This window comes from Schistocerca serialis, chromosome 6 (genome assembly GCF_023864345.2).
Source record: "Schistocerca serialis cubense isolate TAMUIC-IGC-003099 chromosome 6, iqSchSeri2.2, whole genome shotgun sequence".
Classification (NCBI taxonomy): domain Eukaryota; kingdom Metazoa; phylum Arthropoda; class Insecta; order Orthoptera; family Acrididae; genus Schistocerca; species Schistocerca serialis.
Genome location: NC_064643.1, coordinates 173,117,247 through 173,189,007, shown reverse-complemented (window position 1 = coordinate 173,189,007; position 71,761 = coordinate 173,117,247). Strand labels below are relative to the sequence as shown.

General features: G+C 47.7%; 3 protein-coding genes across 3 annotated transcripts; 2 read left to right on the top strand and 1 right to left on the bottom strand.

Annotated features, from left to right (window-relative positions):
* The first annotated feature begins 38,041 nt into the window (after positions 1-38,041).
* Positions 38,042-41,432, top strand: LOC126484727 (polycystic kidney disease protein 1-like 3). The gene is made up of 5 exons (XM_050108322.1): positions 38,042-38,132; positions 38,244-38,738; positions 39,078-39,307; positions 39,399-40,023; positions 41,224-41,432. The coding sequence occupies exons 1-5, from the start codon at positions 38,042-38,044 to the stop codon at positions 41,430-41,432; spliced, it is 1,650 nt and encodes a 549-aa protein (XP_049964279.1).
* A 1,647-nt stretch (positions 41,433-43,079) lies between these two features.
* Positions 43,080-47,094, top strand: LOC126484726 (mucin-5AC-like). Its single transcript, XM_050108320.1, has 7 exons — positions 43,080-43,171; positions 43,929-44,170; positions 44,252-45,055; positions 45,194-45,569; positions 45,730-46,038; positions 46,172-46,753; positions 46,803-47,094. Exons 1-7 carry the CDS (start codon positions 43,080-43,082, stop codon positions 47,092-47,094), a joined length of 2,697 nt encoding a protein of 898 aa, XP_049964277.1.
* A 547-nt stretch (positions 47,095-47,641) lies between these two features.
* LOC126484725 (uncharacterized) lies at positions 47,642-48,334 on the bottom strand. Its single transcript, XM_050108319.1, has one exon. The coding sequence runs from the start codon at positions 48,332-48,334 to the stop codon at positions 47,642-47,644; it is 693 nt and encodes a 230-aa protein (XP_049964276.1).
* Between the last annotated feature and the right edge of the window lie 23,427 nt (positions 48,335-71,761).

The window sequence follows — 71,761 nt, the reverse complement described above, 5'->3', positions numbered from 1 at the left end:
CGAAGTTTGTCAGCTTCTTATTCTATGCCATTATCCGTTATTGTTTCTCACAAATATTTCAAGTTATTCACCCTTTCAATACATCCAATAACTGTGTGCAATTCTTTGATTTCCTTATATTTGTTAGACATGAATTTAGTTTTTTCTTGTGATATTTGTAAACCAAATTTAGCTGCATGCCTTGCTAAGATTTCTATTTGTTTAATTCCATCTGCTATATTTGTGGATAGGAGAGGAATATCATCTGCAAAAGCTAGTGCGTGTATCGTAGGCCTATAACTGATCCTCCGAAAGAAATTCCCTTTACTTTTTGTTGTGTGTATTCCTCGAATGTCTTCCTCATACTCGCATTCGGGAGGACGACGGTTCAATCCCGTCTCCAGCCATCCTGATTTAGGTTTTCCGTGATTTCCCTAAATCGTTTCAGGCAAATGCCGGGATGGTTCCTTTGAGAGGGCACGGCCGATTTCCTTCCCAATCCTTCCCTAACCCGAGCTTGCGCTCCGTCTCTAATGACCTCGTTGTCGACGGGACGTTAAACACTAACCACCACCACCTCTTCCTCATAATCTTTTCCAATGTGATGTTAAATAGCATTGGGGAGGGTCCATCTCCTTGTCTCAAACCGGTTTGGATTTTAAAAGGTTCAGAAATCTTGCCTCGAAATTTGACTTTGGACTTGGTATCTGTCAGTGTTTGCTTTACTATCTCTCTAGGTTTTCTGTCAGTTCCAAATTCCTCCATAGTTGTAATGAGGCTTTCTCTATCTATGAAGTCATACGCTTTTCTAAAATCAGTAAACGTCGTAACATGTGGTTGATCAGCACGTGTTCTAATTATGATTTTAAGGTTAATAATTAGCTTTGAACAGCTCCTTCCTTTTCTACATCCACCTTGGTATTCTCCTATCTGTGCATCGAGAACTGGTTCAATCGTATTTAGTAATATCTTGGAAAGGGCCTTGTTTGGAACGGATAGAAGGGAAATCCCCCTGTAATTGCTCACATCTGATCTGTCACCCTTTTTGTGAATGGATGTATAAGTGCCGTCCTCCAATCTTCTGGGATCTTCTCGATTCTCCAAATTTCCTTAATAATTGTACCAAGGTGTAGAGGTACTTTTTCCTCACCTAGTTTCAAAAGTTCAGCTGTGATTCCATCTTCACCAGAAGATTTGTTGTTCTTGAGGGATTTTATAGCTTGCCGGACTTCATTTAGAGTTAAATTTCAAGCTAAAATTTATGAAAGCTAAAATTTATGGAAAGGAATTACTTTATTTTCGATGATCAGTCGACAAGTACTAGCTCTGAACGTACAGTTAAAACTGTTTTTCTTAGAAACGTTTGAAATTATGAATTATTTGGCACACTTAAAATTTCTGTTACTAATTGTGCAATTTAGTACTGTTTACTATGTTTATTTCTGGATTCGTTGATGAAATAACTATCGAAACTAGTAGAAATTCATTTGTCATAAAAAACTGTTAACTCTTTGGAATAGGGTTATTACCGCAGAGTTAAGTAGTTGTAAGCATGCCTCTCATGTGATCGGACGTAGTTTTGTATTTCGGGCGAACAGTGTAATTTCGGCTTTATTTATGCGAAAATTCAAAAGACTGTATGATATACTAAAATGTGACAAAATATACTAACGTAAAAACAAAGACGGCAGGAGTGGCCGAGCGGTTCTGGGTGCTTCGATTTGGAACCGCGTGACCGCTACGGTCGCAGGTTCGAATCCTGCCTGGGGCATGGATGTGTGTGATGTCCTTAGGTTAGTTAGGTTTAAGTAATTCTAAGTTCTAGGGGACTGATGACCTCAGATGGTAAGTCCCAAAGTGCTCAGAGCCATTTGAACCATTTTTTGAAAAACAAAAATTCTGCACCAACAGTCTTCAAAATCATTTAGATCAATTCTACCGTGAGGACGCAAAAATGTGAAATTTCAGCGTCAAGAATCAGACCCCTAGACAAGAAGAACTGGAGCCAACTCTACAAGAAAATATAAGTAAACCACAAAGTTTATTGTATTCTTACTCCTCTCAAATCTTCAGACAAGACTTTGTTACTGTGGACAACAGCTGGAAATAGGAAGGAGGGGGGAGACTACACGTTAGAGACGCCATTTTGAAGGCTACATACAGTGCACCCACATAGCGGAATTTCGTGAAATTTTACGGGGTGAAATGGGAACGTTCCACGATATCCCACAACAAATTCCGCATTTTTCAACCGGAACTGGCCGAGAAAAAAATGAGCTGCATTAGTTATTGAAAGCTCCTCGTATAACGAACTTTGCATTATTTCAGAGTACGTTTGACGCTTCATAGCGGCACCCGTAGTGACTCAAAGTTTTTCGCAGCTCTTACGGTATGATTAATTTCGTGTGTCGTCTTATATCAGGCAGCGTTAATGTACGAAGCTTACCGAGGTGAGTGTAACCATCTGTTGCGGCAGTACAGCCACGACACACAAGCAGCAGCGACGTCACCGCAGAACGTCTAGTGTGCTCATTTCAGAATGCGGTCTTTTGTCGTTCGATGTTGGCGGCAGTGGAGTGGCGCACGCGGTACTGTTTCGCGACCCAGTTCCCGCAGTGTGGGCGTGTGGTGGGGGCGTGACTGCGGTCGCGGCCGGCACTGGCCAGGGCAACAACACAGACGGGGTGGCGTGGCACTCCCAATCACACCGCACGCTCCTCTCCTGCTGTACATAACTGTCCACTGTGCACTGTCTGCTGCTGGAAACGCCTGCTGCTGGTGGTCTCCTGTAAATTCACTGCTGCCCTGGGTGCCTATTCTGTATCTTTCCGCCACTGTGCCGATCGTTTCGGTACTCAAGACCACCTAACGGTCTAGTACTCGAATTAGGGCCCCTGCATTATTCAGTATGCATTTCGGTAGCGATACCGTTCGGATCTAGGGAACCGAAGCGCTGTTGTCGGTCTGCGTCGCGCAGGCCAATCAAAAGCAACCGGCCGCAGATCCGCGCATGCGCACTGCAGCGCGCACAGCGCCACGAACACAAAGCGGCTAGCAGAAGACACAGGCGCGCTATTCTTCCAAGTACCGAAAATTACGTTTACGTTGCCATAACGCATGACGCCGCATTCCATTGAGCTGACTCGCCCGCCTTCATCGCTCTTGCCTCCTCTTTAACAGTATCAGGCGCAGTATATCCATCTCCATGATTCTCAGCTGAAATTCACAGCAATTTTTACAAATTCCCTGACCGCATGTTTCCATGCATGCATAATAACGTTGGCGTATTCGACAGTATTCTACAGATTGCCGTAAATGCCGCATTATGTCATCTTATTCTCATTCACACTGACATCGTGTATTGGATTTTACGTTTCAGAAAATGAGTTAGCAATAGTGTGTAGTACCACATTGTACTAATACATCTATAAAAACACCAGAAAAATTGATTCCGAGAGCTTCAAAGAGTAAAAATATAAACAGAATGTGATTATAACTCGCTCCTAGAGATCCAAATGATTAAGTAGCCCACTTTCCAATATGATATATCAACGATCTGGGTCTTAAAAACAACATTGAAAAAACGCATTTTCGAGAGCTCCTGCAGTTCGTCGAAGTTTATAACATGCATCTCATGAATGAAAATGTTTCGTATATGGTGCTACAGTCTAAAAATATTACGGCAGAGATCTTTAATCTCTGTCTACTGTTGTTGAGGATTCGATCGCACATAAACAGTTTTGATGAGCAAGATTATGAGGATGACCGCTGCTAGTTACATTCCCAGTAATTTAAGTTGTGCTCTTAGATTCCTGTCTAACCGCAACTCGGAAATCGCTACATATTCGGGAAAAATGGTGTATTATTTCTGACAAGAAAAAACATAAAGGTCACTGTCGGTTGTTTCATGCACAGCAATTTCATATTTCGTTTTTTAAACACACAGAAATCACGAAATAATTACTGAGGAAGTGCGCTCTTACATGTAAGTAATAACGAATATTGCAGAAAAATGTTAACTTACATGACTAACAATGTCTCAGAACGTTTTGCATATACGAAGAGGAAAAAAAAATTTTTTCACCCATCCGTGCGCGAACCCATGTCTAATATGGCGCGCTAACCAATACGCCATCCCAGACAGCAGTCAGTTTGTGCTCAATTCTCGTACTATTGTGCTGAGGAACCTAGGTTGACTTCATTGCCAAACGGTTCTGCGTAGGTCATAAATGCGTGATAGTTTCGAAGGTTTCCAATATCAGGCTTCACATAATTGATTGAAAGTTGTAAACACGTTATGATAATTACTAACCAAACCATTTGTGGTAAAAAGTACACAAAGTAATATATATAAGCAGAGTCGATGTTTTGATATTTGATGATCTTTAAACTCTTATTTGCATAAAAATAGCACGTATTTTGAGAAAATATTGACTGAAAACGTTTTTTTATGTAATTATACACAGTAACAACCTAACCTAACCATATTTCTAATAAAGGAAATTAGTCTATTATGAACTCACTTTCCAACCAGATGTGTCCTTAGGTGATTCTTTAGTAAGACAATCACTAAATCCAAAGCTAAAGCCGCTAAATATGTTTAAAATAACAAATTATAGGTGTAAATAAACCACATCTCACCGTTCGATAGGGCCACACCGAAATCCAAACTTCTTGGTACAATTGTCGTAAAATCAGTCGGAGGACCGTTCGGTAACAGGTCTCAGAAGCTTACTGAATAGGACATTTCGATAAAGAACCGAAAATGACGTCATCACCGAGACAAAACTACTACATCGATCGGTGTACAGAATAGGGCCCCTGGACGGCTTCCGCCGCGGTTTAATAAGCGCCCTCCGCCACAACGCGCAGGAAGCGGAGGATTCCGCTACTTAGAAAGTCAGCTGTCAGCATACGAAAAGGGCAAAAATTGGTTGGGGGAGGGGGCGACTGCAGTCAATACCCTATTATTTTGATTTAACTGATTTTACGAAGTATGTGATGTTTCTTGATACTCCAATAAGTTCGAGGAGAAACGTTACTGGCAGGGCAACAGGGATGCTGAGAAATTTGTTTGCATACATTCATCTCCCAGTACCTACTGCAACCTACATCCTTCTGAATCTACTTAATGTATTCATCTCTTGGTCACCCTCTACGATATTTACCCTCCAAAGTGCCCTCCAGTACTAAATTGGTGATCCCTTGATGCCTCAGAACATGTCCTACCAACCGGTCCCTTCTTCTTGTCAAGTTGTGCCACAAACTCCTCTTCTCCTCAATTATATTCAATACCTCCTCATTAGTTAAGTGGTCTACCCATCTAATCTTCAGAATTCTTTTGTAACACAACATTTCGAAAGCTTCTATTCTATTCTTGTCTAAAATATTTATCGTCCACGTTTCACTTCCATACATGGCTATATTCCGTACAAATACTTTCAGAAATGACTTGCTGACACTTAGATCTATAATCGATGTTAACAAATTTCTTTTCTTCAGAAATGATTTCCTTGCCATTGCCAGTCTACATTTTATATCCTCTCTATTTCGACCATCATCAGTTATTTTGTTCACCAAGTAGGAAAACTCTTTTACTACTTTTAGTGTCTCATTTCCTAATCTAATTCCCTCAGCATCACCTGATTTAATTCGACTACATTCCATTATCCTCGTTTTGCTTTTGTTGATGTTTATCTTATATCCTCCTTTCAAGAAACTGTCCATTCCGTTCAACTGCTCTTCCAGGTCCTTTGCTGTTTCTGACAGAATTACAATGTCATCAGCAAACCTCAAAGTTTTTATTTCTTCTGGGTGGTTTTTAATTCGTACTCCGAATTTTTCTTCTGTTTCCTTTACTGCTTGCTCAATATACAGTCATAAACAGCATACTTGTAGACGTATACCAGGATAAATGAGTGCGAGAAGGCAGTACAAATACATTTCCTTAGCGAAATCCAAATTATACTGCAAGATAATGATGATTTTGCACGTAATGTGATAATACGATGTTAACTATGCAGTTACTAAACGTTTGCTCTCACTTTTTCGTAGAATTGGTGCATTCTGTAAAAGTAAATCTCAGGTAATCTGATAATAAATGTGTAATATAGTGCATTGCCCCTTAGGGTAAGGTTCGAGTCCTGTTTTAATCCGATAGGAAGTTTCGCATCAGCGCACACGCCGCTCTGCGCTTCAGAGTAAAGATTGACTCTGGAGATATATAAGCTTGTTTCTTGTACCAGAAAAGCTCTGCATGTAGGTAACACAGTAAAAGATCTCCATGAACGCTATAGTGAGCACATCAAGTTCTATAACATTTCTATTGTTCAGCATTAAGAGTGTCCTTATTCTCCTCTTTCTCACTCCCTTCCGCCCCTCCCTCGGTTGCATGACATAAAACTTGATCTCTACTACAAATTAGAATAATGGACGTGAGTTACGTAGTACATGAAAACACTTTGCTAAATGATCGGAAGTTATGCAAATGGCTTCAAAAATTTGATCGCAGTCGAATGCTTGTTCCACGAATAAAATAAAAATGTTTTAATAAATGTGACATGATTTAAAATAGTGCAATGCAGTACACATAACATACACGCGCGCAGTTGAAGACATTGAAGCATGGAGACATGGAAAAGTTTTCATATTTGTGTATGCTGTGGCGTCATCTTTGGTCCTTCTGTCATGTATTTCAGGCAATATTTTTCTGAAAAATTCCATCTTAATTAGTTTAGCTACATTTGTGAGTAATATAGACATATCCAAACGAGATAAGTAGTGACTAATGACAAACTGGGTTACTGGGGCTACAGACCCAATCAAAGTTAAAATATTAAGTGAATCAATATTACATAAGACATACTATCAAATAGTACATATTTGACTTGTTTTGTGTGGAAACGTTGATTTAACATACTTCTACTCGTATGTATCTACAGTTCTGGTTTGTGATTACACAGATTTCATCTTTACACTCAGGTAGAGTGGCATGTTTAGGTAGTCCTACGCAAAACACAAATAATTCAGTTACATACAATGTAATTTTTCCCTTTCCTAATGGAATGCGTTACCAATAGTTCATGAATAATACAGTAGATTACAACTTCACACATCTTGTGTGGTCTTCAGTGTTAAAATGGAATAATAGTGTTTTAACTGAGGCTCCACTGTATGGACAACCAGATTGAGTATAGAAAAAATGAGCATCAACTTTGCAGTAGTTCATGAATAATACAGCGGATTACAACTTCACACATCTTGTGTTGTCTTCAGTGTTAAAATGGAATAATAATGTTTTAACTGAGGTTCCACTATATGAACAACCAGATTGAGTATAGAAAAAATGAGCATCAACTTTGCAGTGAAACTCTTCATAATATTGATATCTCAAGGTGATGACAGCATAGGTCACAGTCATACTTACAATTAACAATAAGTTCAGATATCATTTCAATCCTCTAATTCCTGATAGAACGTTACATGATAAACTGAATTGCTGTATTGCTCAACAAGTGTGTATTGTGCATCAAATTGTACATGTATTACTGTGCATAATAACTGACGAGGTCCCTATATTTATTGCATAAACACATGTGAATAATCATCAGTCATTGAATAGTTGAGGTAATATGTATGTATATTAAGTACATACAATACCTAGTAGCAAGAGTACAGATCATATAATAAATAGATAGTTTCGAATAGATCGCCGGACACTCAGCAGAATGTCTCACCAAACCAAACCATTGCCCAAAAGTATTCAGAAAATTAGCTCAATTCATTTCCTGTCTTCAGAGCAAGCACAACAAAGCTTATTATGTAAATTATGGCATAAATCACTGAGTTAATTATTCATATATGTTAGTTTCCTTATGTACGTTCAACTTGAACTCGGAAAAGAATAATGAAAACAAGTAAGTACATGTATATTTCTTCTACAACTTTATTAATCTCGTAGCGTAAATACTTCATCAAACTCGAAAGGTTTGAAAGATGGCAGTGCCTTCCGGGCTGACCAGTGTCAGGCACCTCCCCTTTCGTTTTGTTTTGGTGATTATCACACCATTTCATTCTCCTTTGGTGTATCGAAATTGTTCCTGAGTGATATTAATCTGATGGACTATTAGGGTTACCGTAAACCACTGATTGATCTCACAGTACTTGCATGACTAGAGTAGCGGTAGTAGAATTAAACTCAGCTATAGACACAGAATTTTGGACGCTGGGGGTGACCATTGCATTAGTGGCAGCTATAAAACTTCCTCCGAGCAGCAAACCAGTATGCGGATTCCTTTGGAGTTACCGAATCGGGCCGTGGGCCTGGCAGGGCAGTGATTTATGGGCTGCCATTCTGCGACCAAGCAAAAGACTGGGAACGCTATGGCTGAATGGGAAATGACACTTGTTTAGAAACTGGCGGCACCGGGCACCCTCGAGCCGGCCTAACTGCTTTATTAGTGAGTAGAGTCTCGTCTCCTTATTCCACGTGCGGGTCCAGGCAAAGCGGCGTCGGGCTGGGGCCCGGATAATCCGTTTATTACAAGAACAGCGCACCTTGGGACGACGAATGTCTCCGGATGCCGCGTTTCTTAGATGCCGCCGCGCCCCGCCGAAATGACGCCCACTAAATCGGAGCTTGTTTCACTAGGAAGCTTCCCTCATCTTGTGAAATGCGCCGGGGATTTTTGGGTGCAGGACCTCCAGGCATTGTGTGCTGTAGTTTCGGAGAACAGTATGTGTACTGCACTGCAGTGATTGTTTGAGGAAAATCGGGTCTCCTTGAAAGAAAACATGGTTGGCATAGTAACCACTGCTGCGCCATAAAATGCTTATTCGAGAACATCGAAGGGGGGGGGGGGCTGTTTTTCGGAATTTTTTTTTTTAGAAAAAGTGAGATGCGAGAACTTGCTTTTTGACCATGGCAGAGTACAGTCGCGAGAGCTCTTCCGTTTACACGGAGAGAGCAGTTAGTTATAAAGACGTCCGGACACTCTGGCGAAACTTTATATTTTCGCGAACGTGGGACAATCACCGGCGTACGTGGGGTAATCTCCCGCAGTACGACGCTTCAGCAGTGCCCGGATGCAGACGACAGCGTCTCATCTTTCACCGGCTATATCGGTAACGTTGCGCAGCTTCGACAAAGCCAGATATCTATCAATCGTTTTCACGACCATCTTTTTTCTATAGCGGCCTTGTACTCGCAGTAGTCACTCCCAGTGTCCACTGCACCGTTAATTGTATCTTGACGCGAGAGACCAGTCAGTTGAACGATACAGTAGCGTGTGCCTGCCTAGACCGGCATCCTTCCACTCACAGTGGCCAGTCCCATCTACACGTAAATTCCAGTTAGGTTCCCCAAGTCTACTGCCAACCAACCTGAGTTCTTGTTAATGAACCTGACACAGTTGAAGTTTCTGTCTATATGTTCGTTCTCCCTTGACCTTGATATTAGTAAATAAATCTCTTTGTGATACCGTAGGCCCTTGTTATTAAGTTTTCAACGACACCCATTCTCATTCCCTACTATGTCATTTATTTTGTTGTGGGTTTGAAGTAATATAATTAATTTTATGTCTAGTTACCCAACTCAGGGGTGATCCACACAGGGGCTACTGTTTAATGTCAGATTTCATTTCGCTACTGATTAATGCGGAACCTCTTGTGCATGATGGTTACGACTTTTTAGTCGTCTAGCAGATGGAGAACTGCCGCCACTATAGGCTTGGTCTTACACAGCAAGTTTCCAACACAATCCCCGGTTAATCCTTCGGTACACATATATTTTCCTGCTGGTAGGAGGAGTATAACAGTAAAGTAATTTGTTGCATAAAAGTGCACCTCAACATGACACTTATTCACCACATACAATCTTAGAAATAAACTTCATACGCAGCACAAATGTCAAATCAACCGATGCAAAAATTCTCCAAGTCGAAATAAACAAATTATCAAATCATTCCAGTGTACATGGATATAATTGTAGATACATGGTTAAGTAGTAGGTGTGTATCTGAGGATGTGTGTGTGGATGTGACATTTATAAAGTGTAACTGAGAAATAAATGTCACATCGCTTGGCCCTGCATAAGCCACACACATAATAAACCAAGAGTGTGTATTCCTCGAAGGGATAAATTTCAATTTATCAAACACATTACTGATGGTATGTTTTCATTTGTATAATATTCCTGAGTCCAGATAGTTTCTAGACTTAGGATAAATAAGACTGTAAGTATTAGGATGTGGAACTTCTAAAACTTGAAATTGCCCAATATAAATCTCAAGAAAAATTTAATCTCTATTTACAGCTTTAGATTTCTCATAACTTTTTGTCAGTACCAAATCTCCTACACTAAACTGCGTAACTTTCAAGTTTCTATCATGTCTCTCCTCTATCATCTACACACAGCTCTGTACAAACAGGGTAACTGATCAGTTTTCTAATTAAATTAGTAGGTTTCTTGCCAATGTGTACCTCATAGGGTGAAAATCCAGTTGTAGATTGCTGTAAACTGTTCAAAATACCTTCTAACTGACTGATGCAAGGATACCAATTAGTCTGATCTTTGCTACAATATGTCCTGTATAAGCATCTAGTTTCCTTTATATATCTCTCTGGTGGATGGGATGAAGGTGAATAAACAGAAATAATTATGTGCTTTATATTCCTGTGTGTACCAAAATCTTTCCAATCATTTGATGTGAACTGGCTTCTGTCATGTGACAAGATAGCTTTGCTGTACCTACCTTTTGAAAGAAATCTGAAGTAATATTACAAATGATCGTGTAACAGTTTGCCTTTTCCAAAAGATAAAGTTTAATGAATTTCGAAAATTAATCTACTGTTACAGACAAATAAGTATAAGTATGTAAACAAAGTGCCTTGATTGCTTGTGTTTTGACACACTTCCCATAAAAATACATAAAGCATAGAATAATCTGAGTTCTTTTTTTAATTTTGGCTTTGAAAATTCTGCAATGGGCAAAAGCTTATCATTACCAGGCAGAATCCCATCCTCATTTAATTATGTGAGCAAAAAAATTCAGTTGTTTCACAGCAAATTTTAATTTGTCTGGCTTCAAATTCATACCCCCTTCTCTAAATTTCGTTCCAACTTCTCTCAATGTTTCTAAATGTTCTTCCCATGTGTTACTGGTTATTAGAATATCATCCGATTTTGGCAGTACCTCAGTCTGCAGGACATAGTCGAAATCTCTTATAAACTCAGCAACAGAATCATTAAGGCCAAAAGGTACAACAAACTTCTGAAATGACTGATCATTATAAAGAAACGCACAATATTTTCTATATGCAGGCTCAAGTGAAATCTAATGAAACCCTGAAGTCAGCTCTAAAATGCTAAAAATTTTGGCACTATCAAATTTGTTCAACAACCCTTCCAAGTTTTCTGGATGATTTAAAAATTCATGTAAGTACGTGCTGCTCTTCTTTGAATTTTCCCGATGTACTCCGTTAATCCTATCTGGTTAGGATCACAGACTGCACACCAGTACTCTAGTACACATTGTGGGCAGTCTCTTTAATACGAGGGTCACTCCAAAAGAAATGCACACTATTTTTGTAAAAATACAGTTTTCATTCTGCATGTGTGAAAGTTTTACAGTGTGTAGATACATCCTTCCTGCTTGCTTTCAAACTTAGTTCAACCTGTTCCCGTGAGTGGCACCGTCACAGCATGTCTTCAAGATGGCTGCTACACTTGACGTTCGTCAGAAGCAACGTGCTGTCATAGAATTCCTGTGCTGTGAAAACGAGACAGTGGGAAACATCCACAAGAGGTTGAAAAAGGTGTACGGAGATGCTACTGTCGATCGCAGTGCAGTTAGTCGGTGGGCAAGCGGGTTACGTGATGAAAGCGGGCACGGCTATATTGAGGATTGTCCATTGTCCTCGCAGCGGCAGGCCTCGTACTGCACACTCTCCTGACAATGTGCAGAGAGTTAACGAATTGGTGACTGCTGACACACGCATCACAGCCAACGAATTGTCCCGCTACGTTGGGATAGGGGAAGGAAGTGTTTGCAGAATACTGAAAGTGTCGGCGTTAAAAAAGGTTTGTGCCAGGTGGGTTCCCAATATGTTGACAGTGGCTCACAAAGAAACAAGAAAAACGGTATGCAGCGAACTTTTGGAACAGTACGAGCAGGTGATGAAACATGGCCCTATCATTTTTCACCAGAGACGAAGAGGCAATCAATGGAGTGGCATCATGCAAATTTACCCAAGATAATAAATTCAAAGCCACACCTTATGCTGGAAAAGTTATGGCTACGGTGTTTTTCGATTCCGAAGCACTCTTGCTTGTGGACATCATGCCAAGTGGAACCACGATAAATTATGATGCATATGTGACGACACTGAAGAAAATTCAAGCTCGACTGGGTCGTGTTCGACCACATCGGCAAAAGCAGGTTGTTTTGCTGTTTCACGACAATGCACGGCCACATGTCAGTCAAAAAACCATGGAAGCGATCACAAAGCTCGGATGGACAACACTGAAACACTCGCCTTACAGTCCTGACCTGGCTCCATGTGATTATCATCTCTTTCGGAAACAATGTTTGAGACTCCCTTGTGCATGCTGCCAAACAGTGGCTCCAAGAGGTTGTTCCAGAATTTTACTGTGCGGGTATACAGGCGCTGGTTCCAAGATGGGGTAAGGCAGTTGAGAGGGATGGAAATTATGTGGAGAAATGAAAATATTGTTCCTAAAGGATGTATCTACACACTGTAAAACTTTCAAACATGTAGAATAAAAGATGGATTAAAAAAATACTGTGCATTTCTTTTGGAGTGACACTCGTAGATCTGTTGCATTTTGTAAGTGTTCTACCAATAAATCGCAGTCTTTGGCCCGCCATCCCCACATCATCTTCTATGTGTTCCTCCAATTTCAGTTGTTCGTAATTGTAATTCGTAAGTATTTAGTTGAATTTACGGCCTTTAGATTTGATTGATTTATCGCATAACCGAGGCTGAACTGATTCCTTTTAGTACTCATGTGGATGGCCTCACACTTTTCATTATTTAGGGTCAATTGCCAATTTTCACGCCATAGAGATATCTTTTCTAAATCGTTTTGCAATTAGTTTGGATCTTCTGATGACTTTACTAGTCGATAAACGGCAGTGTCATCTACAAATAATATAAGATTGTTGCTCGAATGGTCTGCTAAATCGTTTATATAGATAAGGAAAAACAGAAGGCCTATAACACTATCTTGGAAAACGCCAGAAATCAATTCTATTTTTCTCGATGACTTTCCGTTATTTACTATGAGCTGTGACCTCTTACAGGAAACCACGAATCCAGTCGCATAACTGAGATGATATTCCGTAAGCACTCAATTTGACTATAAGCCGCTTGTGAGATACAGTGTCAAAAACCTTCTGGAAATCTACAATAATGGAATGAGTTTGAAATCCCTTGTCGATAGCAACTAGCTCTTTGCGTGAGTAAAGAGCTAGTTGTGATTCACGAGAACGATGTTTTATAAATCCTTGTTGGCTGTGTGTCGGTAGATCGTTCTCTTCGAGTTAATTGATAATGGTCGAAAACAATATATGTTCAAAAATCCTGCTGCACATCGACGTTAATAATATGGGCCTGTAATTTAGTGGATTACTCCTATTGCCCTTCTTGAATATTCGTATGACATGCGCAACTTTTAAATCTTTCGGTACATATCTTTCGTCGAGCGAGCGGTTGTATATGGGGCTATTGCATCAGAATACTGTGAAATGAACCTAATTGGTATAGACCGTGGACAGAAAGATTTGCTTCTCGATAGTTCGCCAACCCGAGGTTGTGTTCGTACTGTTATGGTCACGTTGTCGACACGACGTTAAATTCTTATCTTCTTTCTTTTTTTAATTAAAAAAGACGTGAATTTCTCTGCACAAATTGCCTACAAGGGAAAACCACAAGACAATTCCAAGGTTAACACCAGTCTACATCTGATCAGATGACTGAAAAATAACGACGTGTTTAAACTAACTTTTTATCTTATTTGAAAACTGCTCTTAGTTTTTTAACGAATAGTTTTTCTCACGATGGAATAAACTTTATTCCATTTGTAGTTACAGGAATTTTATTAGCAGGATAGGTACTGAAAAAGTACTTTTTTGTGAGTGGGATAGCTGTACGATGCGAAAGCTTATTGGAGTGTAAGGGTTTGGCAAATCGGAGACATTTTGCGCGTCTGACATTCATTTTGCATGAACCGCTTCTAGACAACAAAATAAGAAAAAAAGGAATATAATTTCCATTAATACATATTGGACTGATGAAGCAGTTTTTAAAGTCTTCTTCCACAAGACAGATCCTGCTTTAAATATCTTTCTACGAAATTTCCGTTCATCAGTCAAGAAAAAGGGAAAGCAAGAATTTTTACTATCATACAAAATCCGAAACTCATCAAAGATCAATAAATGTTAGAGAAAAATATGTATTGATGACCGACAGGTCTGTTACTGAAACGCTTCTAGGGAATAAAGGACATCGCCGGCCGCTGGTGACCGAGCGGTTCTGGCGCTACAGTCTGGAACCGCGCGACCGCTACGGTCGCAGGTTCGAATCCTGCCTCGGGCATGGATGTGTGTGTTGTCCTTAGGTTAGTTAGGTTTAAGTAGTTCTAAGTTCTAAGGGACTTATGACTTCAGCAGTTGAGTCCCATAGTGCTCAGAGCCATTTGAACCAATAAAGGACATCCAAGTTGCAAGAACACTGCTGAAACCATGTCGGAAAATTTCAGTAAGTTGGGCCATAACACAACTGTAAAAGTCTACTTCGTACACTCACATATTGACTACTCGTATTTCCCTGCTGCTGTAGGACGTTTTAGTGAAGAACAAGGAGACCACTTTGAAAAGGACGTTATGGAGATGGAGAGCAGGTAGCAGGGAAGATGGAATGAAAGGATAACGGCCGATTACTGTTCGGTTTGAAAAGGGACAGTAAGTATAGACATTGTCCGATGAAACAAAAAAAACAGGTGCATTTTATTAAATGCCTACAAAAATGAAAGGTTAGCTGTAAAAATACAAACTTTGCTTGAAATTGTATTTTAATATATGTGCTTGCGTTATTTACTTTTTTTTAAATATGAGATCTTAATTTGTGAAAAATGTTGGTGTGATAGGAAAAAATAAACTAATTTTCACGATCAGCCACAGGCTCGTTCTATCCCACCTACTTCCGGGAAATCATCTGACAAGAATTTAAAAATTCAGGGTTGTGAAATTTATCAGAGAACATACGTGTTAAACGGTATATACGTTGTAAATAACGTAATCAAGATACAGCATGACCTGATTCTGTAAAACGTATTCGGTACACCAAGGGAAAATCTGCGCTTTAGGCGTCGGCACCGCACAGATGTGGTGCATTCACGCTCCTGCAAGCACTGCGAAGCAAATCTGTCGATGCAGCTCATCGTGAGAGGGTTAACGCAGCAGACCACATGCGACCTGTGGTTGCAGGGCTTTCTGTGCGTTCCTAGAAACAGGGTTGCCGCGTTACGTAGAATCATCTGCGGGGAGCTTAGTTCTCTCTCAGGTACAGATATTCACTCGCGCGGAACCGCTCCCGGAGCCGGCGTTCTCCCCTGGAACTCCCGCTGTGTTGTTGAGTGACACAAGTAACGTCAAAAGGGGACGGCGCTATTTGGAGCAGCTTTCGTCACGAACACCTGCCAGCGAGGTGGGCGGTCTGTAACTGCGTTCCGAGGGCTCTGGCGAACAGGAGCGGGCTCTGTGGATGGTCTCGTCCTACACTCTGGCTAAGCTGCAGGGCACACTCCACACTTCTCTCCTGCAACGATGGCAGAGAACAGGTTAACTAGGAACTAGAGCTTCCTGGGAGATTTCGAGCACCAAATATTAGATTTCTTTTCGAAACTGATTGTTCTCAGTCTCCACACTTACAAAGAAGGTGACTCACACTCTCACTTACCTCTTCCCTTCTGAGATTTAAAAAATTTTCAGGACATTTTTCTTTTCAGATATTGCAGCAAACCAACAAACAAACTTAATACGAACGCAAATGAAACACACTGACGGAAAAAAGTGGCAGCACCAAGAAGGAGTTGTCCGACACAAACGAAAATTGGCAGGCATGTTTGTACATCTGTAAGATGATGTCTGTTAAAATTTCGCGCCAGTCAAGTAACAAAGGCGCTAGTAGCGACCTATAACGATGCAAACCAGGTTTGTAGTAGTAGTAGTAGTAGTAGCAGCTTTATTCATCCGTAGATCTCTTTTTACATGGATATAGGACATGTCAAAGTATTTACAAGTTTAGATCAATTTAAAATATGACAATTTGTATACACACATATTTACAGACTTCTAGTTAGAGACATTCATTATATTTGCTCCTGGTGTGCAATACTTTTTTACAAATAACATATTAAATGATGTAATACCACACTGTTCACTCATATCTCACTATCAGTCACTGCACACACTATACACACATTGTTTCACAACACTTCTCTCACTAAAGACACAAACTTTCACATACTGGTGATCTCTGGTCCATTTTCTGTACCACAACTTTCCATTTGCTATCCTGAAAAACTGAGTCAGCATCCCTGTATAAAGAGTGAGATGTTGAGCTGAGAACGAGGAAGAGGTGTTACTACTGTGCAATTCATAGCTTGGGGGTAAGTTTTTACTGAAAGGAAAAAACAAGGAAGAAACATAGTGTAAAGGTGTTACAAGAAATGTTGGAAGTTTTATCATCATTATTATTATTTATTTGTATAACAAACTTTTTTACCGAACTCCTACTCTGTTTTATCTAAGTAATTCTTCAGTGTATAAAATGTATTGCATAACAGGTACTTTTAGCCGCCTTTTTAAATAAGTGTATTATTGCAATTTATTTTATCTCTTTTGGTAATTTATTGTGCAGTTTTATTCCTTGGTAGAAAATGCTATTTTGAGTTTTATGTTTATTTTATCTTGGTAAATGTAAGTTGAATCTATCTCTTGTTGCATGGTCAGTGTATTATTGCAATTTCTTTTATTTCTTTTGGTAATTTACTGTACAGCTTTATTCCTTGGTAGAAAATGCTATTTTGACTTTTATGTTTATTTTTTCTTGGTAAATATAAGTTGAGTCTATGTCTTGTTGCATGGTCATGGACAGAGCTGTTTGTGCAGTAATTACAAATGTTATTTTTGATGTGTACTACTGACTGGTAAATGTATTCACATGGAGCAGTTAAAATTCCCAGTATTTTGAACAGATCTTTACAATGAGCTCGACTAGTATTTTTGGTTATTATTCTTATGGCTCTTTTCCGGAGTTTGAAAATTGTGTTCATATTTTGTGCATTTGTTCCCCAAAAAAGAATGCCATAGCTAAGAATTGAATGTACATATGAATAATATGTAACTGAAAGACACTGCATGTTACACACTGATGATAGGATTCTAAGGGCAAAGCATACTGATGACATTCTGTTTGCAAGTACCATTGTGTGTTCACACCGCTTAGGCTGAGAATCAGTATTCATTCCTAGAAATTTTGCATTTGTTACACAGTCTGTAGAGGTACCATCTACATTTAATTTAGCATTGCCATTTTTCCTCTTCAAACTGAAATTCATGACATTACCTTTCTTTATATTCAATGTCACTTTATTGCTTATTGACCAATCATAAACTTCCTTGAGAGTTTCATTTGCTTTCTCTGCAAGGAGTTCTCTTGTTTTCTTACTGACTATAATATTGCTGTCATCAACGAAGAGAATTTTTTCACCATGATTTGCTTTAAATACACTCTGTAACGGGCATGTGCGAGAGTTACCTAGGAGATTGGACTTGGTAGGTTGATATTATCAACAATGCGTTTAAGAAACAAAGACGTCATAATCAACACCTCACTGGGTTTCAATGAGGTCGTGTAACAGGGCTGCGCCAAGCTAGATGTTCCTTCTGCGATACGGCAGAAAGACTTAATAATAATAATAATAATAATAATAATAATAGCTTTATTCAACATCGAATGGTACACTGCACATGTACAAAAAAACGGTAATGATTAAAGTGATTTGTACAATACGCAAGACACATTCTTCTGAATACGCCATTACAACAAAATTGCAATAAGATGTTTAGTGATTTCTATTCACATAATTTCACAAAGCATTTGTTGTTCTTCATATAAGTATGGTACTCTTCTAATGTGTGGAAAGGGTGTTTTACTAAAAATTTCTTAAGCTGATGTTTCAGTTTAATTGTAGAAAGAGCCATGACTGCACTAGGCAGTGCATTAGCTAATTTTACACCTGTGTACTGAGGCCCCTTTTCGTAAAGTGTTGTTCTGTGGCTGCCAATGTAAAATCTTCCTTTATTTCTAGTATTGTACTGGTGGAAATCTGAATAAGTGTTTGGTTGCAGTCTTTTCACAAGCAATATAGCTTTTAGAATGTATGTGTTTTTGGAAACAAGTTGCGACCAGATTCCCAATAATTTGCTCCACAGATTATTCTCAGACCCCTTTTTTGGAGAATGGGTAGCTTATCTAGATTAGCTTTGGTTGTTGCCCCCCAAATTTCAATACTGTAGTTCAAGTGAGAGGAGAAAAGAGCATCGTATGCAGTCTTTAGGACTACAGTGTCTTTGCAGAACTTGCTAATAGTACTGATTGCAAATATATACCGAGGGAGGAGACCATCGTACTCAGCCTGGTGCCTCTGGCAAGTAGTACTGCACCTTCAGCCGCAATTTGGGCGTCAGTTCGGACCACAGTGACGCATCGAGCTGTTACAAATCGGTTACTTCAAAGACACTCCGAGCCACACGCCTTGTAGCTTGCATTCCATTGAACGCAAACCACCGCCATTTGAGACTTCAGCGGTGTCAAGCGAGAACTCATTGGAGGGCGGGGTGGATGACTGTTGCATTTCCCGATGATAGCTGGTTCTGATTCGTTGATAGTGGAGGCCGTTTGTTGATTAGGGGGAGGCCAGTTGAAGGCCTGCAACCGATATGTCTGGCTGCTAGACACACTAGATCGATACCTAGAGTTGTGGTCTGGGGTGCGGTTACTCATATGACAGAAGAAGCATTCTCGTAGTTTTTCCACTCACCCTGACTGCAAATTTGTACCTCAGCCTGGTGATTCGACCTGTTGTGCTGCCATTCATGAACAGATACCAGGTGGTATTTTCAACACCGTAACGCGCATCCACATACTGCTGTTCTAAGCCCACCATGCTCTACAGTGTAGACATGTTGCCTTGGCCACCTCGATCACCAGATATGTCTCCAATTGAACACACATGGGATATCATAGGACGACAAATCCAGTGTCGTCCATAACCAGCATTAACCATCCCTGCATTGACGGACTAATTGGAACAGGCATGGAATTCCATCCTACAAACTAATATCCGGTAACAATACAACACAATGCATGAACTTTTTGCATTATGTATGTAATTTGAAACATTCTATTACATGCAATAATAACCATAGGGAAGTATGTGACTCTTCAAGCTTTCCCAGCTGATGTACTGGATTTTCAACCATCTGCAAAACTGAGAAACGTGTTGGGTTCAGTTAAGGATGACCTTGGACTGAGGAAATGTGGTGTGTACATGCTTACTTGTCAGTGTGGGGCAGCGTGTATAGGCCAGACATGTCGCACAGTACAAGAACGCGGAAAAATACGCCTATTTTATAGTGAAAAAATAACTGTAGTTCACATGTGTGGACAGATGGAACAAAGAGGTTAAAAATTTTTAAAACGTGATTTTTGTTATATGTGCAGTTCGTAATAATACTTACTAAATACTTTACCACTTGAACCCAATAAAAAAAAGAAACACATAAGACCTAATCTACATCTATATCTACATGACTACTCTGCAATTCACATTTAAGTGCTTGGCAGAGGGTTCATCGAACCACAATCTCTCTATCATTCCACTCCCAAACAGCGCGCGGGAAAAACGAACACCTAAACCTTTTTGTTCGAGCTCTGATTTCTCCTATTTTATTTTGATGATCATTCCTACCTATGTAGGTTGGGCTCAACAAAATATTTTCGCATTCGGAAGAGAAAGTTGGTGACTGAAATTTCGTAAATAGATGTCGCCGCGACGAAAAACGTCTTTGCTTTAATGACTTCCATCCCAACTCGCGTATCATATCTGCCACACTCTCTCCCCTATTACGTGATAATACAAAACGAGCTGCCCTTTTTTGCACCCTTTCGATGTCCTCCGTCAATCCCGCCTGGTAAGGATCCCACACCGCGCAGCAATATTCTAACAGAGGGCGAACGAGTGTAGTGTAAGCTGTCTCTTTAGTGTCCTGCCAATGAAACGCAACCTTTGGCTCGCCTTCCCCACAATATTATCTGTGTGGTCTTTCCAACTGAAGTTGTTCGTAATTTTAACACCCAGGTATTTAGTTGAATTGACAGCCTTGAGAATTGTACTATTCATCGAGTAATCGAATTCCAACGGATTTCTTTTGGAACTTATGTGGATCACCTCACACTTTTCGTTATTTAGCGTCAACTGCCACCTGCCACACCATACAGCAATCTTTTCTAAATAGCTTTGCAACTGATACTGGTCTTCGGATGACCTTACTAGACGGTAAATTAGAGCATCATCTGCGAACAACCTAAGACGCTTCCCTGGGGAACACCTGATATCACTTCTGTTTTACTCGATGATTTGCCGTCTATTACTACGAACTGCGACCTTCCTGACTGGAAATCACGAATCCAGTCGCACAACTGAGACGATACCCCATAGGCCCGCAGCTTGATTAGAAGTCGCTCAAAAACTTTTCGGAAATCCAGAAATACGGAATCAACCTGAGATCCTCTGTCGACAGCGGCCATTACTTCGTGCGAATAAAGAGCTAGCTGCGTTGCACAAGAACGATGTTTTCTGAAACCATGCTGATTACGTATCAATAGATCGTTCCCTTCGAGGTGATTCATAATGTTTGAATACAGTATATGCTCCAAAACCCTACTGCAAACCGACGTCAGTGATATAGGTCCGTAGTTCGATGGATTACTCCTACTACCCTTCTTAAACACTGGTGCGACCTGCGCAATTTTCCAATCTGTAGGTACAGATCTATCGGTGAGCGAGCGGTTGTATATGATTGCTAAGTAGGGAGCTATTGTATCAGCGTAATCTGAAAGGAACCTAATCGGTATACAATCTGGACCTGAAGACTTGCCCGTATCAAGCGATTTGAGTTGCTTCGCAACCCCTAAGGTATCTACTTCTAAGAAACTCATGCTAGCAGCTGTTCGTGTTTCAAATTCTGGAATACTCCATTTGTCTTCCCTGGTGAAGGAATTTCGGAAAACTGCGTTCAATAACTCCGCTTTAGCGGCACAGTCGTCGGTAACAGTACCATCGGCACTGCTCAGCGAAGGTATTGACTGCGTCTTGCCACTTGTGTACCTTACATACGACCAGAATTTCTTCGGATTTTCTACCAAGTTTCGAGACAATGTTTCGTTGTGGAACCTATTAAAGGCATCTCGCATTGAAGTAGCATTGAGGTAGCATTGGAATTACAAGGAAATACTGTTTTTTTTTTCTTTCAAATATCACTAAATGACAAATGGTCTGAATGCAGCTTAACTGTAATCAATCAACTATCGAAAAGAATTCAGTGCACTGCTATTCTACTTTTTAAGCACCATGCTACCATGTTACGCTTTTCGCAACTTGGGTACGGTGGCAGAAACGTAAATGCTACAGCATAAAATGAGGTTTATTCAGCTGCCCTGATAACAAACCAAGATTAATGGCAACTGGCTTAAACGAAGTTTTAGCTCCCACATTCTTTTTCGGTAATTTTTATTCCCGTTCCCCGCTTCAAAATATGAGATTCATGTTTTCTACACAATTACACAATACACTGGTGCATTTACGATATTTTATACCTTTCTAAATTTGTAAATAATCTCATCACATTTTTGTATGTTTCTGCGTGATAATGTTGTTCTACGAGAATTAGTTACCCTGCAAATTCCACTTTAAAATCATCTACATTCAAAATAGAATATGTACCTGTGAAAAATGTAATCTCGTTTTCTTTTATTTGTATCATTCTTAACAAATGTCCCTTGCATATGATTATGTTCGAAATTTAATGTATGTGATGTCTAAGAAAACTTCATTGCTCACCTAACAAAGATTTATTTTTACATTCCATAGTCATAATTCGCTTCTTCATAAATAACTTATCTTGTTGTAAAAGCTAAATATAAAGAAACCTTGAGATGTGGTTTTTTTGAAAATTGTTGAATTTATGTTCTTGAATATATAAACATCTTTCGTTCCTGTACTATTTGAGAAGTTTGCAGCCATAAAAAATATAACACGCTTTAAATTTGTCAGCACTAAATAGTGGAAATTGTACTATTTTTCAGTTTGACTCACAGAAGCTTGTGGAAGTAACACTGTTTTATACTATATACCTTGAGATTTGCACTTCAGACGCTTCTTGCGAGCTTTCAGTGTGTGTTGGCCACATAGGCTGTGTTTTGTTACTATATGAAATTGTGCATGTATTTTATTTTATTTTGTGCTAAAACTGTTTGTTTTGCTATTGTATCAACGCTGCTTGCTAACAATCTTGTGGTAAGAGGAATTCAAAATAAAAGATGTACGAATTAAACATTAACATTGTGCTTCACTCTTACTCTACTAAAAAACCCGGATATGCGTACTGTAATTAAGATTTTTATCTGACGCTCACAGCTAGTCGCTGATGCCACAAACAAGAAAAATAACTCGTATAACTCCTTCTCTTGGAACATTAAAACACACATCGCAAAAATAATTATGTTCACTATGAAAGCATGAATCAAATATTGGTAGCATATACAAGGGTAATTTTTATCCTAGAATCTACCACATTGTCCAAGGCGAGGTATTCAGTATAAAAGCGCCAAATAACGGTTAGAACATGATTCGAACAGCATCTCTTAAAGTTGCCAGATAATGATGACAAAAATAATTCGGACAACGGCTCTTACCTTCGAACAATATGTGAAGGGCTCAGACGCACACTGTCCTTTTAAGCCGCCTTCACACGCGACGAGGCCGCAAACGTTAATCCCGACGCAGAAGGGATCCCTGACGTCACGAGAGTCAGACGGCGCCGTCGCCGTGTGGACGAGCTGGCTAACATGATTTTGCGATCTCAGCGCTCTCCAGTGGCGGTTGACGGCGTTTATTTGGTTCGCACATCACACAGTTTCGTTACGAAAATGGTTCCCTGTAAAACAGTTGCATTAACTCTACTAGCGATTGTCAAAGTAGGGGGCAGAAGATCACAAAGAAGATTCTGGACTCATCGATGGTTTGAACAGTGATTTGCTGGTATGTATACTAGAAGAAATTGTTCGTTAACTCAACTGAGTTTTCATCCCTTTTTCCGTGCAGTGTTTAATGTCAGTTTGCTCATGTATAATATCCATATTCTGGTTCAAATGGCTCTGAGCACTATGGGACTTAACATCTGAGGTCATCAGTCCCCTAGAACCTAGAACTACTTAAACCTAACTAATCTAAGGACATCACACACATCCATGGCCGAGGCAGGATTCGAACCTGCGACTGTAGCAGAAGCGCGGTATCTTGGGTGCACAACCTACGACCAAGCTAATTTGTTTGACTGATGGGACTGCTAAGTGCTATACCACCTACTGCACTCCCCTGACTTAAGTCCTCGTAAGTTCAAGTCGATTTCTAAACTGAAGGAAACACTTAACGGCATTTCCTTCAGAGCTTCTACAAATTCGTCGCGCAATTGACCGCGCCGCTCGAACTGTCAACACAACTGGCACTGCTAGGAGTATCCTACGGCTTCCACATCGCTTGCAACGGGTTATACAAAACGCTGGTGACTACTTCGAAGGTCAGTAAAACTTTGAAACACGTATCTATAATGTAAGAGTTTTAAATAAATAGTTGCCACTAATAAAGTGCCAACGTGTGTGTGTGTGTGTGTGTGTGTGTGTGTGTGTGTGTGTGTGTGTGTATTTTGCAGAAAGATTCATAATCTTTTAGAAAACAAAAGGTGAAAAAAAAGTTGGAGGGATGAACGCTAACTTGCTTCCTTCCTCTTAACAACTTGAGAGCTCACAACGTTGCGCTATAGCCTTCACATAGGAATCGGTCCTCCTTATGTAAGGTGTTTGGAAATTCCCATTACAAAATTCTAGAACTTTCAGAGGAAAGTTGTAACCGAATTCGCCGATTCCACGTGTGGCTGATTCGCCGTTGTATTTCAAATGTCAGAATTGCGTGTAATGGAATCGCTTGAAAGTTACATAGCAGGGACAGGAATGTTTTTTAACTACGAACGAGACAATATTTAACTGGATGACTCGCTAAAGTAACAATGTACATAATAATTTATGCACCGTTCTGCAGCGTTGGCCGCGCTACACAAAGTGAATCCGTTTAGCGGTCGGATTAACGGCTCCCCGCGCATGTACCGCTACCTGCCGGGATTGCCTTGCAAAAAAGAACCTTCGCCTCTCCCGCACTGACTACGTGTTGCTCCTCAGAAAAATCCAGCTTTTAGTTCGCCCAGGAGAGCATTTTCATTAAAACTGCACAACATTACACTGTTATAAGCAACACTGAAAACAATGTCTAACAAATTTTGATATGTGTTTCCTAACAGAATACTATGCTACTGGCTAGTACAATTACTACACCAAGAAGAAATCTACACTTCTGGAAATGGAAAAAAGAACACATTGACACCGGTGTGTCAGACCCACCATACTTGCTCCGGACACTGCGAGATGGCTGTACAAGCAATGATCACACGCACGGCACAGCGGACACACCAGGAACCGCGGTGTTGGCCGTCGAATGGCGCTAGCTGCGCAGCATTTGTGCACCGCCGCCGTCAGTGTCAGCCAGTTTGCCGTGGCATACGGAGCTCCATCGCAGTCTTTAACACTGGTAGCATGCCGTGACAGCGTGGACGTGAACCGTATGTGCAGTTGACGGACTTTGAGCGAGGGCGTATAGTGGGCACGCGGGAGGCCGGGTGGACGTACCGCCGAATTGCTCAACACGTGGGGCGTGAGGTCTCCACAGTACATCGATGTTGTCGCCAGTGGTCGGCGGAAGGTGCACGTGCCCGTCGACCTGGGACCGGACCGCAGCGACGCACGGATGTACGCCAAGACCGTAGGATCCTACGCAGTGCCGTAGGGGACCGCACCGCCACTTCCCAGCAAATTAGGGACACTGTTGCTCCTGGGGTATCGGCGAGGACCATTCGCAACCGTCTCCATGAAGCTGGGCTACGGTCCCGCACACCGTTAGGCCGTCTTCCGCTCACACCCCAACATCGTGCAGCCCGCCTCCAGTGGTGTCGCGACAGGCGTGAATGGAGGGACGAATGGAGACGTGTCGTCTTCAGCGATGAGAGTCGCTTCTGCCTTGGTGCCAATGATGGTCGTATGCGTGTTTGGCGCCGTGCAGGTGAGCGCCACAATCAGGACTGCATAGCGTTCGTGCTGGACGTGCAGACCGCGTGAGACGACGCTTCATCCAGTCCCAAACATGCTCAATGGGGGACAGATCCGGAGATCTTGCTGGCCAGGGTAGTTGACTTACACCTTCTAGAGCACGTTGGGTGGCACGGGATACATGCGGACGTGCATTGTCCTGTTGGAACAGCAAGTTCCCTTGCCGGTCTAGGAATGGTAGAACGATGGGTTCGATGACGGTTTGGATGTACCGTGCACTATTCAGTGTCCCCTCGACGATCACCAGTGGTGTACGGCCAGTGTAGGAGATCGCTCCCCACACCATGATGCCGGGTGTTGGCCCTGTGTGCCTCGGTCGTATGCAGTCCTGATTGTGGCGCTCACCTGCACGGCGCCAAACACGCATACGACCATCATTGGCACCAAGGCAGAAGCGACTCTCATCGCTGAAGACGACACGTCTCCATTCGTCCCTCCATTCACGCCTGTCGCGACACCACTGGAGGCGGGCTGCACGATGGTGGGGCGTGAGCGGAAGACGGCCTAACGGTGTGCGGGACCGTAGCCCAGCTTCATGGAGGCGGTTGCGAATGGTCCTCGCCGATACCGCAGGAGCAACAGTGTCCCTAATTTGCTGGGAAGTGGCGGTGCGGTCCCCTACGGCACTGCGTAGGATCCTACGGTCTTGGCGTGCATCCGTGCGTCGCTGCGGTCCGGTCCCAGGTCGACGGGCACGTGCACCTTCCGCCGACCACTGGCGACAACATCGATGTACTGTGGAGACCTCACGCCCCACGTGTTGAGCAATTCGGCGGTACGTCCACCCGGCCTCCCGCATGCCCACTATACGCCCTCGCTCAAAGTCCGTCAACTGCACATACGGTTCACGTCCACGTTGTCGCGGCATGCTACCAGTGTTAAAGACTGCGATGGAGCTCCGTATGCCACGGCAAACTGGCTGACACTGACGGCGGCGGTGCACAAATGCTGCGCAGCTAGCGCCATTCGACGGCCAACACCGCGGTTCCTGGTGTGTCCGCTGTGCCGTGCTTGTGATCATTGCTTGTACAGCCCTCTCGCAGTGTCCGGAGCAAGTATGGTGGGTCTGACACACCGGTGTCAATGTGTTCTTTTTTCCATTTCCAGGAGTGTATATAAAACAAAGTCCGGTTTGTTACAACACTTATAACTCGAGATCTGCTGGACCAATTTTCATGGTTTTTGATTTGTTGGATTTGTCTCCGCCCCGAATGTCAGAATACATCTTAAAAATAATGAAAAATTGACGAATAAAAATTTTCATGGTTTTTGATTTGTTGGATGTGTCTCCGCCCCGAATAGCAGAATACATCTTAAAAATAATGAAAAATTGACGAATACTTGAAAAATGCGTTATTTTCCCTAAAAGTTCTTTAGTTTCGGAGCTGTCAAATTTTTTTGTCAAAATCTGTAAGTAATGATTGACATTTATGCATGCGTTCATAAACTATTTAAAATGGATGAATAAACTATTATGTGTATTTTTTTTAAAAAAGATTGAAAAATATTACGCGTGCGTTCAGAAATGTGTAATGAATACTTAATCATTTCAATAAATGCTCATTTGTTTATTACATGTCAAACATTTGTTGTCCAATCCTGTCAAATACTGTAACAACTATTTATGTGTGCGTTCAGAAATTTATTTTGTGTAAAATGTCTCGAAAGTTCAGGTAGGTACTGTTATATTTGTTTGTTTTAGACATTAATTTGTGTAAATTATTTATTAAATTAAGTAAAGATTTATTCTACAGGTTAACAAAAGTGTAAATGACTTTTAATAGGTTGTCTATGATTTTTCTTGACAAGCTATTGTCTATGTCTCGATTGTTTTATGTGGTTTTGTGCGAGTGCATACTATTAATAAAAATGCCGAGTCCTAGAAGATCTAATCTTTCCCAGCGGAGCCGTAATGCAGTTAGGCAACGGAATATCGCGAGTCAATTATCTGACGAAGAACGAGAAATTGCCCGAGAAGAGCGCCGCGTTACGATGGAGCAAAGAAGGGCCTTAATTCGTGCTTCTCAAACACAAGAGCAAAGAGAGGCAGCCCGGGAACGGCTAGATTAGAAACGAGAAATCGTCGAGCTTATCGTACAGATGAACAGAGGAATAATCTTCGAAGTGCAAGAAGAAATGGTTCAAGTATTGATTTGAATCGAGCAGCGTTTCGATATGATTGCACCATCGACTACAGCTTGCATCGTTTAGTTTGCATTGGTCCAATGGACGTTGTTTGCCAGCATTGTGGCGCATTGAAGTTTGTTGGTGAAACGCCTGGTTTGTGCTGCCTTAGTGGTAAAGTGACATTGGCATTAGTGGTCCCGCCACCAGAGCCATTGCGTTCCCTGCTTTATGGCGAAACACTAGAACCACGACATTTTCTAGCGAACACTCAAAAATACAATGTCTGTTTCCAAATGACTTCATTTGGGGCGGAAATTATCGAAGAACACGGATATAATCCGACATTTACGGTAATTTACGTTAAAAACTTTATTTTCTATTATTGTAAAAAAAATTTGGAATGTAGTTTGTTAGATTTCTGTATTTGTCTCTAAAATAAAAATGGTATGTTATTATTTGAAAAAAAAGTGTTTGTAAATCTAACTATAACTATGGCTTTGAATTTACAAATTCAAGGCCAGATTTGCCATCGCATTGGATCATTGCAACCTATTGAAGGTGCACAGCACAAATTCTTGCAAATATACTTCATGGGCAATATGGAAGAACAACTTGACCGGCGTCAAGAGATCAACACAGCTACGAAAAGAGCAATTCTCCAAGATTTGCAGCAAATGCTTCATGAACATCATGCATTGGTCAGGCTGTTCAAGACTGCTTTAGAGCGCATGCCAAGTGATGACTATAAAGTTGTAATCAGAGCAGATAAAAGACCAGCTGGAACACATGAACGCACATTTAATGCTCCAACAATCGATGAAGTGGCAATCCTGATTGTTGGTGAAAACTTGGAAACACGTGATATTGTGCTTACACGACGCAATACTGGGCAACTACAAAGAATATATGAAACACACCGTTCATATGACGCGTTACAATACCCGCTGATGTTTTGGCAAGGAGACGATGGATATCACTTTAATATCAAAATGATTAATCCATTGAATGGTAAGATCAATATCATTGTTTTCATTTTAACTTGATATACATTTTATTCTGTTTGCTTTTGGTACACAAAAAAAGTTGTCACTCCTAATTTAGTAGAGAGTAGCTGTAAGAGTCGTTAACCTATTAGGGGTTCTAAAATACAATTTTTACTGTATTTGTTTCAGGTGAGGAAACTACCAAGAAGGTTAGTTCGATGAATTATTACGCATATCGTTTGATGATTCGTGAAAATCCTGACAATTATTTGTTGCGATTTCGTCGACTGCTTCAACAATACTGCGTTGACATGTACGTTAAAATCGAAACGGAGCGCCTGACTTTCATCCGGTTGAATCAAGCTAAATTGCGTTCGGATGAGTATATTCATTTACGCGATGCAATAAGCACAGAAGGAGATTCAGAAAATGTTGGTCGATTGACTATTTTACCAGCGACATACACAGGTAGCCCGCGTCATATGCATGAATATGCGCAAGACGCAATGACATATGTTCGTCATTATGGTCGGCCAGATCTATTCACTACATTTACATGTAATCCGAAATGGATGGAAATTATTCAATTGCTGCTTCCCGGACAAACATCAAGTGATCGACACGACATCACCGCACGGGTTTTCAAGCAAAAAATTCGGTCACTAATAAATTACATTGTTAAGCAACACGTCTTTGGGATTACTCGATGCTGGATGTATTCAGTCGAATGGCAAAAACGAGGCCTACCGCATGCTCACATTCTAATTTGGTTAGTAGACAGAATTCGGCCAGATCAAATACAGTAGATGACATCATATGTGCGGAGATTCCTGCTCCTGAAACCGATCCAGACCTACATGACGTTGTAATCACGAATATGATTCATGGACCATGTGGCACTATCAACCGCCAAACGGTATCCGCGAAAATTCACGGCAGAGACCATTACAGGCAACGATGGTTATCCATTGTATCGGCGTCGATCGCCCGATGATAATGGTAGAACTATCACAACTAAAGTGAAAGGAAACGATTTCATAGTTGACAACAGCTGGATTGTTCCATATTCGCCACTTCTTTCCAAAACATTCAAGGCACATTGTAATGTTGAGTATTGCAATTCGGTCAAATCTATTAAATACATTTGCAAATATGTCACGAAAGGGAGCGACATGGCGGTTTTTGGTATCCAAACATCCAATATCATCGATGAAATCACGCGCTATCAAGTTGGTAGATATGTGAACTGCAATGAAGCAATTTGGCGTATGTTCTCATTCCCTATTCACGAACGTTATCCCACTGTTGTACATTTGGGGGTGCATCTAGAGAACAGTCAGAGAGTATATTTCACAGCGTCGAATGCTGCTCAACGTGCCGAAACACCTCCAGCGACAACACTGACCAGTTTCTTTGCGATCCGTTCGCACGAACGTTGCTTTACTCGGAAATGCCACGTTATTACACTTGGAACGCTACATCGAAGAAATTTCAACGTCGGAAGCAAGGCGATGCAGTTCCTGGTCATCCAGATATGCGTTCTGCTGATGCTCATGGTCGCATTTACACAGTTCATCCGAAGAATGATGAATGTTTCTATTTGCGGTTGTTGCTGGTACATGTTCGAGGGCCAACATCATTTGAATCACTACGAACTGTTAATGGTATAGTGTGCCCCACATTTCGTGCAGCATGTCACGAGCTGAATTTGCTTGAAAACGATACTCATTGGGACACGACAATCGCTGAAGCAATTATTTCTGCATCTCCAAGTCAAATACGCACATTATTTGCTATCATCATTTCGACATGCTTCCCATCGAACCCACGTGACCTGTGGAACAAATACGAAGATAACATGTCAGAAGACATTTTATATCGAATTCGTGTCAGCTCAAGAAATCCCGATCTTGAGGCGAATGAGGAGATGCATAACCAGGCTTTGCTCTTGATCGAAGATATGTGTTACCTCATGTGCGGCAGTTTGTTAGTTAGGTTAGGAATGCCAGCGCCAGATCGCGGAATGAATGACGCATTTAATAGAGAATTGGAACGTGAACGTGAATATGATCCACATGAACTAATCCAATTAGTTCAAACGAATGTACCACTGTTGAATCCTAAGCAGAAGGAAGTCTATGATACACTGATTAATGCAATTGATGATGGAAATGGTGGCTTATTTTTTTTGGATGCCCCCGGTGGAACTGGGAAGACATTCCTCATGTCATTGATTTTGGCCACTGTACGTGCGAGATCCGAAATTGCGGTAGCAATTGCTTCTTCTGGAATAGCGGCCACATTGTTAGACGGATGCCGTACGGCTCACTCAGCGTTAAAATTGCCATTAAACCTTCAAATTACTGAACAACCGACATGTAACATTTCGAAACACTCCGCAATGGCCAAAGTTTTAGTAGCATCAAAAATCATCATATGGGACGAATGCACAATGGCGCACAAACGCGCATTGGAAGCACTAGACCGAACATTAAAAGATCTGCGCAATGACTCGAGATGTTTTGGTGGTTCAATGATTTTATTATCTGGCGATTTCCGACAAACACTACCAGTAATTCCAAGACCTACTGCTGCCGACGAAATAAACGCTTGCCTCAAAGCATCAAATCTGTGGCGATATGTAAACAAACTTCAACTGTCTGTAAATATGAGAATTGCATTGTTGAACGATCTATCTGCTGATGATTTCCCGAAGCAATTGCTGACTATCGGTAATGGCCGTGTTCCTGTTGACGAATCGAGCGGTTTGATTTCATTTCCTCCAAATTTTTGCAATTTCGTCTCATCAAAAGACGAGCTTATCAACAAAGTATTTCCGGATATCACTGCTAACCACAAAAATACTAAATGGTTAAGTGAGCGAGCAATTTTGGCGGCTAAAAATAAAGATGTAGATGACCTCAATTTTATAATTCAAAATCAAATCGTAGGTACTCTGTATTCATTCAAATCTATCGACTTTGTAACAAACGAAGAAGAAGCCACTAATTATCCAACTGAATTTTTGAACTCCTTGGATGTGCCTGGTTTACCACCGCACAATTTACAACTGAAGGTTGGCTCGGTAGTCATCATGCTTAGAAATTTAAACCAACCAAAACTGTGCAATGGAACGCGTTTGGTGATAAGAAAACTGATGAGCAATGTGGTTCACGCGTCGATACTTAAAGGAAAATTTAAAGATGAGGAAGTTCTTATTCCAAGGATTCCGATGATCCCAACAGATATGCCCTTTGAGTTTAAACAAATTCAATTCCCGATTCGTCTTGCCTTCGCCATGACGATCAACAAATCACAGGGCCAATCCTTGACTATTTGTGGCCTCAATCTAGAAAATGCGTGTTTTTCTCATGGTCAATTGTACGTGGCATGCTCACGTGTCGGCAAACCATCGGCATTATTTGTTCTTGCGCCTGACCAAAAAGCAAAGAATGTCGTTTACCACAAGGTGCTTGAATGAAAATCCGATTAATGAATTAATCAGAGTGTATCCCAACCTGCACAACATAGTTTTCAATGATTTTTTTCTGACATGTGTTTGAAATACTTAATTATTATTATTTTTTAAATTTTTATTCTCATTCTGTATGTATTCATCATCATTCATCAAAATAAAATACTTTTATATTTCTATCTATATTAATATTATTTTGTATCATTGCATTACGTTCATCAAAGCCTAAATTAGTTCAGCTAAAAGGTAACACGACGTTCATTGACTGTTAGGCGGTACGAAGTTCGCCGGGTCAGCTAGTGCAGATGATAAACGGGTATTCATTGGACAAATATATTATACTAGAACTGACATGTCATTACATTTTCACGCAATTTGGGTGCATAGATCCTGAGAAATCACTACCCAGAATAACCACCTCTGGCCGTAATAACGGCCTTGATACGTCTGCGCATTGAGTCAAACAGAGCTTGGATGGCTTGTACAGGTACAGCTGCCCATGCAGCTTCAACACGATACCACAGCTCATCAAGAGTAGTGACTGGCGTATCGTGACGAGCCAGTTGCTCGGCCACCATTGACCAGACGTTTTCAATTGGTGAGAGATCTGGAGAATGTGCTGTCCAGGGCAGCAGTCGAACATTTTCTGTATCCTGAAAGGCCCGTACAAGACCTGCAACATGCGGTCGTGCATTATCCTGCTGAAATCTAGGGTTTCGCAGGGATCGAAAGGGTAGAGCCACAGGTCGTAACAAATCTGAAATGTAACGTCCACTTCAAAGTGCCGTCAATGTAATGAAGAGGTGACCGAGACGTGTAACCAATGGCACCCCATACCATCACGCTGGGTGATATGCCAGCATGGCGATGACGAATACATGCTTCCAATGTGCGTTCACCGCGAGATCACCAAACACGGATGCGACCATCATGATGCTGTAATCAGAACCTGGATGCATCCGAAAAAATGACGTTTTGCCATTTGTGCACCCAGGTTCGTCGTTGAGTACACCATCGCAGGCGCAAGGGTAACCGCGTCGAGGGTAATCACATCCATGGTCTCCGAGCTGATAGTCCATGCTGCTGCAAACGTAATCGAACTGTTCGTGCAGACGGTTGTTCGCTTGTAAACGTCCCCATCTGTTGACTCAGGGATCGAGACGTGGGTGCACGCTCCGTTACAGCCATGCGGATAATATGCCTGTCATCTCGACTGCTGGTGATACGAGGCCGTTGGGATCCAGCTCGGCGTTCCGTAGTACTCTCCTGAAATCACCGATTCCATATTCTGCTACAGTCATTGGATCTCGACCAACGCGAGCAGCAATGTTGCGATACGATAAACCGCAATCGCGATAGGTTACAATCCGACCGGAAACGTGATGGTACATATATCTCCTCCTTACACGAGAGATCACAACAACGTTTCACCAGGCAACGCCGGTCAACTGCTGTTTGTGTATGAGAAATCGGTTGGAAACTTTCCTCATGTCAGCACGTTGTAGGTGTCGCCACCGGCGCCCACCTTGTGTGAATGCTCTAAAAATCTAATCATTTGTATATCACAGCATCTTCTTCCTGTCGGTTAAATTTCGCTTCTGTAGCACATCATCTTCGTGGTGTAGCAATTTTAATGGCCAGTAGCGTATTATTATCAGCTTACCTATTAACGTTTCAAACTTCTTTCCAAAGCGAGGTGTGGATAATGGCATTCGATTTTCAGGACTGGTACGCCACACAACTTATTACGCACTGAACATGTTATATGGCCTACCTGGATTTCGTTTTATCTGTAGCAAACAGCTTGCAACTATGTAGCCTCACCTTATGACAGATCCACTGGACGTCTACAACGTCCACAAAGATTTTTTTTGGTCGCCAGCTCTGAAGGGGCAAGTTCAATACTTTATTTCAGTTTATCTTTAAAATGCCAGAAGTAAATTTACTTTAACGACTTTCGTGGCAACAAATTTACTCGAAAACAAGATGGAAGCAGACTGAGATATTCTTACATGGCTTAATGGCAGCCATCTTTACGTTGAGTAATTATGTAAAGTTAATTGTCTGATAAAGCAAATTTAAAGGTAAGAAATCTCATTAAATAGTACTTTACAATGACATATCAAAGCGGTCACACTTCTTGTCCCTTGTTTTTGAAAATAAACCATTATTATTGGAAGTTACTTTTGTATGACACTGCAAGAGTGTCATAACACCAATCACTACGACCCTTGACCGTGCAGAGTGCCATAAAATTTACATTTAACAAACTGACAGGTAACTGTGGATCGGTATAACTTTTACACAAAGATTCTAACAAATACTCTTAACAAAACTATATTAGAACTTCGGTAAACCATGGAGTTGACTGTAACATTCTGATGCACTGCTACAGACTGTTAATACGAAAATGCCTTGCCTGGTTCCCTGTAGTCGTATCGTTGAAGTTCGTGCTTGTTGTAGGAACGTTTGGATAGGCTCTTCACGTATCCAGAGATGGAATTAATTAATAACTACCAGCCACTTGCGGTTTGTGATATCAACTTTCTTTATCATCGGATCTATACACCACCACATAAAACCAGTCAGATGTTTTTGCTTTCCCACACGAAATAAACTGGACACTACTTCAGGAACTATAAACCACTGCCACATCAAATATTAAGCCCTCTCACTCAGAATCGTTATTGCTTAAGGATCACATCGCCAGACATAGCACACCACCATACATACACCATGAAGACTCGACTGCAACTCCTCGGTTTTCGATTCTTTGCCACCTTGCGGTGCTCGCCCCAAGGTCATCCTTAAGATTGGCGGTCGAAAACCCACAGTGGATTCCCTACCTTTATTATTTCGTTTGAACTGAATTACATGTTCTATTACATTTAGAATGTTACAGTCAGTGCACTTATAACTTACATTAATCTCTATAGTTTCTTTTTCGTAAAATAATTAATTTTTCACAAAATACTCCCTCCTTCCAACGAACATTTATCACTGACATTACAATTGTGCTATTGACATATTTGAAAAATTTGTAAAAATCTGCCAACTGGTTGCATACATTCTCTATTTACCTCGACCAGGTAAGGTAATTACCTGAACTGAATATGCCAGATAAAATATCTTATCTAATAAAAGTTTACATTAATGTAGACAAGTGTAAAAGAAATAGTACTTACATGAAGAACATATCGTCAAAGATATACAGTGATTTAAGAGCTGAGTTGCTCAAGTCATGCATTAAAATATAAGACATAATGTTCTTCAAAAAGTCAAACATTAAAACATAAGTAACGCCGGAGTGGTGTGATGATACCAACTGTCTGGCAACTAGTCACGCTGCCAAGTAAACATAATGTAGGGCGCGCCACAAGCCGGCCACAAGTAATGTGAGCAACACACTTTTGTCTATAACACATTTTCTGAAGTAAATTATACGTATAGCCAATATAACTTTCAACTAAATAAATTTTACAAATTATTGAGTAACATTTATAAAAGAGCTTTAAACGGGATAAAATAGTACAACGTTCGCTATGTTTTACGTAGCACAGGTAGAACCAAAGTTAAATACGACTGGAATTACATACGTAAACATCTCCAGCGGTAATTCTTTAGAATACCGCCCTTAGATTGTGCCATTCCGGCTCTAATCGAAGCGATAGGTTTTTGCAGGTGCCAGCCAGCCAGCCAGCCACCCTTCAGCGGTCCAGCAAGCACCCAGCAACCAACAGCAGTCCTGCCTAGCAGCCAGTAGCGGTCCCAGCCAGCAGCCGGCAGCGGTCCCAGCCTAGCAGCCACCAGTGCTCCCAGCCAGCAGCAGTCCCAGCCAGCAGTGGTCCCAGCCAGCAGCAGTCCCAGCCTAGAAGCCACCAGCACCCCCAGCCAGCAGCCGTCCCAGTCAACAGCGGTCCCAGCCAGCAGCAAGCAGCAGTCCCAGCCTAGCAGCCACCAGTGCTCCCAGCCAGCAGCAGTCCCAGCCAGCAGTGGTCCCAGCCAGCAGCAGTCCCAGCCTAGCAGCCACCAGCACCCCCAGCCAGCAGCGGTCCCAGCCAGCAGCGGTACCAGCCAGCAGCAAGCAGCAGTCCCAGCCTAGCAGCCACCAGTGCTCCCAGCCAGCAGCGGTCCCAGCCAGCAGCGGTCCCAGCCAGCAGCGGTCCCAGCCAGCAGCCAGCAGCGGTCCCAGCCTAGCAGCCAACAGCGCTCCCAGCCAGCAGCGGTCCCAGCCAGCAGCGGTCCCACCCAGCAGCCAGCAGCGGTCCCAATCCTAGCAGCCAGCAGCGCTCCCAGCCAGCAGCAGTCCCAGCCAGCAGCGGTCCCAGCCAGCAGCAGTCCCAGCCAGCAGCCAGCAACGGTCCCAGCCTAGCACCCAACAGCGCTCCCAGCCAGCAGCGGTCCCAGCTAGCTGCGGTCCCAGCCAGCAGCCAGCAGCGGTCCCAGCCTAGCAGCCAACAGTGCTCCCACCCAGCAGCGGTCCCAGCCAGCAGCGGTCCCAGCCAGCAGCGGACCTAGACAGAGGCGGTCCCAGCCAGCAGCCAACAGCGATCCCTGCCTAGCAGCCAACAGCACTCCCAGCCAGCAGTGGTCCCAGCCAGCAGCGGTGCCAGCCAGCAGCGGTCCCAGCCAGCAGCCAGCAGCGGTCCCAGCCTAGCAGCCAACAGCGCTCCCAGCCAGCAGCGGTCCCAGCCAGCAGCCAGCAGCGGTCCCAGCCTAGCAGCCAACAGCGCTCCCAGCCAGCAGCGGTCCCAGCCAGCAGCGGTCCCAGCCAGCAGCCAGCAGCGGTCCCAGCCTAGCAGCCAACAGCGCTACCAGCCAGCAGCGGTCCCAGCCAGCAGCAGTCCCAGCCAGCAGTGGTCCCAGCCAGCTGCCAGCAACGGTCCCAGCCTAGTAGAAACAGCGCTCCCAGCCAGCAGCGGTCCCAGCCAGTAGCGGTCCCAGCCAGCAGCCAGCAGCGGTCCCAGCATAGCAGCCACCAGCGCTCACAGCCAGCAGCGGTCCCAGCCAGCAGCGGTCCCAGCCAGCAGCCAGCAGCGGTCCCAGCCTAGCAGCCACCAGCGCTCCCAGCCAGCAGCGGTCCCAGCCAGCAACGGTCCCAGCCAGCAGCCAGCAGCCAGCAGCCAGCAGCCAGTGGCGGTCCTAGACAAAGGCGGTCCCGGCCAGCAGCCAGCAGCGGTCCCAGCCTAGCAGCCAACAGTGCTAACAGCCAGCAGCGGTCCCAGCCAGCAGCGGTCCCAGCCAGCAGCCAGCAGCGGTCCCAGGCTAGCAGCCAGCAGCGCTCCCAGCCAGCAGCGATCCCAGCCAGCAGCGGTCCCAGCCAGCAGCGGTCCATGCCAGCTGCCAGCAGCGATCCCAGCCTAGCAGCCACCAGCGCTCGCAGCCAGCAGCATTCCCAGCCAGCAGCAGTCCCAGGCAGAAGCGGTCCCAGCAAACAACCAGCAATGGTCCAGCCTAGCAACCAACAGCGTCCCAGCCAGTAGCGGTCCAAGCCAGCAGCCAGCAGCCAGCAGCCAGTGGCGGTCCTAGACAAAGGGGGTCCCGGCCAGCAGCCAGCAGCGGTCCCAGCCTAGCAGCCAACAGTGCTCCCAGCCAGCAGCGGTCCCAGCCAGCAGCGGTCCCAGCCAGCAGCCGACAATGGTCCCAGCCTAGCAGCCAACAGCGGTCCCACCCAGCAGCGGTTCGAACCAGCAACCAGAAGCAGCAACAGCCTAGCAGCCATCACCGCTCCCAACCAGCAACGGTCCTAGCCAGCAGCCAGCAGGGGTCCTAGCCGAGCTGCCAACAGCGCTCCCAGCCAACAGCGGTCCCAGAAAGCAGCGGTCCCTATCAGAAGCGGTCACAGCCAGCAGCGGTCCCAGCCAGCAGCCAGCAGCGGTCACAACCTAGCAGCCACATGCGCTCCCAGCCAGCAGCGGTCCCAGCCAGTAGCCAGCAGCGGTCCCAGCCAGTAGCCAGCAGCCAGCAGTGGTGCAGCCTAGCTGCCAGTAGCTGTCCCAGCCAGCAGCCAGCAGCAGTCCCAGCGTAGCAGCCAACAGCACTCCCAGCCAGCAGCGGTCCCTGCCAGCAACGGTCCCAGCCAGGTGCGGTCCCAGCAGGCAGCCAGCAGTGGTCGAGCCTGGCAGCCAGCAGCTCACAGGACAGCAGCGGTCCCAGCCAGCAGCCATCAGTGGTCCCAGCAAAGCAGCCAACAGTGCTCCCAGCCAGCAGCGGTCCCAGCCAGTACCCAGCAGCGGTCCCAGCCAGCATCCAGCAGCAGTCCAGCCTAGCAGCCAGCAGCGTCCCAGCCAGCAGCGGTTCCAGCCAGCAGCGGTCCCAGCCTAGCAGCCAACAGCGGTCCCAGCAGCAGCAGTCCCAGCCAGCAGCAGTCACAGACAGCAGCGGTCCCAGCCAGGAGCCAGCAGTGGTCCAGCCTAGCAGCCAGCAGCGTCCCAGCCAGCAGCGGTCGCAGGCAGCAGCGGTCCCAGACAGCAGCCAGCAGCAGTCCAGCCTAGCAGCTAGCAGCGTCCCAGCCAGCAGTGGTCCCAGCCAGCAGCGGTCCCAGCCTAGCAGCCAACAGCACTCCCAGCCAGCAGCGGCCCCAGCCTGCAGCGGTCCCAGACAGATGCCAGCAGCGGTCCCAGCCTAGCAGCCAGCAGCGCTCCCAGCAAGCAGCGGTCCCAGCCAGCTGCGGTCCCAGCCAGCAGCCAGCACCGGTCCCAGCCTAGCAGCCAACAGTGCTCCCAGCCAGCAGCGGTCCCAGCCAGCAGCGGTCCCAGCCAGCAGCGGACCTAGACAGAGGCGGTCCCAGCCAGCAGCCAACAGCGATCCCTGCCTAGCAGCCAACAGCACTCCCAGCCAGCAGTGATCCCAGCCAGCAGCGGTGCCAGCCAGCAGCGGTCCCAGCCAGCAGCCAGCAGCGGTCCCAGCCTAGCAGCCAACAGCGCTCCCAGCCAGCAGCGGTCCCAGCCAGCAGCGGTCCCAGCCAGCAGCCAGCAGTGGTCCCAGCGTAGCAGCCAACAGCGCTACCAGCCAACAGCGGTCCCAGCCAGCAGCAGTCCCAGCCAGCAGTGGTCCCAGCCAGCTGCCAGCAACGGTCCCAGCCAACAGCGCTCCCAGCCAGCAGCGGTCCCAGCCAGCAGCCGTCCAAGCCAGCAGCGGTCCCAGCCAGCAGCCAGCAGCGGTCCCAGCCTAGCAGCTAACAGCGCTCCCAGCCAGCAGCGGTCAAAGCCAGCAGCGGTCCCAGCCAGCAGCCAGCAGCGGTCCCAGCATAGCAGCCACCAGCGCTCACAGCCAGCAGCGGTCACAGCCAGCAGTGGTCCCAGCCAGCAGCCAGCAGCGGTCCTAGCCTAGCAGCCACCAGCGCTCCCAGCCAGCAGCGGTCCCAGCCACCAACGGTGCCAGCCAGCAGCCAGCAGCCAGCAGCCAGTGGCGGACCTAGACAAAGGCGGTCCCGGCCAGCAGCCAGCAGCGGTCCCAGCCTAGCAGCCAACAGTGCTCCCAGCCAGCAGCGGTCCCAGCCAGCAGCGGTCCCAGCCAGCAGCCGGCAATGGTCCCAGCCTAGCAGCCAACAGCGGTCCCACCCAGCAGCGGTCCGAACCAGCAACCAGCAGCAGCAACAGCCTAGCAGCCATCACCGCTCCCAACCAGCAACGGTCCTAGCAAGCAGCCAGCAGGGGTCCCGGCCGAGCTGCCAACAGCGCTCCCAGCCAACAGCGGTCCCAGAAAGCAGCGGTCCCTATCAGAAGCGGTCACAGCCAGCAGCGGTCCCAGCCAGCAGCCAGCAGCGGTCACAACCTAGCAGCCACATGCGCTCCCAGCCAGCAGCGGTCCCAGCCAGTAGCCAGCAGCGGTCCCAGCCAATAGCCAGCAGCCAGCAGTGGTGCAGCCTAGCTGCCAGTAGCTGTCCCAGCCAGCAGCCAGCAGCAGTCCCAGCCTAGCAGCCAACAGCACTCCCAGCCAGCAGCGGTCCCTGCCAGCAACGGTCCCAGCCAGGTGCGGTCCCAGCAGGCAGCCAGCAGTGGTCGAGCCTGGCAGCCAGCAGCTCACAGGACAGCAGCAGTCCCAGCCAGCAGCCATCAGTGGTCCCAGCATAGCAGCCAAAAGCACTCCCAGCCAGCAGCAGTCCCAGCCAGTAACAAGCAGCGGTCCCAGCCAGTAGCCAGCAGCAAGCAGCGGTCCAGCCTACCTGTCAGTAGTGGTCCCAGCCAGCAGCCAGCAGCAGTCCCATCCTAGCAACCAGCAGCGGTCACAGCCAGCAGCGGTCCCAGCCGGCAGCCAGCAGTGGTCCCAGTGTAGCAGCCAACAGCGCTCCCAGTCAGCAGCGATCCCATCCAGTAGCCAGCAGCGGTCCCTGACAGCAGCCAACAACGCTCCCAGCCAGCAGCAGTCCCAGCCAGCAGCGGTCCCAGACAGCAGCCAGCAGTGGTCCAGCCTAGCAGGCAGCAGCGTCCCACACAGCAGTGGACCCAGCCAAGTAGCCAGCAGCAGTCCCAGCCTAGCAGCCAACAGCGGTCCCAGCCAGCAGCAGTCCCAGCCAGCAGCAGTCCCAGACAGCAGCGTTCCCAGCTAGCAGGCAGCAGCAGTCCAGCCTAGCAGCCAGCACCGTCCCACCCAGCAGTGGACCCAGCCAAGTAGCCAGCAGCAGTCCCAGCCTAGCAGCCAACAGCGGTCCCAGCCAGCAGCAGCCCCAGCCAGCAGCAGTCCCAGACAGCAGCGTTCCCAGCTAGCAGGCAGCCGCAGTCCAGCCTAGCAGCCAGCAGCGTCCCAACCAGCAGCGGTCCCAGCCAGCAGCCAGCAGCAGTCCCATCCTAGCAACCAGCAGCGGTCACAGCCAGCAGCGGTCCCAGCCGGCAGCCAGCAGTGGTCCCAGCGTAGCAGCCAACAGCGCTCCCAGTCAGCAGCGATCCCATCCAGTAGCCAGCAGCGGTCCCTGACAGCAGCCAACAACGCTCCCAGCCATCAGCAGTCCCAGCCAGCAGCGGTCCCAGACAGCAGCCAGCAGTGGTCCAGCCTAGCAGGCAGCAGCGTCCCACACAGCAGTGGACCCAGCCAAATAGCCAGCAGCAGTCCCAGCCTAGCAGCCAACAGCGGTCCCAGCCAGCAGCAGTCCCAGCCAGCAGCAGTCCCAGACAGCAGCGTTCCCAGCTAGCAGGCAGCAGCAGTCCAGCCTAGCAGCCAGCAGCGTCCCACCCAGCAGTGGACCCAGCCAAGTAGCCAGCAGCAGTCCCAGCCTAGCAGCCAACAGCGGTCCCAGCCAGCAGCAGTCCCAGCCAGCAGCAGTCCCAGACAGCAGCGTTCCCAGCTAGCAGGCAGCCGCAGTCCAGCCTAGCAGCCAGCAGCGTCCCAACCAGCAGCGGTCCCAGCCAGCAGCCAGCAGCCAGCGGCGGCCCTAGACAGAGGCGGTCCAAGCCAGGAGCCAGCAGCGGTCCCAGCCTAGCAGCCAACAGTACTTCCAGCCAGCAGCGGTCCCAGCCAGCAGCGGTCCCAGCCAGCAGCCAGCAGCGGTTCCAGGTTAGCAGCCACCAGCGCTCCCAGCCAGCAGCGGTCCCAGCCAGCAGCGGTCCCAACCAGCAGCCAGCAGTGGTCCCAGCCTAGCACCCAACAGCGGTCCCAGCCAGCAGCGGTCCGAGCCAGCAACCAGCGGCAGTAACAGCCTAGCAGCTATCAGCGCTCCCGGCCAGCAATGATCCTAGCCAGCAACCGGCAGCAGTCCCAGCCGAGCTGCCAACAGCGCTCCCAGCCAGCAGCAGTCCCAGCCAGCAGCAGTCCAGCCTAGCAGCCAGCAGCATCCCAGCCAGCAGCGGTTCCAGCCAGCAGCCAGCAGCGGTCCCAGCCTAGCAGCCAACAGCGCTTCCAGCCAGCAGCGGTCCCAGCCAGCAGCGGTCCAAAGCAGCAGCCAGCAGCGGTCCAGCCTAGCAGGCAGCAGTGTCCCACCCAGCAGTGGTCCCAGCCAAATAGCCAGCAGCGGTCCCAGCCTAGAAGCCAACAGCGGTCCCAGCAGCAGCAGTCCCAGCCAGCAGCAGTCACAGACAGCAGCGGTCCCAGCCAGCAGCCAGCAGTGGTCCAGCCTAGCAGCCAGCAGCGTCCCAGGTAGCAGCGGTCCCAGCCAGCAGTGGTCCCAGGCAGCAGCCAGCAGTGGTCCAGCCTAGCAGCCAGCAGCGTCCCAGGTAGCAGCGGTCCCAGCCAGCAGTGGTCCCAGACAGCAGCCAGCAGCAGTCCAGCCTAGCAGCCAACAGCGCTCCCAGCCAGCAGCGGTCCCAGCCAGCAGGGGTCCCAGCCAGCAGCCAGCAGTGGTCCAGCCTAGCAGCCAGCAGCGTCCCAGGTAGCAGAGGTCCCAGCCAGCAGCGGTCCCAGACAGCAGCCATCAGTGGTCCAGCCCAGCAGGCAACAGCGCTCCCAGCCAGCAGCGGTCCCAGCCTGCAGCGGTCCCAGACAGATGCCAGCAGCGGTCACAGCCTAGCAGCCAAGAGCTCTCCCGGCCAGCAGCAGTCCCAGCCAGTAGCAAGCAGAGGTCCCAGCCAGTAGCCAGCAGCCAGCAGCGGTCCAGCCTACCTCTCAGTAGCGGTCCCAGCCAGCAGCCAGCATCAGTCCCATCCTAGCAGCCAGCAGCGGTCCCAGCCAGCAGCGGTCCCAGCCTAGCAGCCAACAGCGGTCCCAGCAGCAGCAGTCCCAGCCAGCAGCAGTCACAGACAGCAGCGGTCCTAGCCTGCAGCCAGCAGCAGTCCAGCCTAGCAGCCAGCAGCGGCCCAGCCAGCTGCGGTTCCAGCCAGCAGCCAGCAGCGGTCCCAGCCTAGCAGCCAACAGCGCTCCCAGCCAGCAGCAGTCCCAGCCAGCAGCGGTCGCAGCCAGCAGCCAGCAGCGGTCCAGCCTAGCAACCAGCAGCATCCCAGCCAGCAACGGTGCCAGCCAGCAGCAAGCAGCCAGCAGCCAGCAGCCAATGGCGGTCCTAGACAATGGCGGTCAAGGCCAGCAGCCAGCAGCGGTCCCAGCCTAGCAGCCAACAGTGCTTCCAGCCAGCAGCGGTCCCAGCCAGCAGCGGTCCCAGGTAGCAGCCAGCATCGGTCCCAGGCTAGCAGCCACCAGCGCTCCCAGCCAGCAGTGGTCCCAGCCAGCAGCGGTCCCAACCAGCAGCCAGAAGTGGTCCCAGCCTAGCACCCAACAGCGCTCCCAGCCAGCAACGGTCCCAGCCAGCAGCTGTCCATGCCAGCTGAAAGCAGCGGTCCCAGCATAGCAGCCACCAGCGCTCGCAGCCAGCAGCATTCGCAGCCAGCAGCAGTCCCAGCCAGCAGCGGTCCCAGCAGACAGCCAGCAGTGGTCCAGCCTAGCAACCAGCAGCATCCCAGCCAGTAGCGGTCCAAGCCAGCAGCTACCAGCCAGCAGCCAGTGGCGGTACTAAACAAAGGCGGTCCCGGCCAGCAGCCAGCAGCGGTCCCAGCCTAGCAGCCAACAGTGCTCCCAGCCAGCAGCGGTCCCAGCCAGCAACGGTCCCAGCCAGCAGCTGGCAATGGTCCCATCCTAGCAGCCATCAGCGGTCCCAGCAATCAGCGGTCTGAGCCAGCAACCAGCAGCAGTAACAGCCTAGCAGCCATCAGCGCTCCCAGCCAGCAGCAGTCCTAGCCAGCTGCCAGCAGCGGTCCCAGCCGAGCTGCCATCAGCGCTCCCAGCCAGCAGCGGTCCCAGCCAGCAGCGTTCCTAGCCAGTTGCGGTCCCAGCCAGCAGCCACCAGTGGACCCAGCCTAGCAGCCAGCAGCGCTCCCATCCAGCAGTGGTGCCAGCCAGTAGCCAGCAGCGGTCCCAGCCAGCAGCCAGCAGTCGTGCAGCCTAGCTGCCAGTAGCTGTCCCAGCCAGCAGCCAGCAGCAGTCCAGCCTAGCAGCCAGCAGCGTTCCAGCCAGCAGCGGTTCCAGCCAGCAGCCAGCAGCGGTCCCAGCCTAGCAGCCAACAGCGGTCCCAGCAGCAGCAGTCCCAGCCAGCAGCAGTCACAGACAGCAGCGGTCCTAGCCAGCAGCCAGCAGTGGTCCAGCCTAGCAGCCAGCAGCGTCCCAGGTAGCAGCGGTCCCAGCCAGCAGTGGTCCCAGACAGCAGCCAGCAGTAGTCCAGCCTAGCAGCCAGCAGCGTCCCAGCCAGCAGCGGTACCAGCCAGCAACCAGCAGCGGTCCCAGCCTACCAGCCAACAGCGCTCCCAGCCAGCAGCGGTCCAAGCCAGCAGTGGTCCCAGACTGCAGCCTTCAGCGGTCCAGCCCAGCAGACAGCAGCGTTCCACCCAGCATTGGTCCCAGCCAAGTAGCCAGCAGCGGTCCCAGCCTAGCAGCCAACTTCAATCCCAGCCAGCAGCAGTCCCAGCCAGCAGCAGTCACAGACAGCAGCGGTCCCCGCCAGCAGCCAGCAGTGGTCCAGCCGAGCAGCCAGCAGCGTCCCAGGTAGCAGAGGTCCCAGCCAGCAGCGGTCCCAGACAGCAACCAGCAGCAGTCCAGCCTAGCAGCCAGCAACGTCCCAGCCAGCAGCGGTCCCAGCCAGCAACCAGCAGCGGTCCAAGCCTAGCAGCCAACAGCGCTCCCAGCCAGCAGCGGTCACAGCCAGCAGCGGTCCCAGACAGCAGCCATCAGCGGTCCAGCCCAGCAGGCAGCAGTGTTCCACCCAGCATTGGTCCCAGCCAAGTAGCCAGCAGCGGTCCCAGCCTAGCAGCCAACTGCGATCACAGCCAGCAGCAGTCCCAGCCAGCAGCAGTCCCAGACAGCAGCGGTTCCAGCCTAGCAGCCAACAGCGCTCCCAGCCAGCAGCGGTCCCAGCCTGCAGCGGTCCCAAACAGATGCCAGCAGCGGTCCCAGCCTAGCAGCCAAGAGCACTCCCAGCCAGCAGCAGTCCCAGCCAGTAGCAAGCAGCGGTCCCAGCCAGTAGCCAGCAGCCAGCAGCGGTCCAGCCTACCTCTCAGTAGCGGTCCCTGTCAGCAGCCAGTAGCAGTCCCATCCTAGCAGCTAGCTGTGGTCCCAGGCAGCAGCAGTCCCAGCCAGCAGCCAGCAGTGGTCCCAGTGTAGCAGCCAGCAGCGTCCCAGCCAGCAACGGTTCCAGCCAGCAGCCAGCAGTTGTCCCAGACTAGCAGCCAACAGTGCACTCAGCCAGGAGCGGTCCCAGCCAGCAGCGGTCCCAGCCAGCAGCGGTCCCAGCCAGCAGCGGTCCCAGCCAGCAGCGGTCCCAGCCTAGCAGCCAAGAGCACTCCCAGCCAGCAGCAGTCCCAGCCAATAGCCAGCAGCGGTCCCAGCCAGCAACCAGCATCCAGCAGCGGTCCAGCCGAGCAGCCAGCACAGTCCCAGCCAGCAGTGGTCCCAGTCAGCAACCAGCAGCCAGCGGCAGTCCCAGCCAGGGGCGGACCCAGCCAGCAGCCAGCAGCAGTCCCAGCCAGCAGCGGTCCCAGCAAACAGCCAGCAGTGATCCAGCCTAGCAACCAGTAGCGAACCATCAACAGCAGTCCCAGCCAGCAACCAGCAGCGGTCCCAGCCTAGGAGCCAATAGTGCTCCCAGCCAGCAGCAGTCCCTTCCAGTAGCGGTCCCAGCCAGCAGCCGGCAGTGGTCCCAGCCTAACAGCCAACAGCGGTCCCGGCCAGCAGCGGTCCAAGCCAGCAACCTGCAGCTGTCCCAGCCCAGCAGCCAACCTCGCTCCCAGCCAGCAGCGGTCCAAGCCAGCAGCGGTCCCTGCCTAGCAGCCAACAGCACTCCCAGCCAGCAGCGGTCGCAGCCAGCAGCGGTTCCAGCCAGCAGCGGTCCAGCCAGCAGCCAGTAGCGGTCCCAGCCAGCAGCGGTCCCAGCCAGCAGCCGGCAGCAGCCCAGCCTAGCAACCAGCAACGTCCCAACCAGCAGCGGTCCCAGCCAGCAGCCAGCAGCCAGAGGCCAGCAGCCAGCGGAGGCCCTAGACAGAGGTGGTCCCAGCCAGCAGCGGTCCCAGCCTAGCACCCAACAGTGCTTCCAGCCAGCAGCGGTCCCAGCCAGCAGCGGTCCCAGCCAGCAGCCAGCAGCGGTCCCAGCCTAGCAGCCACAAGCGCTCCCAGCCAGCAGCGGTCCCAGCCAGCAGCGGTCCCAGCCAGCATCCAGCAGCGGTCCCAGCCTAGCAGCCAACAGCACTCCCAGCCAGCAGCGGTCCCAGCCAGCAGCGGTCCCAGACAGCAGCCATCAGCGGTCCAGCCCAGCAGGTAGCAGCGTTCCACCCAGCATTGGTCCCAGCCAAGTAGCTAGCAGCGGTCCCTGCCTAGCAGCCAACTGCGATCCCAGCCAGCAGCAGTCCCAGCCAGCAGCAGTCCCAGACATCAGCCGTCCCAGCCAGCAACCAGCAGTGGTTCAGCCTAGCAGCCGGCAGCGTCCCAGCCAGCAGCGGTCGCAGGCAGCAGCGGTCCCAGACAGCAGCCAGCAGCAGTTCAGCCTAGCAGCCAGCAGCGTCCCAGCCAGCAGTGGTCCGAGCCAGCAGCAGTCCCAGCCTAGCAGCCAACAGCGCTCCCAGCCAGCAGCGGTCCCAGCCTGTAGCAGTCCCAGACAGATGCCAGCAGCGGTCCCAGCCTGGCAGCCACAACGCTCGCAGCCAGCAGCAGTCCCAGCCAGCAGCGGTCCCAGACAGCAGCCTTCAGTGGTCCAGCGTAGCAGGTAGCAGCGTCTGACCCAGCAGTGGTCCCAGCCAAGTATCCAGCTGCAGTACCAGCCTAGCAGCCAACAGCGGTCCCAGCCAGCAGCAGTCCCAGCCAGCAACGGACCCAGACAGCAGCCAGCAGTGGTCCAGCCTAGCAGGCAGCAGCGTCCCACCCAGCAGTGATCCTAGCCAAGTAGCCAGCAGCAGTCCCAGCCTAGCAGCCAACAGCGCTCCCAGCCAGCAGCAGTCCCAGACAGCAGCGGTCCCAGCCAGCAGGCAGCAGCAGTCCAGCCTAGCAGCCAGCAGCGTCCCAGCCAGCAGTGGTCCCAGCCAGCAGCCAGCAGTGGTCCCAGACTAGCAGCCAACAGCGCTCCCAGCCAGGAGCGGTCCCAGCCAGCAGCGGTCCCAGCCAGCAGCTAGCAGCGTTCCCAGCCTAGTAGCGGACAGCGCTCCTAGCGAGCAGTGGTCCCAACCAGCATTGGTCCCTGCCTGCAGCGGTCCCAGACAGCAGCCAGCTGCGGTCCAGCCTAGCAGCCAGCAGCGTCCCAGCCAGCAGCGGTCCCAGCCAGCAGCCAGCAGCGATCCCAGCCTAGCAGCCAACAGCGCTCCCAGCCAGCAGCCGTCCCAGCCAGTAGCGAGCAGCAGTCCCAGGCCGTAGCCAGCAGCCAACAGCAGTCCAGCCTAGCTGCCAGTTGCAGTCCCAGCCAGCAGCCAGCAGCAGTCCCAGCCTAGCAGCCAACAGTGCTCCCAGCCAGCAGCGGTCCCACCCAGCAGCGCTCCCAGCCAGGAGCGGTCCCAACCACCAGCCAGCACCCAGCACCCAGCAGCCAGCGGCGGTCCTAGACAGAGGCGGTCCCACCCAGTAGCCAGCAGCGGTTCCAGCCTAGCAGCCAGCAGCGTCTCAGCTAGCAGCGGTCCCAGGCAGCAGCCAGCAGCAGTCCCATCCTAGCATCCAACAGCGGTCCCAGCCAGCCGCGGTCCCAGCCAGCAGCGGTCCCAGACTGCAGCCAACAGTGGTGCAGCCTAGCCGGCAGTAGCGTCCCACCCAGCAGTGGTCCCAGCCAAGTGGCCAGCAGCGGTGCCAGCCTAGCAGCCAACAGTGGTCCCAGCCAGCAGCAGTCCCAGCCAGCAGCAGTCCCAGACAGCAGCTGTCCCAGCCAGCAGCCTGCAGTGGTCCAGCCTAGCAGCCAGCAGCGTCCCAACCAGCAGCAGTCCCAGCCAGCAGCCAGCAGCGGTTCTAGCCTACGAGCCAACAGCGCTCCCAACCAGGAACGGTCCCAGTCAGCAGGCAGCAGCGGTCCTAGCCTAGCAACCAACAGCGCTCCCATCCAGCATTGGTCCCAGCCAGTAGTCAGCAGCAGTCCCAGCCAGCACCCAGCAGCGGTCCAACCTAGCAGCCAGCAGCGTCCCAGCCAGCAGTGGTCCCAGCCAGCAGCCAGCAGCGGTCTCAGCCTAGCAGCCAACAGCGCTCCCAGAGAGCAGCGGTCCCAGCCAGCAGCAGTCCCAGGCAGCAACGGTCCCAGCCAGCAGCCAGCGGCGGTCCCAGCCAGCGGCGATCCTAGCCAGCCGCGGTCCCAGCCAGCAGCGGTTCCAACCATCCAGTGGCAGCGGCAGCAGCAGCAGCAGCGGCGTCCCCACTAACCAGCCAGACGGGTCGCCTGGTCCGCCCACCCCCCCCCCCCCCCGCCAGCAGCAGCAGAGTGGGGCTTCAGCCCCAGTCTTCTTCATCGTTCAACGTCCCTTTTCCTCTGGTTTTCGTCGCCTTGCCTGTCCCATCGCTTGCTTCTCTCTTTTTGTCCTGTCCTGTGTCTTTCCCCTTGTCACAATGTCGACCCCCCCCACCACCACTACTGCAGCCACTACCATTGCCATCATCTACACATCTCCCTCTGCCACGGCCACCACTATCACATGGTGTGCCTAATCAGACCCCCCTCAGTCCATCCCCCCACCTCCCTCACGTTTTGTCGCCCCATCCCCGGCTCCTCCATCCCGTGCCTCTGCTGATCCCTTCCCTCCAGTCCCTCTGCTCCTTCCGTTTCCGCGGCCCCCGCTAGGGTGGTGGCCCGGAGGGCTATAGCCCACACTTCACTTTCACCTTCACCCTCTTCGTCGTCTCCCTCATCGCCATCGCCATCGCCATCGCCTTCGCCATCACCACCTCCGATGCCGACTCTAGCACCGGGACCTTCCACTCCACACCACCTTCCAGTTGCTCCCATCCCCTACACCTCCTCCGCCGCCGTCAAACGCCCCAGTGGCACCCCTGCCTCCTCAGCCCAGGACACCATGGATGTCACCCCGCCTATCCCTGCCCCCTCTTCCTCCTCCTCCCTCTCCTCGTACCGCTACCTTCTATCACGTCTTGGTCCCTCCCTCCTTGAGGCCTGGAACCTCAACCTCTTCATTCGCCAACATTTTGCCGGTGCCCCCATCTCCCTCCTCACTCCTCGCCGTGCCTCAGCCCTTATCTCGTCCTCCAGCTCTACCCTTCACACCGATATCCTTTCCCGCATCCCCATCACCCACTGTGGCCCTAATGCCCTCCTCACCCCTGCCCCGTCCCCCCCTCCCTCCCTCTAACACCAACCCCCGCGTCGCCCACCAACCCTCACCGCCGTGATCACTCAGCTTAGTCCGACGATCACAGAGGAGGAGGTGTTGGCAGAGCTCAAGGTGCATCCCTATCTGGAGGTGCGTGCAGTTCGCCGCATTCACAACTCCGCCGGCCCCACCAGCCTTATATGGGTTTTTACCGAACAAGCCCCTCCATAGACCGTCTCCTGAAGGAGGGTGACCTTCTCTTTAACCAACGCTACCAAGTTGACCCCTCCCGTTCCCCTCCTCAATCCCTCCACTGCCAGAGGTGCTTGCAGTATAATACACACCCGACATCTGAGTGCTGCGAGGCCCCCACCTGCCCGCACTGCAAGCAAGCACACTTCCTATGGCAGTGCTCCAACCTCCAGTCCCCTCCCTCCTGTAACACCTGTAGCCTCCCTCATCCTACATACTCCCAGAAATGTAAGGCCCAACCCCTCCTACCACTCCTGAACTCACCGTCCCTGTCCGCCCTCTATACGCCCCCAACCCCTCCTGGCAATTCCCATCGCCCCCCCCCTACCGCTGAGGACATCATCAGATTCCTTACCATCATCCTCCAAAATGTTCACGCGTTCCAGCGCCCCCACACCCTCCAACAGAGATTCCTCGCCGCCCGTTCCGTCTTCCATCTAAAAATGTATGCCACCTAGTCCCACAACCAGGCCCATTTCACCTTTTCCTGTCTCGACACTCTAGTTTAAATCCTTGTCATGGCACAACAGCACCGTATCCTGTTCAACAACATCTGCTCCCTTCCCACCGACAAAACCCTCTTCCTGCACACCCTTGCCACCCACCGCATGGATGCCTTCCTCCTAAATGAAACCTTCCTCCAACCCCACCACACCATCCACACTTCGCCCTACCTCCGATAATCCCCTCCCGATAGCGCATGGCGGAGTTGCCATTGGTCACCACCGCCAGATCCCGGTTCGGCTCCAACCTCTCCTTCCCGACCCCACTGAACACCTGATCCTTAGTCTCTTCTTCCCTGGCCTTACCGTCACCTGCGCCACCATCTATATCAACCCTAACGCCCCTCTTCCTTTCCACTTCCTCTCCCACATTGATCGTACCTTCTCCTCCTACGTGATCGCCGCCGACCTCAACATCCATAGCCGTTCCGCCGCCCAGTTACGGCGGTGGCATCGGTTCGTCTCCTCCCTCCAAGGCGACCTCGTCCCCATTCCCCAGCACATTCCCGAACTCCACTCTCGATGTCATCCTCTCCTCCCCTAACCTCCTTGGCCACGTAGTGGTGGATGTCCTGGACCCCATTGGTAGTGACCATCTCCCTGTCCTCCTCACCGTTTCAGACGGTCGTCGCCCTTGCCCCAACCCTCGTAATGACCCTCCCCCAAAGTACGTCCATGATTATTCCTGTGCCGACTGGGATGTCTACCGGGATACCCTCTCCACCCAGGTCGATAGCCACCCCTTCACCTACCACCACCCTGACGATGTTACCCATGCCACCTCCTTTCTCCAGCACACCTTGTCTGAGGCCATGGAGGCCCACGTCCCTACTGTCGCCATCCACCCCCACCGTCCTACCTTACCCCCACATGCCATCCCCCTCCTTCGGGAATCCCGCCGTCTCTACCGTGCCCTCCTCCACACGCATGACCTGGACACACTACGATGCCACCAGCAACTCCAGCGACACATCCAAAACTTGCTCGCAGCTAAGAAACGCCGGAACTGACGGCAGACATGCACCCGTTTAAATGCTACCCTCCCTATAAACTCGTCCAAGTTCTGGTCAGCCTTCCGTCGCCTTACCAGAACTAAACCATCCCCCTACTGTCCTCTTCTCCATGATGATCATCCCTTCCCTGACACCCTTAGTAAAGCCAATCATTTTGCCTCCTACCTCTCCGATGTCTTTACCATTCCTGACGATCCCCAGTTCGATTACTCCCTCTTCCCAGATGTCTACGATCGTACTGACACCTCTGTCCCTCCCCTCACACCTAGTTTCCAGTACTTGGACAACATTGCCCACACAGGACTCAATGCCCCTATCACTACACAGGATCTCATTGCTACACTCCGCACGAAAAGCAACACCGCTCCTGGTCACGATCGTGTCACCTACCACCACCTTCATGAAGCTCCTGTCTCTTTCCTCTCCAACGTGGCCAGGCTCTACAATGTAGTTCTGTCCACTGGCTACTACCCCAACCTGTGGAAAACCTCCCGTATCCTGATGTTCCTTAAGCCCGGTAAACCGCCATCTGCCGTCTTCTCCTACCGTCCCAGCAAGGTCCTGGAATCCATGCTCACGTGCCGCATCCACCAGCATCTCCACCTGCACCGCCTCCTTCCCGTTACCCAGTGTGGCTTTCGACCATCCTTCTCTTCCGATGACCTTCTCCTTCACCTCACTCATCTCCTTTCCAAACAGCTTAATTCCCGTCACTCCGCTATCTTCCTTTCCCCGGACCTCGAACGTGCCTATGACCGCGTATGGCATTTTGGTCTCCTCTTCAAGCTTCAAACCTTCGCCGTTCCCATTAACTATGGCCATCTGATCGGCTCCTTTCTCTCCCAACGTCCTTCCTACGTCACCATCCATAACAAGGATTCCTACACCTTTTTTCCCCTCCACCAGTGTGCCCCAAGTCTCCATCCTCTGCCCTCTTCTGTACCTTTTGTATACGGCAGACATGCCGCCGCCGTCACCCCCCGTCCACCTTCTCCAGTTTGCCGATGACACCGCCTTCCTCGCCCTTGCCCCCACCCTGCAGCGTTCCCAACACTTACTCCCATCTTAACAGGTTCACCGCTTGGTGCCACCAGTGGTTGCTTAAGGTCAATCCCTCCAAAACCCAGGCGATCATTGTCGGCAAAACCACCCCTTCCTTCCGCCTCCTTGATTTCTATCTAACCATCTATGGTCGTCCTATCGCCCTCACCCCCAGCTCAATGGGCACCCCTCAATGGAAATAAGGGCGGTCAGCTGCATCTCCAACCCAGCCGGCCCCATCCGCCTTATGCGGGTTTTCTCGAAACATGCCCCATCCATTGACTGTCTCCTGAAGGAGGGTGACCTCCTCTTCCACCAACGCTACAAGGTCGAACCCTCCCATTCCCCTCCTCAATCCCTCCACTGCCAGAGGTACCTGCACTACAACGCACACCAGACAGGCCCCTGTCTGCCCACACTGCAAACAGGTGCACTTCCTCTGGCAGTGCCCCAACGTCCAGTCCCCTCCCTCCTGCAACACCTGTAATCTCCCACATCCCACCTATTCCCAGAAATGTAAGGCCCGACCCACTCCCACCACTCCTGAACTCACTGTCCCTGTCCGCCCACTGGACACCCCCACCCCTGCTGGCAATCCCTGTCATGGCGCGACAGCATTGTATCTTGTTCAAGAGCATCCGTTCTCTTCCTGCCATCCTGATCCTCATACTGACCCTCCCCCGAAATACGTCCATGATTATTCCCTTGCACACTCTTGCAACCCACCATGTGGATGCCTTCCTTTCTTCAGACCCAACACACTGTCCACACCTCGCCCTACCTGCTTCACTGCTCTGATAATCCCCTCCCGATAGCAGGTGGCGGAGTAGCCATTGGCCACCACTGCCAGATCCCTGTTCGGCTACAACCTCTCCTTCGCGACCACACAGAACACCTGAACCTTAGTCTCTTCTTCTCTGGCCTTACCATCACCTGCGCCACCATTTGTATCCACCCCAATGACCCTATTCCTTTTGACTTCCTCTCCCACATTGACCGTACCTTCTCCTCCCAGGTGATCGCCGCCGACCTCAACATCCATAGTCGTTCCGCCACCCAGTTACAGCTGTGGCATCACTCCCTCTCCTCCCTCCAAGGCGACCTCATCCTTATTCCCCAGCACACCCGCCCTGAATCCAACTCCACTCCCGATGTCATCCTCTCCTCCCCTAACTTCCTTGACCGCTTAGTGGTGGATGTCCTGGAACCCATTGGTAGTAACCATCTCCCTGTTCTCCTCACCGTTTCAGATGGTCGTCGCCACTGTCCCGACCCTTGTACTGACCCTCCCCTGAAATACGTCCATGATTATTCCCCTGCCGACTGAAATGCCTACCGGGATACCCTCTCTACCCAGGTCGATAGCCACCCCCTCATCTACCACAACCATGATGATATTACCCGTGCCGCCACCTTTCTCCAGCAGACCTTGTCTGAGGCTGTGGAGGCCCACGTCCCTTCCATCGCCATCCCCCCCCCCCCCTCTGTCCTACTTTACCCCCACAGGCTGTCCTCCTTCTCTGTGAATATTGCTGTCTCTACCATGCCTTCCTTCACACATGTGACCCGGACACACTAAGACGTCATCGGCAACTACAAAGACACATCAGAAACTTGCTCGCGGCTAAGAAACGCCAGGACTGGTGACAGACATGCACCCATCTTAATGCTACACTTCTTATCAAGTCCAAGTACTGGTCAGCCTTCCGCTGCCCTACCGGATCTAAACCCCCTCCCTACTAGCATCTCCTTCATGATGATCAACCCTTCCCTGACAACCTTAGTAAGGCCAATCACTTTGCCTCCTACCTCTCTGGTGTCTTTACCATCCCCGACGATCCCCAATTTGTTCACTCCCTCTTCGCGGATGTCCGCAATCGAACTGACAGTACTTGGACAACATTGCACACACCAAACTCGATGCCCCCATCACTACTCAGGATCTCATTGCTACACTCCGCACTAAATGCAACACCACTCACGGTCACGATTGTGTCAGCTATCGCCACCTTCGTAAAGCTCCAGCCTCCTTCCTCTCCACCCTGGCAAGGCTCTATAATTTAGTCCTGTCCACCGGCTACTACCCCAACCTGTGGAAAACCTCTCACATCCTGATGTTCCTTAAACCCGATAAACCACCATCCACTGTTTCCTCCTACCATCCCATCAGCCTTACCTCAGTCTTCAGCAAGGTCCTGGAATCCATCCAAACCAGAAGCATCCACTAGCATCTCCACCAGCACCGCCTCCTGCCCGTTATCCAGTGCGGCTTTCGGCCATCCTTCTCTACCGATGACCTTCTCCTTCACCTCACTCATCTCCTCTCCGAACAGCTCAATTCCCGTCGCTCTGCTATCTTCCTCTCCCTCGACCTCACATGCACCTATGACCGTGTGTGGCATTCCGCTCTCCTCTTCAAGCTCCAAACCTTCGCCCTTCCTCTTAACTACGTCCGTCTGATTGGGTACTTTCTTTCCCAATGTCCTTCCTAATTCATCATCCATAACACGCATTCCTATACCTTCTTCCCCTCCCGGTGTGCCCCAAGGTTCTGTCCTCTCCCCTCTTCTGTTCCTTTTGTATACGGCGAACATACAGCCGCCTTCACCCCCCATCCAGCGCTCCCAACACCTTCTCCAATCCCATCTTGACCGGTTCACCACTTGGTGCAACCAGTGGTTGCTCAAGGTCAATCCTTCCAAAACCCAGGCGATCATTGTAGGCAAAACCACCCCTTCCTTCCGCCTCCTCGACTTCTATGTCACCATCTAAGGCCGTCCTATTGCCCTCACCCCCACCCTTAAGTACTTTGGCGTCACCCTTCACCGTCGCCTATCCTGGACCCTGCATCTCCAGACAATCCAAGCCAAGGCACGCTACCGACTCTGTCTCCTCAAGCTCCTTTCTGGCTGTACATGGGGTCTGGATCACTCCACCATCCTCCACACCTATAAATCCCTCATCAGTTCTATCCTCTGCTATGCCCACCCTGCCTGGATCTCCACTCCTCCTACCTTTTACAAATCCCTTCAAATCCTCGACCGCCATGCTCTTCGCCTCACCTATCGCATCCGTGTCCCCTCCCCCACGCGGATCCTGTACGACCTTATTCTGTTCCCCCACCTCCCACCTCTTCCTTTTCCTCGAACGGATACGGATCCTCTCTTTTTTTTTTTTTTTTTTTTTTTTTTTTTTTTTTTTTTTTTTTTTTTTTTTTTTTGTCTACTGACTGGTTTGATGCGGCCCGCCACGAATTCCTTTCCTGTGCTAACCTCTTCATCTCAGAGTAGCACTTGCAACCTACGTCCTCAATTATTTGCTTGACGTATTCCAATCTCTGTCTTCCTCTACAGTTTTTGCCCTCTACAGCTCCCTCTAGTACCATGGAAGTCATTCCCCCATGTCTTAGCAGATGTCCTATCATCCTGTCCCTTCTGCTTATCAGTGTTTTCCACATATTCCTTTCCTCTCTGATTCTGCGTAGAACCTCCTCATTCCTTACCTTATCAGTCCACCTAATTTTCAACATTCGTCTATAGCACCACATCTCAAATGCTTCAATTCTCTTCTGTTCCGGTTTTCCCACAGTCCATGTTTCACTACCATACAATGCTGTACTCCAGACGTACATCCTCAGAAATTTCTTCCTCAAATTAAGGCCGGTATTTGATATTAGTAGACTTCTCTTGGCCAGAAATGCCTTTTTTGCCATAGCGAGTCTGCTTTTGATGTCCTCTTTGCTCCGTCCGTCATTGGTTATTTTACTGCCTAGGTAGCAGAATTCCTTAACTTCATTGACTTCGTGACCATCAATCCTGATGTTAAGTTTCTCGCTGTTCTCATTTCTACTACTTCTCATTTCCTTCGTCTTACTCCGATTTACTCTCAAACCATACTGTGTACTCATTAGACTGTTCATTCCGTTCAGCAGATCATTTAATTCTTCTTCACTTTCACTCAGGATAGCAATGTCATCAGCGAATCGTATCATTGATTCCACTCCGGAACCTTTCTTTTATTTCCATCATTGCTTCCTCGATGTACAGATTGAAGAGTAGGGGCGAAAGGCTACAGCCTTGTCTTACACCCTTCTTAATACGAGCACTTCGTTCTTGATCGTCCAATCTTATTATTCCCTCTTGGTTGTTGTACATATTGTATATGACCCGTCTCTCCCTATAGCTTACCCCACCTTTTTTCAGAATCTCGAACAGCTTGCACCATTTTATATCGTCGAACGCTTTTTCCAGGTCGACAAATCCTATGAAAGTGTCCTGATTTTTCTTTAGCCTTGCTTCCATTATTAGCCGTAACGTCAGAATTGCCTCTCTCGTCCCTTTACTTTTCCTAAAGCCAAACTGATCGTCACCTAGCGCATTCTCAATTTTCTTTTCCATTCTTCTGTGTATTATTCTTGTAAGCAGCTTCGATGCATGAGCTGTTAAGCTGATTGTGCGATAATTCTCGCACTTGTCAGCTCTTGCCGTCTTCGGAATTGTGTGGATGATGCTTTTCCGAAAGTCAGATGGTATGTCGCCAGACTCATATATTATACACACCAACGTGAATAGTCATTTTGTTGCCACTTCCCCCAATGATTTTAGAAATTCTGATGGAATGTTATCTATCCCTTCTGCCTTATTTGACCGTAAGTCCTCCAGAGCTTTTTTAAGTTCCGATTCTAATACTGGATCCCCTATCTCTTCTAAATCGACTCCTGTTTCTTCTTCTGTCACATCAGACAAATCTTCACCCTCATAGAGGCTTTCAATGTATTCTTTCCACCTATCTGCTCTCTCCTCTGCATTTAACAGTGGAATTCCCGTTGCACTCTCAATGTTACCACCGTTGCTTTTAATGTCACCAAAGGTTGTTTTGACTTTCCTGTATGCTGAGTCTGTCCTTCCGACAATCATATCTTTTTCGATGTCTTCACATTTTTCCTGCAGCCATTTCGTCTTAGCTTCCCTGCACTACCTATTTATTTCATTCCTCAGCGACTTGTATTTCTGTATTCCTGATTTTCCCAGAACATGTTTGAACTTCCTCCTTTCATCAATCAACTGAAGTATTTCTTCTGTTACCCATGGTTTCTTCGCAGCTACCTTCTTTGTACCTATGTTTTCCTTCCCAACTTCTGTGATGGCCCTTTTTAGAGATGTCCATTCCTCTTCAACTGTACTGCCTACTGCGCTATTCCTTATTGCTGTATCTATAGCGTTGGAGAACTTCAAACGTATCTCGTCATTCCTTAGTACTTCCGTATCCCACTTCTTTGCGTATTGATTCTTCCTGACTAATGTCTTGAACTTCCGCCTACTCTTCATCACTACTATATTGTGATCTGAGTCTATATCTGCTCCTGGGTACGCCTTACAATCCAGTATCTGATTTCGGAATCTCTGTCTGACCATGATGTAATCTAATTGAAATCTTCCCGTATCTCCCGGCCTTTCCCAAGTATACCTCCTCCTCTTGTGATTCTTGAACAGCGTATTCGTTATTACTAGCTGAAACTTGTTACAGAACTCAATTAGTCTTTCTCCTCTTTCATTCCTTGTCCCAAGCCCATATTCTCCTGTAACATTTTCTTCTACCCCTTTCCCTACAACTGCATTCCAATCGCCCATGTCTATTAGATTTTCGTCCCCCTTTACATACTGCATTACCCTTTCAATATCCTCATACACTTTCTCTATCTGTTCATCTTCAGCTTGCGACGTCGGCATGTATACCTGAACTATCGTTGTCGGTGTTGGTCTGCTGTCGATTCTGATTAGAACAACCCGGTCACTGAACAGTTCACAGTAACACACCCTCTGCCCTACCTTCCTATTCATAACGAATCCTACACCTGTTATACCATTTTCTGCAGCTGTTGATATTACCCGATACTCATCTGACCAGAAATCCTTGTCTTCCTTCCACTTCACTTCACTGACCCCTACTGTATCTAGATTGAGCCTTTGCATTTTCCTTTTGAGATTTTCTAGTTTCCCTACCACGTTCAAGCCCCGACTCGTAGAACGTTATCCTTTCGTTGATTATTCAATCTTTTTCCCATGGTAACCTCCCCCTTGGCAGTCCCCTCCCGGAGATCCGAATGGGGACTATTCCGGAATCTTTTGCCAATGGAGAGATCATCATGACACTTCTTCAATTTTTTAGTTAACAGACGCTGAATCCTATACAATATGTTACCTAAAAAGGATATTGAGATGTACTTTTTATCATTATTATTAGTTTGAGCAGTACCTAAAGTGGTGTGGTGACTCTTTCTTTAGTTTTTTCTTTAAGGATGTTTTCCACTCTTGAGGGTTGATAGCCGTTATTAAATTCTATTATCTTAATTACATCAATTTCTTTCTGCAGTTTTTCTGGTGATAAGGGAGTAACAACGGCTCGGTGAATTACTGAATGAAAGAAAGCTTTCTTATGAGATTGAGGGTGTGTCGAGTCTGCAGGTACGGTATGATCAGTACTCGTGGGTTTTCGAAAAATGTCAAAAATTATTTTATTCTCTATTATCGCCAACTTCAGATCTAGGAAATTTAATTCGCGACGTTCATTTTGTAACTCACACGTGAAACTAATTTTTTTCATTGAGGTTATTGAACAAATTCAACAGTTGATCTACTTCTTCATTAGTGCAATTGTATATAATCAAAATGCCATCTACGTATCGAGAATAGGATAAAATACCTAATTCTGTAGAATTGTACTTACTGAAGAATTGATGAATTTTAGCTGATATTTTCATCAATTCGCTCGAATTGCTCGATCGGCCATCTCTCGGTTGAGTTGCCTTCCGATTAAGAGATTGTTGGTCAGGCTGCCTGCCTCGCCTAAACAGGTGTTAGTGTTACAAATCCGGGCTGACTCTTGGAACTTCAGAGTACCGTTTCGTGTGTGTTATATTGTAACTTTCCTGTTTGAGTTTTAGTTATTTGGTTGATGTGGCCCTCAGCCGAGTTTTTATATAGCCTGAATTTATGTTCTTGTCTTGCTCTTAATACATGAGATTGTTGTTCTTCAGCCGAGTTTTACATCATCAAATCTTTTAAGGCCTAAGTCGTTAAATTATTGTGTTGATGCGTGGCCTTCAGTCGAGTTTTAATGTCTCTTAAATTAATGTCCTTGTCTTGCCCTTATGGCAAGGTTTTGTATGGGGCCTTCAGCCGAATTTGCTTCAATTGTTTTAAGATAAGGCCTTCTGCCATTGGATCGAAACGCTTCTTATTGCTTAATATGCGGCCTCCAGCTGAGTTCCATTAAAATCAAAGTGCTAAGGCCTTCAGCCTGTTTAGATTGAAGATTTAGAAAATATTTTGGGTGACACCTCCAGAAAAAACTTCTCTGTCATTTCTTACTTAGGCCTTGCGGATTGGATTTTGAGTGTGGCCGATCTAAAGTTAATCATAGGAGATCCATTACAACTTTGAATGTTTGCATTCTTGTGTAATACCGTGTGTGGGCAAATAAAGTTTGTATGTTGAGTGCAACTGACAGCAACCTCATTTTGGCCCCTTTCCACAACCTAACCCGCTCTGGCCTGCTATTCCAGGCATTTCAATGCGCTTTGCATTGAAACAGTATACTTTCGTAGCACACAAGTTGTAACACTAAGCCTTTACCAACCGATATGTAGTTTCCTGTCACTTTATTATAACAAATGGTAACTAAAACGACGTGTTTTCGAGAGACCCTCAATTTACTGATGCTTGGAGCAGCTTATATTCATACCAGGCGTTCTACGGGAAACAAAACCACCAAATACGATGTTTAACGCCATCCAACATGCCGCCTCCTATGTTCTGCTTGTGACCTAAGACGATGTCGCACCTTCCTTCCCACGAAGCAAAAATCTAACGTACCAGATTCTTTATTTCACGCTCAGCAGTGTAGTGGAACGAGGAATTTCATGCTGTGACGTCACCAGCTTTTCGTCCAAGTGCGTCGTTTTCATGTCCCGCATGAGGACAGCTTTAGGCACGCTTCCAACACACTACCAACAGCAATCTAGCCCAAGATCAGTATAGTACAGCCGATTTGAAACAGCTGCCGTTACACGACGAAGAGCAGTTAAGGAGGCTACAATCCAAACACTGTGCTAGGCTGGATAAGAAACACGTTTCACAGAGACACTTACCCTCATGTTCACAGTTCCAGTAGAGCTGCCTGGCAGTTGCCCGCATCAGAATGTTGACACCGCGACACCATACAGCCGTAAAATAATGAGTGACATAGAACGCGCCACACCGCCATACACCGCCATCTCCAGTCAGGCTGGCTATGGAAGCAGGCCACCAACTGTTCCTAGCGCACGGAGCTGACGCTACGGAATGCTCGGCCGCGGGCTTTTTCACTACGGAGATACTACTAGCACAAACTACAGCTGTCTTCCTCGTACAGGGTGGGCAATTGAAAGTGGGCCGGGCGAGTGGATACTAGTGGACATGAATGTATGCATGTAACCCCATGAGGCGCACACCACGTGTACGCCCGCCACGTGATCGACGCCGGTTCAGAGCGTAGTGTTGGCTGTGTCAGTGTGAAAGGAGCCAGTGCAAAGGAAATGACGGTACTCACGGTGGAGCAACGGGTGTTCCTAGTGGAAAGTTACGTGACAACAAACTCGAAAAAATTGTGCGGTCAGTTGTTTGCTTGGAGCTTTACTGGTGTCAAAGTGCCAGCGAAGTGTGCCATGCAACGTTTAGTACGAAAATGGCGTCAGACAGGCTCTGTTTTGAACGAGTGTGGTCCACAGAGTTGCAAATAAAACGCAGTCGGAGCTGCCCCTGAACCCATTTACATTCACAAAGGACAGAATATGGCTCCTTAGTTCTATCCGTACGGATCTGATACCTTTACCAACGTTAAAATATTCGTTTCTAGTCCAAAGTTCTGCAGAAACTTCACAAGCGGTATCTATATGGGCCAGTAATTCCTTGACACTACCATCGTCTATTTCAAATGGCATGTTGTGAACTTTAACCAGTCTAAGATCCAATACAACAAAGGAGATCTGAACCTTACTCATCTCACCTCACTGCCACTGCTCCGGAACTCAGCAGATTCTTTGGTCAGATTCGTTGCTCTCTGAAACAATTCATGACCTACTACTTGATGTTAAACGCATTATTCAAGAAGTCACACTGGAGCCCTTCAAGCTCTCCGTCACGGTTCAAATGGCTCTGAGCACTAAGGGACTTAACATCTGTGGTCATCAGTCCCCTAGAACTTAGATCTACTTAAACATGACTAACCTAAGGATAGCGGTCGCGCAGTTCCAGACTGAAGCGCCTAGAGCCGCTCGGCCACACCGACCGGCTGAACGAGTCAAAACGTGCCCGCAGACCAGAAAAAAAATTGGCTGCAGTTCACCAGAAAATGCTTCAGAGTCCCACTAAATCAAGCCGATGCCTCTCGCAAGAGACTAGCATATTATGTCGATCGTGCAGACGAATAGTCCACCTGAACCTGCAGTTTAGTCGTGGCCCTAGCTGCCCAGCCGTGTCACCTAATCCATCAGTGTGCGATTACTTTGCAAGGAGAGCCCTCAAGTCTAATGTGTATCTCAACAATTCTCATAGTCTTAAAGAACGGCATTAGAACATTTCAGATGAGACAGCACCGATTACATTTGTCCAGCTACGACCCACCTTCAGCACCTTGCTGACCAGGGCACGAAACTGCCAAGAGATGAATGGTGGTCACTTTCAATATCTGTTGTAGTCAGGTTTGTACTGTGGGCAATGGCGTTGCCGCAGTCAATACATCGGTTCCCATCAGATCGCCGAAGTTAAGCGCTGTTGGGTGTGGCCGCCACTTGGATGGGTGACCATCCCGGCCGCCGTTCGCTGTTGCCGTTTTTCGGGGTGCACTCAGCCTCGTGATGCCAATTGGGAAGCTACTCGAGCGAATAGTAGCGGCTCCGATCACAGAAAACCGTCAAAACGACTGGGAGATCAATGTGCTGACCACACGCCCCTTCCTATCCGCATCCTCAGCTGAGGATGACACGGCGGTCGGATGGTCCCGATGGGCCACTTGTGGCCTGAAGACGGAGTGCAGGTTTTTACTGTACTCACTTTCGCCTACTGCGTTTCTTTGTGCCCTGGTTCTCTGGACCACTTATATTTGTCCCTCCCCACACTAGCAAAGTCTTCTATTTGCTGAACTCTGGCCACGACCACTTCCTCGTCACACTCGCCAGTCCCCCACCTCCGCGGATGCGCCTTGTATTCCTTGGCTTTAGGTAGACACACGGAAACAAGATGCAGCACCCAGCAACGGTCGTCCTAGCAGAAATCGAGTCTTGAATTTCTCTAAAGACTTTTTACGTATCTGAGATGTTATTTCGAGTTTTCTTCCGATCGGAAAAATGAGTGCGTTTACAGCTCAATGCATTTATTAGTACTCGTGTTTTTTTCTCCGGAAATGAATAGGATAATACAATCGTGTGTTTTAAAATATATACCGAAATTCAGTTTCAATGTTTATGGCCCCAAAAGGTAAGTTTTTGCTGCGCATCTGTGTGAACAAATTTAGTTTCGTGACGAAGAACTTGAGGTGCTCTAGTGTGACTTCTTGATTAATACGTTTAACGTCACGATAGTAACTCATGAATTGTTGCAGAGAGCAATGAATCTGACCAAAGAATCAGCTGACTTCCGGAGCAGTGGCAGTGAGGTGAGATGAGTGACTTTCAAATCTCCTTTGTTTTATTAGATCTTAGACTGGTTGAAGTTCACAACATGCCATTTTAAATAGACGATGGTAGTGTCAAGGAATTACTGGTGTATATAGCTACTGCTTATGTAGTTTCTGCAGAACGTTGGACTAGAAACGAATGCTTTAACGTTGGTAAAGGTATCAGATTCGTATCGAAAGACTTAAGGAGCCATATTCTGTCCTTTCTTAATATAAGTGGGTTCAGGGCCTAATCATACACTAGAGGCAGCTCCGACAGCGTTTTATTTGCAACCCTGCGGTCCGTAACAGCCACGCGGTATATTCAAGTATGCCCCCAGACCGCCCCGAGGTGCCCCTACAGCCACAGACCACCAGGTATCTCGCCAGGCAACAGGAAGAAGTAGGCAGCCGCATAGCAAGACCACGCCTAATCTGATCACAAGTTAATAGGGAGCAATAGGTCTCTTCCTAGGAACAGCTATTTAAAGAAACCCAACGACTACTGTGGAAGCATTGGAGTCCCGTAACTAACACTGATCGAATCATTAGAAGCTACTCTTCCAAATTTGGGATCTCTTGTATTCTATGTTAACAGGGAGCCTAGAAACGACGGAGAGGTTCTGTCCTCGCTGCAGCCACAGTGGTCCACAACCCCTCGACGACTATCACAGTCCACTTCACTCTTCCGCCGCCCCCCCCCCCCCCCGCCCCCACCCCCGGGAACGTCTCACACGAGACGAGTGTAACCCCTATGTTTGAATGGTAAAGTTATGGTGGTGTGGCAGGGGTAAAATACAGGGAGCGAAAGGCTATTCACAATTTGTACAGAAACCAGATGGCAGTTATAAGAGTCGAGGGACATGAAAGGGAAGCAGTGGTTGGGAAGGGAGTAAGACAGGGTTGTAGCCTCTCCCCGATGTTGTTCAATCTGTATATTGAGCAAGCAGTAAAGCAAAAACAAAAGAAAAATTCGGAGTAGGTATTAAAATTCATGGAAAAGAAATAAAAACTTTGAGGTTCGCCGATGACATTGTAATTCTGTCAGAGACAGCAAAGGACTTGGAAGAGCAGTTGAACGGAACGGACAGTGTCTTGAAAGGAGGATATAAGATGAACATCAACAAAAGCAAAACAAGGATAATGGAATGTAGTCTAATTAAGTCGGGTGGTGCTGAGGGAATTAGATTAGGAAATGACGCACTTAAAGTAGTAAAGGAGTTTTGCTATTTGGGGAGCAAAATAACTGATGATGGTCGAAGTAGAGAGGATATAAAATGTAGGCTGGCAATGGCAAGGAAAGCGTTTCTGAAGAAGAGAAATTTGTTAACATCCAGTATTGATTTAAGTGTCAGGAAGTCATTTCTGAAAGTATTCGTATGGAGTGTAGCCATGTATGGAAGTGAAACATGGACGATAAATAGTTTGGACAAGAAGAGAATAGAAGCTTTCGAAATGTGGTGCTACAGAAGAATGCTGAAGATTAGATGGGTAGATCACATAACTAATGAGGAAGTATTGAATGGGATTGGGGAGAAGAGAAGTTTGTGGCACAACTTGACCAGAAGAAGGGATCGGTTGGTAGGACATGTTCTGAGGCATCAAGGGATCACCAATTTAGTATTGGAGGGCAGCGTGGAGGGTAAAAATCGTAGAGGGATACCAAGAGATGAATACACTAAGCAGATTCAGAAGGATGTAGGTTGCAGTAGGTACTGGGAGATGAAAAAGCTTGCACAGGATAGAGTAGCATGGAGAGCTGCATCAAACCAGTCTCAGGACTGAAGACCACAACAACAACAAACAACGCGTACGTGGAGAACTTGTTTGCTCAGCAATCGCTGACATAGTGTAGCTGAGGCGGAATAAGGGGAACCAGCCCACATTCGCTGACGCAGATGGAAAACCGCCTAAAAACCACCCACAGACTGACCGCCTCACTGGACCTCGACACAAGTCCGCTAGGCGGATTCGTGCCAGGGACCAGGCACTCCTTCCCAATACAGAGAGCCGTGCGTTATACCGCACGGCTAACTGGGTTAGCTGGGATCTATTAGTCACAACCGCTTTGTTATCGCATTGGAATGTAATCATCGCTGCGTCGCCTGTGGCCAGCGGAGTTCACAAAATCATCGCCAATTGGTCAGCATCTTCTGTTGCGGACAGACACTACTCCATCGTCAGATTGCTATTGGACGACCAAGGCTTCAGAATGAAGACACTGCCCGGAACTGCTGCCCCCACAAAAACTGTTACGATCCACACAACACCGCCTGCTACCTGGACAACATGGGCAACAACTACCTGTCGAACGTTCGCAGGACCTTATAACAACGCTCCAGTACCACCAACGGCACTATCACCGCCAGCAATTCCAGCACCAACCACATTATCGCCAGCAGCATCATCAGCTGCAGCATCGTCAGCAACAGCAGCAACCACCACTATCATTAGGACCAGCCGTAACACTGCCAGCTACAACAATGATAACAACAGGTAAGCATATCTGCTAGCTATCCTACAACCTCCCTTCCACGATGGAGCAAAAACTAAACTAGCCAGAGGCTAGGTATTGGTGTACGTCAGGGTGAAACTAAAAGGACACAGCAAGCTCTTCCAGATACTGGCGACACACAGGTCGAAATCATCCCAGAACAGGGACACCTAGTACATTCCTCTTCCTGTTTGCTCGACAGATGTGATCCCAAATTTCTCAATCCAAAGACAATACTATCTCACATTCAGTGCTACATACCAACGATGCAAATCCACCAAGTCACCCCTGGGAGAGATTCCATCATTATTAAAATTAACGATCCTCATTCCCATTCATCCTTCCTCCAAATTATCCCCTCTGTTGGAGGAATTTCTACCATTACAACCCTTAAAAAACCCCTGTCTAAACAAGCCCAACTTCCATGCCGACCCCCCACGTTCACAGCAGTGATCAAAAACGTTAACTTACAGTACACTGATGAAGAGATCGAAAGTGAACTCAATTCGCAACCAGGAATCAATGTGCACAAGGCACTCCACATTCAAACAGATAACGGATGTTGCTTCTTAGTGCGATTTTTCTAACAAACATCAAACACAATAGACACACTTATCAAACATGGGGCCTTGATTTACTGCAAAAAGCGTCCTCTAGAAGCGCCTCGATCCACAACACAAATGAGTAGATGCCAGCAGTGCCTCCAACACAATGACCACCAGACAGGGTATTGCTGGATACCATCTATCTGTCCTCACTGCAAGCAAAACCACCTTCACCAACAATGCCCAACCCTAAACTCCTCACCTACCTGCAACCCCTATGACCAACCTCACAAGACTTACTCCCACAATTGCAAATCCAAACCCTCTCCCCAAACACCTGAATTCACCATCCCCATCACACAGCTGATCAACTACTCCACACAAAAATCTCCCACTGTCCTCCACCTACTGTTGAAAATATAATCTATTTCATCCTATGACAAATAACCCTCACCACCCACACCATCTTCCATCTCAATACCTATATCTCATATTCCCAAAATCAAACCCATTTTAGTTTCGATCGTTTGGAAACACTTGTATAATCTGCCTCTCAACCTACCCCTTGTTTTACTGAATATGGCTCACATCTTTCTCCAAAATATCTGTTTCCTCTCCTCCAATAAACATTCTGTTATCCTTACGCTACAATAACATGTAATCCACACTTTTCCTCAATGAAACCTTTCTCCAACCCACACCATCCCCTACAAATGTCTCCTTACATTCTACATTGCACTGATAATCGCCATCCTACTGCCTGTGGCGGAGTAGTCACCACCAAAATCCGAAATATCCCCTCTACCCCACAACCGCTCCTAAGTGATCCAACTGAGCACCTCATCATCACCATCTTTCTCCCAAAACTCACATTAATCCTTGCTACTATGTACATTCGTCCTATCCATCTCATCCCTAACGATTTCCTGACCCATGTACACTGAACCTTTACAACATACATAATCATAGAAGACCTTAACCTTCACTCCCGCACACACGCCAGAAAACGGCGGTGAAGTCAGTTTATCAACAGCCTCAATGACCATGATATCCAGATCCATACCCACATCCATCATGACACAGATACCACGCCCAATGCCATCACTGTCTCCAGTAACCTCTTGAGATGCCTCACAGTAGAAGTCCTAGATTTAAGTTGAAGTCATCACCTACCTGCACCACTCATAATCATCCACTTCGACATAACCAGGATTATTCCCATGCAGAATGGAATGCTTACATTGTCCAAAATCGTACCATAATCGAAAGCCATGATTCCAACCTTTAAAATCCTGATGACATCCAAAGTCAGGCTGACTTTCTACAGCACGGCATCTTGGATGACATTTTCCACCATATCTCACTCTGACCTCCAAGTACTCTTGCCCTGTTCCAAAAGTCCTGTCGTGCATACAGATAATTCCTCTGTACTCCTGACTGGGACATGCTCACACGCCACCAACAGCTCCAGCGACATGTTTGCAGTTACTTGCAAGCCAAACAATGTTGGGAGTGAAACACAGCATGTACTAAACTAAATGAAACACTTAAAAACTGTAGAAAGTATTGGAAAGCATTCCGCAGACACTCTGGAAACAAGCTCAACACCCACCTATCCCATACTACATAACAACAGACCACTTCCAGACAACCTCACCAAAGCCAACCACATCACATTCTACCTGCAAGACACATTCACCATCCCACATGATCCCAACTTTTATTACACATTGGACAGTTATGGGTATGAACATACCAACACAACTATTGTAGTGTAACGAAGCGTATGACTCAATGATTTTTATTTGAAATATGACCATGTGCAGACTTTGTCACCTACGTCGTTTACAAAACACTTCAAAAAATTATTTAAATTCTTTTAAAGTTCTCTATAAAAGATTCTCGAACAAAACTGTAATTAAAACACCTTCAGTTGAGTCGTTTGTGCAAAATTACGTCACTTAGTCCAACTGGTTTGCGCAAACTTTTGAAATTTAGATGTCGTTTGTTTCTTCTTGGAAATTATATTCTTGTAAGTTATTTTATTTTCCCATATTAAAATCAGACTGTAAAATCTTTAAGATTCAAACATCGAAATCAAACTCTTGGAAAAATTCAGTAATAATTCTTCCTCAGTATAACTCTTCATAAATAATTCTCGAATATGTATTTAAGCTTTAGAGCATACACTGTTGTATTGTCTTCGTACATGCTACATACAGATGTGAACATCAGACTCGACAAAACAGAACTGAACAAAATACAACATGAACTAAACATTCTGTGACGTCATTACAACGGAAAATTACAAATTTTTATTTATTTGAATGTTGGGGGTTCGACGCAACAACCCGGTCACAGGATCTTCCGCTGCTCTTTGGCCGTTGACCCGCGACGTCTAGTGGCCAGCAATTTTCTTTCTGGTTCCGGCAGTGAAGATGTTGTTTCCGCGAGTTGCGCTGCTCTCTCCAAACACGAAACATACAAAACAAAAATACAAAACTTTAAATATTTTACAAACATAACAAAATATTACAAATACATAAACAAAACACTAAATTAAACTTACATTTACCTGCAAACTGAGCTGATCCTTGTGGATGGGTGACGCTTTAATTTCGCGTCTCATTACACTATCCCACTATTCGCACCAAACTTCCAGTACTTATACAGCACTCCACGAAAAGGACAAAGCACGCCAATAACAGCTGATAACATTAAGCAATCACTCGACAAAAAGCAAAATACTATGCCCAATCACGACACAATTATCTACCGCCATCTCAAGGAATGCCTCAGAGCCTATCATGAAACCCTTGTTATCCCTTACAATATCACCCAGTACACTGCTTGTACCCAGCATAGTGGAAAATGTCAAAAGTCGTTCTCTTCTTGAAATCTGATAAACCACTTTCACAGACCTCGTCATATCGACCTATCAGCCACACATCAGTTTTCAGCAAGATCTTTGAAACAATTTTTAACCAACGAATCCATCAGCATCTTGCAAACCACCTATCCATTCCCAATACCCAATATGGCTTTCGCCCCAGCTATTCCTTCGATGACCAACTTCTTTATGATACCCACTTAATCTCTCATCAACTGAATAAACGGAAGTTTTCCATATTTGTCTCCTTCGATATCCAAAAAGCCTTGGACCAGGACTGCTCTTTAAGCTACAGATCTATGCACTCCCTGTTAAGTATGTCCACCAGATAGCACCCTTCATTCAATACCGTCCTACATCTGTCACAGTCAAACAAGCCTACTGCTGCATCTTTCATCCCACTGTAGGTGTGTCTCAAGGCTCTGTCCGTTGACCCCTCCTCTACACCCTGTACACTGCAGACATTACCAAACGGCCACCTCCTGCGATATGCTGATGACACCGACTACCTAGCCACTCATCATGCCTTTCAACTCTCCCATGTTTCCCTCCAACGCCAATTGAATCCCCTAGTCAGGTGGTGTAATATGTGTAAATTTCAAGAAAATCTACAGAAAAGCAAAACCACCGTTTTTGGCCGCACCACTCACGTTTTACGTCGTTCAGATTTTTATGTCTCCGTCTACAGCCAACCCATCTCTCTGACTTACACAGTAAAGCACTTAGGACTAGCTCTCGACAGAGAAGTATAGTGGAACGCACATCTCCTTACCATCCACCACAAAGCTCGAAGCCGACTCAAACTACTAACAGGCTGAACCTGGAGTATACATCTTTCTACCACTATCGTCACCTAAGAATCACTCATCTGCGCAATCCTAATCAATGCCTACATTTCCTGGATCTCTATCTCGCCTGAATTCCGTAACTTCCTTCTAATCCTGGAAAGAAATGCACGCTGCCTTGCCTTCGGCATCCCCCTACCTTTCCCAATTCGCATCCTGTACCAACTTATCCACTTCCCACATCTTCTCCTCTTCCTAGAGCACCTTTGGATCTGATACATCAGTCGCAAAAGCCACTCCCAGCACACAGTTTCCCCACCTACTAATAACGAATCCAGGTACCCCGCTGCGCCATTACATACATATGCTTCCACCTTCCTCGCACCTCCATTCTTTTTCCAACCTTTACCGCCGAAATTTTAACCAACTTCCATTCCACACCAATGAAATCCGTGTCGAGATATACCCCTCTTTCCAACCCTGATCACAACGCTCTACTTGACACCATCCCCCCATTTTCTCATTTCCTCTTCATCCACCTCCCTTACTTCTAGTCGCCACCTGCGGTTCTAAACGGCCCCACAGTCATACTCATCATCACACCCTCATCGTGACAATTTTTTCATGTGTCCACTAGCTTCAGTCAAATTCATCGATGGCTTTAGTTTATCTGTGATATAAAATCGTCCAACGAGTTTTAAAAACCATCAGTACTTTCCGTCTATGTGTATTTTACAAAATACTCGTTTATTGTCACTGGTTTTTATGTACAAATCATCAGTATCGACCACCTATACATTTTGTACTATATCATGTGATATTGTGGCAACTGCCTTGCCGCAGTGGATACACCGGTTCCCGTGAGGTTACCGCAGTTAAGCGCTGTCAGGTGTGGTCTGCGCTTGGAGGGGTGACCATGCAGGCCGCCATGCACTGTTGCCATTTTTCGGGGTGCACTCAGCCTCTTGATGCCAATTGAGAAACTACACAACCGAATACTAGCGGCATCGGTCGCGAATACCATCTTACTACCAGGAGAGCGGTGTACTGACCCCACACCCCTACTATCCGCATACTCCACCAAAGATGACACAGCGGTCGGATGGTCCCGGTAGGCCACTCGTGGCTTGAAGACGGAGTTCTTTATGCGATATTGTGACCTTTTATAAACAGGGTGAGCACAGAGTCTTGTCCGGATTATAGCAATTTGTTACAGAATAACAGTTTGACATATTAATTTACATTTGATGCCTTTACATGGGTTAGTGTTACTAGTTTTTTTAAGACCACTTACGTTAGTAAACCTCAACGTGTGGTCTCTTGGTAGCTCGGAGAATGTCGAGGCTGTATTCCAGTTCCTGCCAGGTGTTCCGCAACGTGTGTTCTGTCACAATACCCTCAGCAGCTTGTGCCCTAGCCTCTGTTCGTCGACGTCAGCAAGTGGTGTGACGAAGTCTCTGTCCTTTATATTCCCCCAGAAAAAAAAAAAAAGTCATGGGGAGTAATGTCTGGAGAGGGGAGTAACGTCTGGATTGATGGATTGGAAGGAACGGTCCAACATCCTGGCCACCCCGCTATCCAGACTTTTTTTTCTGGGGCTATATCAAGGACGAGTCTTTGTCACACCACTTGCTGATGTCGACAAACTGAAGGCTAGGATACAAACTGCTGTGGGTACTGTGACAGAACACATGTTACGAAAGAGAGGTAGCCGAAGTTGCAAACAAAACGGATATTTATTTAATCGGTGAGCAATTTCGGGCTACGCCCATTCTCACACCAACCAATGTTTGCTAAGTCAAAAAAGCAGTAACAGGGTGTGTACATATGCATATGGTCTCATCTAAAGTTTGTTAACGTTTCTTGTTTATTTTTGCACCACAGTCTAAAAATGAGAGTCTATCCCACTACACTCAGCTCTCTCGAGGTATGTAACACCATATTCTTTTGTCAGTTCACCTTTCCGTGTACCATTTCGAATTAGCTCTCCTGAATGAGAATGACTGCCGGTGAGCTTCGGCATCAGCTCTAATTTCTCTGACTATCCCGTCATAGTCGTTTCGCGAGGTTTACATGGGCTTTGTTGATGGTTCTGCTGTATGCTAATTTAACCGGAAATTGCAGTCGTCTTAAGGTCAAGAGATAAGCCAGATGATAACAAGGGTATTCGTGTTATAAAACCCGTCTGCCCCTTTTGTTTGCCAATTATTACAGTTGCTCCGATGCTAGTGTACAGTTGTGTTGTAGAGTCTTGTAGCATTTCAGT

What these genes read in the sequence shown, in the direction of transcription:
- LOC126484727 (XM_050108322.1), top strand. Translation starts at nt 38,042, where the DNA reads ATGCGCTCCCAGCCAGCAGCGGTCCCAGCCAGTAGCCAGCAGCGGTCC. An exon ending in GTGGTGCAGCCTAGCTGCCA is followed by an intron (nt 38,133 to 38,243) that starts GTAGCTGTCCCA and finishes CGGTCCCAGCAG; the next exon opens with GCAGCCAGCAGTGGTCGAGC. An exon ending in AGCGGCCCCAGCCTGCAGCG is followed by an intron (nt 38,739 to 39,077) that starts GTCCCAGACAGA and finishes CAGCGCTCCCAG; the next exon opens with CCAGCAGCGGTCCCAGCCAG.
- LOC126484726 (XM_050108320.1), top strand. Translation starts at nt 43,080, where the DNA reads ATGGCGGTCAAGGCCAGCAGCCAGCAGCGGTCCCAGCCTAGCAGCCAA. An exon ending in CCAGCCAGCAGCGGTCCCAG is followed by an intron (nt 43,172 to 43,928) that starts GTAGCAGCCAGC and finishes GGTCCCAGCCAG; the next exon opens with CAGCCAGCAGTCGTGCAGCC. An exon ending in TCAGTGGTCCAGCGTAGCAG is followed by an intron (nt 46,754 to 46,802) that starts GTAGCAGCGTCT and finishes ATCCAGCTGCAG; the next exon opens with TACCAGCCTAGCAGCCAACA.
- LOC126484725 (XM_050108319.1), bottom strand. Translation starts at nt 48,334, where the DNA reads ATGGTTGGAACCGCTGCTGGCTGGGACCGCGGCTGGCTAGGATCGCCG.